Genomic DNA, 60,948 nt, shown 5'->3' with positions numbered 1-60,948 from the left:
TGAATACGACTAGAAACCCATCCATGGGCCAGGATTCAGGCCCGCAGTAGGCCCAGAAGGCCCATCAAGCAAAGTATTAGGAAGTAGGCCCGTAAGCTTGTAGGGGAACGTCGCATGGGAAACAAAAATTTTCCTACGCGCACGAAGACCTATCATGGTGATGTCCATCTACGAGAGGGGATGAGTGATCTACGTACCCTTGTAGACCGTACAGCAGAAGCGTTAGAGAACGCGATTGATGTAGTGGAACGTCCTCACGTCCCTCGATCCGCCCCGCGAACAATCCCACGATCAGTCCCACGATCTAGTACCGAACGGACGGCACATCCGTGTTCAGCACACGTACAGCTCGACGATGATCTCGGCCTTCTTGATCCAGCAAGAGAGACGGAGAGGTAGAAGAGTTCTCCGGCAGTGTGACGGCGCTCCGGAGGTTGGTGATGACCTTGTCTCAGCAGGGCTCCGCCCGAGCTCCGCAGAAACGCGATCTAGAGGAAAAACCGTGGAGGTATGTGGTCGGGCTGCCGTGGAAAAGTCGTCTCAAATCAGCCCTAAAACCTCCGTATATATAGGTGGGAGGGAGGGGGCCTTGCCTTGGGGCTCAAGGAGCCCCAAGGGGGTCGGCCGAGTCCAAGGGGGAGGACTCCCCCCCCCCAAACCGAGTTGGACTAGGTTTGGTGGGAGGGAGTCCCCCTTCCTTCCCACCTCCTCCTTTTTTTTCTTTCTCTCTTGATTTTCTTCTCCTTGGCGCATAGGGCACTTGTGGGCTGTCCCACCAGCCCACTAAGGGCTGGTGTGTCTCCCCCAAGGCCTATGGGCTTCCCCGGGGTGGGTTGCCCCCCCGGCGAACTCCCGGAACCCATTCGTCATTCCGGTACATTCTCGGTAACTCCGAAAACCTTCCGGTAATCAAATGAGGTCATCCTATATATCAATCTTCGTTTCCGGACCATTCTGGAAACCCCTGTGACGTCCGTGATCTCATCCGGGACTCCGAACAACATTCGGTAACCAACCATATAACTCAAATACGCATAAAACAACGTCGAACTTTAAGTGTGCAGACCCTGCGGGTTCGAGAACTATGTAGACATGACCCGAGAGACTCCTCGGTCAATATCCAATAGCGGGACCTGGATGCCCATATTGGATCCTACATATTCTACGAAGATCTTATCGTTTGAACCTCAGTGCCAAGGATTCGTATAATCCCGTATGTCATTCCCTTTGTCCTTCGGTATGTTACTTGCCCGAGATTCGATCGTCAGTATCCGCATACCTATTTCAATCTCGTTTACCGGCAAGTCTCTTTACTCGTTCCGTAATACAAGATCCCGAAACTTACACTAAGTTACATTGCTTGCAAGGCTTGTGTGTGATGTTGTATTACCGAGTGGGCCCCGAGATACCTCTCCGTCACACGGAGTGACAAATCCCAGTCTTGATCCATACTAACTCAACTAACACCTTAGGAGATACCTGTAGAGCATCTTTATAGTCACCCAGTTACGTTGCGATGTTTGATACACACAAAGCATTCCTCCGGTGTCAGTGAGTTATATGATCTCATGGTCATAGGAATAAATACTTGACACGCAGAAAACAGTAGCAACAAAATGACACGATCAACATGCTACGTCTATTAGTTTGGGTCTAGTCCATCACGTGATTCTCCCAATGACGTGATCCAGTTATCAAGCAACAACACCTTGTTCATAATCAGAAGACACTGACTATCATCGATCAACTGGCTAGCCAACTAGAGGCATGCTAGGGACGGTGTTTTGTCTATGTATCCACACATGTAAATGAGTCTTCATTCAATACAATTATAGCATGGATAATAAACTATTATCTTGATACAGGAATTATAATAATAACTATATTTATTATTGCCTCTAGGGAATAATTCCAACAGTCTCCCACTTGCACTAGAGTCAATAATCTAGCCCTCACATCACCATGTGAATTACATTGTAATGAATCTAACACCCATACAGTTCTGGTGTCGATCATGTTTTGGCCGTGGAAGAGGTTTAGTCAGCGGGTCTGCTACATTCAGATCCGTGTGCACTTTGCATATATTTATGTCCTCTTCCTCGACGTAGTCGCGAATGAGGTTGAAGCATCGTTTGATGTGTCTGGTCTTCTTGTGAAACCGTGGTTCCTTTGCTAAGGCAATGGCACTAGTGTTGTCACAGTACAAGGTTATTGGATTCAGTGCGCTTGGCACCAGTCCAAGATCCGTCATGAACTGCTTCATCCAGACACCCTCCTTAGCCACCTCCGAGGAAGCCATGTACTCCGCTTCACATGTAGAATCTGCTACGACGCTTTGCTTGGAACTGCACCAGCTTACTGCACCCCCATTAAGAATAAATACGTATCCGGTTTGCGACTTAGAGTCGTCCGGATCTGTGTCAAAGCTTGCATCGACGTAACCTTTTACGACGAGCTCTTCGTCACCTCCATACACGAGAAACATCTCCTTAGTCCTTTTCAGGTACTTCAGGATATTCTTGACCGCTGTCCAGTGATCCACTCCTGGATTACTCTGGAACCTACCTGCCACACTTATGGCCAGGCTAACATCCGGTCTAGTGCACAGCATCGCATACATGATAGAACCTATGGCTGAAGTATAGGGGACGGAGCGCATATGCTCTCTATCTTCATCAGTTGCTGGGCACTGAGTCTTACTCAATCTTGTACCTTGTAAAACTGGCAAGAACCCTTTCTTGGACTGTTCCATTTTGAACCTTTTCAAAACTTTATCAAGGTATGTGCTTTGTGAAAGTCCTATCAGGCGTTTTGATCTATCCCTATAGATCTTAATGCCTAGAATGTAAGCAGCTTCTCCTAGGTCCTTCATAGAGAAACTTTTATTCAAGTAACCTTTTATGCTCTCCAAAAGCTCTACGTTGTTTCCAATCAGTAATATGTCATCCACATATAATATTAGAAATGCCACAGAGCTCCCACTCACTTTCTTGTAAATACAAGATTCTCCAACCACTTGTATAAACCCAAATGCTTTGATCACCTCATCAAAGCGTTTGTTCCAACTCTGAGATGCTTGCACCAGTCCATAAATGGATCGCTGGAGTTTGCACACATTGTTAGCATTCTGAGGATCGACAAAACCTTCGGGTTGCATCATATACAACTCTTCCTTAAGGAAACCGTTAAGGAACGCCGTTTTGACATCCATCTGCCAGATTTCATAATCGAAAAATGCAGCTATTGCTAACATGATTCTGACGGACTTAAGCATCGCTACGGGTGAGAAACTCTCATTGTAGTCAACTCCTGGAACTTTTGAAAAACCCTTTGCCACAAGTCGAGCTTTATAAACGGTCATATTACCGTGAGCGTCCGTCTTCTTCTTAAAGATCCATTTGTTCTGAATAGCCTTGCGGCCCTCAGGTAGTATCTCCAAAGTCCACACTTTGTTCTCATACATGGATCCTATCTCGGACTTCATGGCTTCTAGCCATTTGTTGGAATCTGGGCCCACCATTGTTTCTTCATAATTTGCAGGTTCATTGTTGTCCAACAACTTGATTGATAAGACGGGATTACCGTACCACTCTGGAGCAGCGCGTGATCTTGTCGACCTGCGTGGTTCAACAGAAACTTGAACTGGAGTTTCATGATCATCATCATTAACTTCCTCCTCAACCGGCGTCGCAACGACAGAGGTTTCCCCTTGCCCTGCGCCACCATCCAGAGGGATGAGAGGTTCAACAACCTCGTCAAGTTCTATCTTCCTCCCACTCAATTCTCTCGAGAGAAACTCCTTCTCGAGAAAAGCTCCGTTCTTAGCAACAAACACTTTGCCCTCGGATTTGAGATAGAAGGTGTACCCAACTGTCTCTTTTGGGTAACCTATGAAGACGTACCTTTCCGCTTTGGGTTCTAGCTTTTCAGGCTGAAGCTTTTTGACATAAGCATCATATCCCCAAACTTTAAGAAACGACAACTTTGGCCTTTTGCCATACCACAGTTCGTATGGTGTCGTCTCAACGGATTTTGCTGGTGCCCTATTTAAAGTGAATGCAGCTGTTTCTAATGCATGATCCCAAAATGATAACGACAAATCAGTAAGAGACATCATAGATCGCACCATCTCTAACAAAGTACGATTACGACGTTCGGACACACCATTACGCTGTGGTGTTCCAGGCGGTGTCAACTGTGAAAGAATTCCACATTTTCTTAAGTGATCAACAAACTCGAAACTCAGATATTCACCCCCACGATCAGACCGTAGGAACTTGATCTTCTTGTTACGATGATTTTCCACTTCACTCTGATATTGCTTGAACTTTTCAAATGTTTCAGACTTGTGCTTCATCAAGTAGACATAACCATACCTACTCAAATCGTCAGTGAAGGTGAGAAAATAACGATATCCGCCGCGTGCCTCCACGCTCATTGGACCACACACATCGGTATGTATGATTTCCAATAAGTCACTTGCACGCTCCATTGTTCCGGAGAACGGAGTCTTAGTCATCTTGCCCATGAGGCATGGTTCGCACGTGTCAAGTGACTCCAAAAGTCCATCAGCATGGAGTTTCTTCATGCGCTTTACACTAATATGACCCAAGCGGCAGTGCCACAAAAATATGGCGCTATCATTGTTTACTCTAACTCTTTTGGTCTAAATGCTATGTATATGCGTATCGCTATCAAGATTCAATATGAACAATCCTCTCACATTCGGTAAATGACCATAAAAGATGTTACTCATAGAAATAGAACAACCATTATTCTCTGACTTAAAAGAGTAACCGTCTCGCAATAAACAAGATCCAGATATAATGTTCATGCTCAACGCAGGCACTAAATAACAATGATTTAAGTTCATCACTAATCCCGACGGTAGCTGAAGTGACACTGTGCCGACGGCGATTGCATCAACCTTGGAACCATTTCCTACGCGCATCGTCACTTCATCTTTCGCCAGCCTTCGTCTCTTCCGCAGTTCCTGTTTCGAGTTGCAAATATGAGCAACAGAACCGGTATCGAATACCCAAGCACTACTACGAGAGCCGGTTAAGTACACATCAATAACATGTATATCAAATATACCTGATTTTTCTTTGGCCGCCTTCTTATCTGCCAGATACTTGGGGCAATTGCGCTTCCAGTGACCCATACCCTTGCAATAGTAGCACTCCGTTTCAGGCTTAGGTCCAGCCTTGGGTTTCTTCGGCGGATTGGCAACAGGCTTGCCGCTCTTCTTCGAATTGCCCTTCTTGCCTTTGCCGTTTCTCTTGAAACTAGTGGTCTTATTCACCATCAACACTTGATGCTCTTTACGGAGTTCAGACTCTGCGACTTTCAACATCGCAAACAACTCGCCGGGAGACTTGTTCATCCCTTGCATGTTGTAGTTCAACACAAAGCCTTTATAGCTTGGCGGCAGTGATTGAAGGATTCTGTCAGTGATAGCTTCTTGCGGGAGTTTAATCCCCAGCTCAGCTAGACGGTTTGAGTACCCAGACATTTTGAGCACATGTTCACTGACAGATGAGTTTTCCTCCATCTTGCAAGCATAGAATTTATCGGAGGTCTCATACCTCTCAATCCGGGCGTTCTTCTAAAAGATAAACTCCAACTCCTGGAACATCTCAAATGCTCCATGACTCTCAAAGCGACGTTGAAGTCCCGGTTCTAAGCCATACAAGACTGCACATTGAACTATTGAGTAGTCCTCCTTACGTGCTAACCAAGCGTTCTTAACATCCTGATCAGCCGTAGCGGGTGGTTCATCTCCTAGCGCAGCATCAAGGACATAATCCTTCTTCCCAGCTTGTAAGATTAGCTTAAGATTACGAGCCCAGTCTATAAAGTTGCTTCCATCATCTTTCAACTTAGCTTTCTCTAGGAACGTATTAAAATTCAGGATGACTGTCGCGTGAGCCATGATCTACAACACAAATATATTCAAAGTGGACTTAGACTATGTTCAAGATAATTAGAGTTCAACTTAATCAAATTATATGCTGAACTCCCACTCAAAAAGTACATCTCTCTAGTCATTTGAGTGGTTCATGATCCACTTACACTATCCCAAGTCCGATCATCACGTGAGTTGAGTATAGTTTCAGTGGTAAGCATCCCTATGCTAATCATATCAACTATATGATTCATGATCGACCTTTCGGTCTCATGTGTTCCGAGGCCATGTCTGCACATGCTAGGCTCGTCAAGCTTAACCCGAGTGTTCCGTGTGCGCAACTGTTTTGCACCCGTTGTATGTGAATGTTGAGTCTATCACACCCGATCATCACGTGGTGTCTCGAAACGACGGACTGTAGCAACGGTGCACAGTCGGGGAGAACACAATTCCATCTTGAAATTTTAGTGAGAGATCACCTCATAATGCTATCGTAGTTCTAAGCAAAATAAGGTGCATAAAAGGATTAACATCACATGCAATTCATAAGTGACATGATATGGCCATCATCACGTGCTTCTTGATCTCCATCACCAAAGCACCGGCACGATCTTCTTGTCACCGGCGCCACACCATGATCATCCATCAACGTGTTGCCATCGGGGTTGTCGTGCTACTCATGCTATTACTACCAAAGCTACATCCTAGCAAAATAGTAAACGCATCTGCAACCACAAACGTTAGTATAAAGACAACCCTATGGCTCCTGCCGGTTGCCGTACCATCGACGTGCAAGTCGATATTTCTATTACAACATGATCATCTCATACATCCAATATATCACATCACATCATTGGCCATATCACATCACAAGCATACCCTGCAAAAACAAGTTAGACGTCCTCTAATTTTGTTGTTGCATGTTTTACGTGGTGACCAAGGGCATCTAGTAGGATCGCATCTTACTTACGCAAACACCACAACGGAGATATATGAGTTGCTATTTAACCTCATCCAAGGACCTCCTTGGTCAAATCCGATTCAACTAAAGTTGGAGAAACCGTCACTTGCCAGTCATCTTTGAGCAAAGGGGGTTACTCGTAACGATGAAACCAGTCTCTCGTAAGCGTACGAGTAATGTCGGTCCAAGCCGCTTCGATCCAACAATACCGCGGAATCAAGAAAAGACAAAGGAGGGCAGCAAAACGCACATCACCGCCCACAAAAACTTTTGTGTTCTACTCGAGAAGACATCTACGCATCAACCTAGCTCTGATACCACTGTAGGGGAACGTCGCATGGGAAACAAAAATTTTCCTACGCGCACGAAGACCTATCATGGTGATGTCCATCTACGAGAGGGGATGAGTGATCTACGTACCCTTGTAGACCGTACAGCAGAAGCGTTAGAGAACGCGGTTGATGTAGTGGAACGTCCTCACGTCCCTCGATCCGCCCCGCGAACAATCCCGCGATCAGTCCCACGATCTAGTACCGAACGGACGGCACCTCTGCGTTCAGCACACGTAAAGCTCGACGATGATCTCGGCCTTCTTGATCCAGCAAGAGAGACGGAGAGGTAGAAGAGTTCTCCGGCAGCGTGACGGCGCTCCGGAGGTTGGTGATGACCTTGTCTCAGCAGGGCTCCGCCCGAGCTCCGCAGAAACGCGATCCAGAGGAAAACCGTGGAGGTATGTGGTCGGGCTGCCGTGGAAAAGTCGTCTCAAATCGGCCCTAAAACCTCCGTATATATAGGTGGGAGGGAGGGGACCTTGCCTTGGGGCTCAAGGTGCCCCAAGGGGGTCGGCCGAGTCCAAGGGGGGAGGACTCCCCCCCCCAAACCGAGTCCTACTTGGTTTGGAAGGTGGAGTCCTTCTTCCCTTTCCCACCTCCTCCTTTTTTTTTCTTTTTCTCTTTGATTTTCTTCCCAATGTGCATAGGACCCTTTTGGGCTGTCCCACCAGCCCACTAAGGGCTGGTGCGGCACCCCAACACCTATGGGCTTCCCCGGGGTGGGTGGCCCCCCCGGTGAACTCCCGGAACCCATTCGTCATTCCCGGTACATTCCCGGTAACTCCGAAAACCTTCCGGTAATCAAATGAGGTCATCCTATATATCAATCTTCGTTTCCGGACCATTCCGGAAACCCTCGTGACGTCCGTGATCTCATCCGGGACTCCGAACAACATTCGGTAACCAACCATATAACTCTAATACGCATAAAACAACGTCGAACCTTAAGTGTGCAGACCCTGCGGGTTCGAGAACTATGTAGACATGACCCGAGAGACTCCTCGGTCAATATCCAATAGCGGGACCTGGATGCCCATATTGGATCCTACATATTCTACGAAGATCTTATCGTTTGAACCTCAGAGCCAAGGATTCATATAATCCCGTATGTCATTCCCTTTGTCCTTCGGTATGTTACTTGCCCGAGATTCGATCGTCAGTATCCGCATACCTATTTCAATCTCGTTTACTCGAAAGTCTCTTTACTCGTTCCATAATACAAGATCCCGCAACTTACACTAAGTTACATTGCTTGCAAGGCTTGTGTGTGATGTTGTATTACCGAGTGGGCCCTGAGATACCTCTCCGTTACACGGAGTGACAAATCCCAGTCTTGATCCATACTAACTCAACTAACACCTTCGGAGATACCTGTAGAGCATCTTTATAGTCACCCAGTTACGTTGCGACATTTGATACACACAAAGCATTCCTCCGGTGTCAGTGAGTTATATGATCTCATGGTCATAGGAACAAATACTTGACACGCAGAAAACAGTAGCAACAAAATGACACGATCAACATGCTACGTCTATTAGTTTGGGTCTAGTCCATCACATGATTCTCCTAATGATGTGATCCCGTTATCAAGTAACAACACTTGCCTATGGCCAGGAAACCTTGGCCATCTTTGATCAACGAGCTAGTCAACTAGAGGCTTACTAGGGACAGTGTTTTGTCTATGTATCCACACAAGTATTGTGTTTCCAATCAATACAATTATAGCATGGATAATAAACGATTATCATGAATAAAGAAATATAATAATAACTAATTTATTATTGCCTCTAGGGCATATTTCCAACACTTTATGCGTATCTACATGCGCGGTCTTCTTCTATATATGGGGTGTCCTCTCTAGCGAGCTTCCCTGTCCGTCATGCCTTGTCACTCCTGTGGCTCCTACCCCACCGATGCCGCTTGTTTTGGCTGCTGGTGCTTCCCAGGTTGATAGGGATACGACCAAGGCTCTCGATGATGCTGGAGCGCGCGCAACCGCTCCGCGCACGTTTTTTACAGCCGGCGTTGGAGATGCTCTTAGACGGAGTTCATATAAGTACGTTATATAAAAGCTCATTATTTATTATAGTCCAGGATGGAATACATGGCTTATTACGGCATTCCTTTTATTTACTCGCTCTGTCCCTCTAGATAGTAGTTAGGAATACGAAGGTGCATGAGATTAGGGACGAGAGACGCTGACGTGCACTAGTGGAAAACGGGCCTTTGGCTGGGACCCTTTAGTCCAGGCCGGCCTCTAGGCCGGGGCTAAAGGCCCGGCCACGTCGCCCCAATTCTCAATGCCTCCCTCGAGGCTTTAGTCCCGGCCCGTAAGGAGCCTTTAGTCCCGGTTCGTGTCCCAAACCGGGACTAATGGGCTACGCGGTGGGCAGTGGTGGTGGCAACCGTTCGTATCCCCCTTTAGTCTCGGTTGGTGGCTCAACCCGGGACTAAAGGCCTAACACGTGGCATGCCGTAGTGGTGGCAACCGTTGGTATACCTCTTTAGTCCCGGTTGGTGGCTCAACCCGGGACTAAAGGCCCTAAACGGTTTGCATCCCGCGTCGTTTCGGGCGATGAAAAGCACGAACTGAAGCAGAGTCGCCATTTCTCTGTTTCTTCTTCTCTCTCTCTCTCGCTCTCTGTTCTTATCCTCTCTTCTTCCCTTCTCTTCTTCCATCATGCCAAGTCGCTTTGGAGAGGTGCTCGCACATGGCACGACCATGCTCGATGTCGTGTACACGAACGAGAGCAGGGAGATGTCGTATTTTCTTGAACAGTTGAAGGAACGATGGCTTGACGCCGCAATGGATCATGAGAAGTTCTTGGGGCTTGATCTGGAGTACGAGGCCGATCAACGCGGTCTTGCCGTCATCCAACTATGCTTCGCACACCATGTCTTGATCTTCCAATGGGCGAGGTAAGTTTTGAGGCTTTCTTTGATCCAAGGTAATGACATTGTAAGTTTATTTGTTTCAATCATAGTTGGTTCCCTTCAAATAGTTGTAGTGAAACAATTTTGATTAGTTGAAGGGGAACACAATCTGATTGGAATAGTGTTCCATAATCTGAAAAATCGTATTAGAATCAACTAGTGTTTAATATGTTCCATTGGAATCATAGTAGGTTCGCTTCAAATAGTTGTAGTGAAACAATTTTGATTAGTTGAAGGGAACACAATCTGATTGGAATAGTGTTCCATAGTCTGAAAAATCTGATTGGTTCAATATGTTCCATTGAAATCATAGTTGTAGTGATACAATTTTATGCGGTGTTCTTTGACCCAAGGTTATGAAAATTGCATATAGCTAGTGATCTCTCTAGGTTCCATTGGATAGCAATATGATATGTCATAGTCATGACAATTGCATATAGCTAGTGATCTCTCTAGGTTCCATTGGATAGCTATAGTGATCTCTCTAGGTTCCATTGCATATGTTCTATTTGAATCCTAAAGATAATTTTCTCTTTAGTTGTAGTGAAACATGTTTCCTTATTGCAGCAGTATGTAACATTTGTCCCATTTTAATTTGTTTCTGTTGCAGTAGTGACAAGCATTGTCCAAAACTCATGGACTTCCTTCGCAGCGGCATCACTTTTGCTGCTGTTGACATAACGAACGACAAGCTGAAGATGAGGTACAACTTCGGTATTGAGATACCAACTAGTTGCCTCATTGATCTCCAAACGGTATTCAGGCTTCGACATGTCAGGACTTCGATGGCTCATATGGCAGTTCCCTTGATTGACGAGGCATATGGTGATATGAAGACCAATTTCCCAAAGTCTCAGCACAAACTTTGGGAGAAGACCCCACTTGATCGTATCAACATTGAGAATGCAGCAAAAGATGCATACGTTTCATACGAGTTGTACCGCAAGATTCGAGTCGTCAACTATGGCCAGCGTCACCTCGAATAAGGTGGACATTCTGATTCGAGTCGTCAACTATGGCCAGCGTCACCTCGAATATATATATCTATGATAGCTATTATTATGTACTGTTTGGACTAGTATCATGTACTGCTTGGACCAATTTATATATGTCTAGTTTCTGTTTGTGCCATTATAGTTTCCAAATTTGAATGGTTTAGCCCTTTCTAACTTCATTTGCTACTTTTGAATGGTTTAGCCCTTTCTAACTTCATGGTATCATGCATTTCGACCACATATATATACAAAAAGTCTTCAGTTCAAATAAGTTCAAAAAATGAAATCCCTTTTGTAACAGATCTATTTTTGATTAAAACAGTCATTTAAAAATGAAAGACCATTAGTCCCACGTGGCGTGCAGCGGAACCACGTGGCGTGCCGCGGAACCACTTTTGTTGTGGGGGTCGCTTTTCCTTATTCTCCTTGTGCTAGATATTTGTTATGCATTAGGGAAAGAAGGAATAGCGACCATCATCGACGGTCAAAAAATCAGGTGAGGAAGTGTCCACCATACATGAGAGAAGAAGAATGCCGACCGTTGTTGTGAGGGTTGCTTCTTCTTCTTCTCTTTGTGCTAGATATTTGTTATGCACTAGGGGAAGAAGGAGTAGCGACCATCATCGACGGTCGAAAAATCAGGTGAGGGAGTGTCCACCATACATGAGACAAGAAGAATGTCGAATGTTGCTGTGGGGGGTCGTTTCTCCTTCTTCTCCTTGTGCTAGATATTGGTTATGCACTAGGGGAAGTAGGAGTAGCGACCATCATCGACGGTTGAAAAATCAGGTGAGCTAGTGTCCACCATATATGAGAGAAGAAGAATGTCCACCATATACCATAGGTGAGCTAGTGTCCACCATATATGAAATTGTTGAAATTTTGTGATGTGCCTTTAAATGGTGCATTTTGAACACACAAAAAGTATGGAGTTCAAATAAGTTCAAAAAAATGAAATCCCTTTGTAAGAGATGAGTTCTCGTTCGAAACGCTGATACTTCGAGAGAGATTGTCCGTTTTGTACATGAAGTGTATCTAGTTTTTGTCGTAGACCTCTCAACTTTTTGACACATGTTATGTGGGTGAAATGATGATAGCATGCCAAATTTCAACATTTTCAGAGTTCATTTGTAGTGCTTTTCAATTTCAAGGTCAACTAGCTCAAAAAAAAAGTAAATGCACGAAGAATACCAAATGAAGTCAAAAATTGTTGAAATTTTGTGCTGTGCCTTTGAATGGTGCATTTTGAACACACAAAAAGTATGGAGTTCTAATAAGTTCAAAAAAATGAAATCCCTTTGTAAGAGATGAGTTCTCGTTCGAAACGCTGATACTTCGAGAGAGATTGTCGGTTTTGTACACGAACTGCATCCAGTTTTTGTCGTAGCCCTATCAACTTTTTAACACATGCTATGTGGGTGAAATGACGATAGCATGCCAAATTTCAACATTTTCAGAGTTCATTTATAGTGCTTTTCTATTTCAGGGTCAACTAGCTCAAAAAAAAATAAGTAAATGCATGAAGAATACCAAATGAAGTCAGAAATTATTGAAATTTTGTGATGTGCCTTTGAATGGTGCATTTTGAACACACAAAAAGTATGGAGTTCAAATATGTTCAAAAAAATGAAATCCCTTTGTAAGAGATGAGTTCTCGGTCGAAACGCTGATACTTCGAGAGAGATTGTCCGTTTTGTACATGAAGTGCATCCAGTTTTTGTCGTAGCCCTCTCAACTTTTTAACACATGCTATGTGGGTGAAATGATGATAGCATGCCAAATTTCAACATTTTCAGAGTTCATTTGTAGTGCTTTTCAATTTCAGGGTCAACTAGCTCAAAAAAAAAGTAAATGCACGAAGAATACCAAATGAAGTCACAAATTGTTGAAATTTTGTGATGTGCCTTTGAATGGTGCATTTTGAACACACAAAACGTATGGAGTTCAAATAAGTTCAAAAAAATGAAATCCCTTTGTAAGAGATGAGTTCTCGTTCGAAACGCTGATACTTCGAGAGAGATTGTCCGTTTTGTCAACGAAGTGCATCCAGTTTTTGTCGTAGCCCTCTCAACGTTTTAACACATGTTATGTACGTGAAATGATGATAGCATGCCAAATTTCAACATTTTCAGAGTTCATTTGTAGTGCTTTTCTATTTCAGGGTCAACTAGCTCAAAAAAAATAAGTTAATAGTTTGGATAGTCACAATAATTACTTTTGAAAATAGAAAATAGTTTTGCATTATTTATTCAATTTCAAACACATTTCATTATCATAGTTTTGTCAAATTCTCAAATATGCAAAAAGAATTTTAATAAACATAGTTTTTAATTGAAAATAACAAAATAGATAATAGTTTGGATAGTCAAAATAATTATTTTTGAAAATAGAAAATAGTTTTGCATTATTTATTCAATTTCAAACACTTTTCATTATCATAGTTTTGTCAAATTCTCAAATATGCAAAAAGAATTTTAATAAACATAGTTTTTAATTGAAAATAACAAAATAGATAATAGTTTGGATAGTCAAAATAATTACTTTTGAAAATAGAAAATAGTTTTGCATTATTTATTCAATTTCAAACACTTTTCATTATCATAGTTTTGTCAAATTCTCAAATATGCAAAAAGAATTTTTAATAAACATAGTTTTTAATTGAAAATAACAAAATAGATAATAGTTCGGATAGTCAAAATAATTACTTTCGAAAATAGAAAATAGTTTTGCATTATTTATTCAATTTGAAACACTTTTCATTATCATAGTTTTGTCAAATTCTCAAATATGCAAAAAGAATTTTTAATAAACATAGTTTTTAATTGAAAATAACAAAACAGATAATAGTTTGGATAGTCAAAATTATTAATTATGAAAATAGAAAATAGTTTTGCATTATTTATTCAATTTCAAACACTTTTCATTATCATAGTTTTGTCAAATTCTCAAATATGCAAAAAGAATTTTTAATAAACATAGTTTTTAATTGCAAGTAACAAAATAGATAATAGTTTGGATAGTCAAAATTATTAATTATGAAAATAGAAAAAAATTGAAACTATATGAGAATTTATAGAGAAAATTCAATCTAAATTCAAAGTGAACTCACTTTGAATTCAGGTTGAATTTTCTCCATAATTTCGAATATAGTTTCAATTTTCAGTGAGTTTAGGCCCGTAAGCCTGATTTAGAGAGGAGCTCGATGAAGAAGCTGCGACGGGGCTTATAAACAAGTGTTAGTCCCCCTCGTTGGGCGAGGTGGGACTAAACTTATCGTGTAGCCGAGGAGGGGCTTTAGTCCCGGGTGGAGCCACACCCCGGGACTAAAGATCCCCTTTAGTCCCGGTTGGAGCGCCGCACCGGGACTAAAGGCCCTCCTTCCCGCCTTCTCGTCTGCCGAAAAAGGGCCTTTAGTCCCGGGTCGTGGCTCCACCCGGGACTAAAGGGTGTCTTTAGTCCTGGATCGAGCCCCGAACCGGGACTAAAGATCCACCTATATAAGCGGGAGTTAGAAAATTTCCAACCCAAATCGCATTTCCTTCTCTCCTTCTTCCTCGTTCCCCTGCCCGGCGCGGCACAGCGACGAACTCGACGACGCCGTCAGGCTGCCCGCCGTCATGCTCGCCGCTGCCTGCCGTCCTCCTCGCCGTCGCCGTCGTCCTCCTCGCCGCCGCTGTCCTCCTCGCCGTGCGCCGTCGACACCTCCGGCCGATAAGCCCCCCGCCCCCTCCTCCCCAACACTCCGGCCAGTAGAAGAAAAGAAGAAAAAGGAGAAGAAAAGAAGAAAAAGGAGAAGAAAGGAAGAAAAAGGAGAAGAAAGGAAGAAAAAAGAGAAGAAAGGAAGAAAAGGGAGAAGAAAGGAAGAAAAAGGAAAGAAAAGAAGAAAAAGATTTTTTTGTCATTTAATTCCTATTGATATTAGGTTTGTGCTAGATTATTAGGATTAGTATTATTTAGAATTAGGAAAAAGGAAAATAAGAAGAGGAGGAGAAGAAAATAAGAAAAAGGAGAATAAGAAGAGGAGGAGAGGAGAAGAAGAGGAAAAATAGAAGAAGAGGAGAAGTAGAAGAAGAGAAAAAATTACAAGAGGAGGAGAGGAGAAGTAGAAGAAGAGAAGAGGAGAAGTAGTAGAAGAAGAGGAGAAGTAGAAGTAGAAGAAGAAGTAGAAGAAGAGGAGAAATAGAAGAAGAGGAAAAATTAGTTTAGGGTTACAAGAAGAAGAAATATTGTATAGTGTATATGCTTAAGTGTTAATAGTGTTTCTTAGATTATTGCTTAATTTTGCTATTGTATATGCTTAAGTGTTAATAGTTTAATTGTGCTATTGTATATGCTTAAGTGTTAATAGTTTATTCTTAGCAAGAAAATTAATAGAACTAGTTTATTTGTTTAGTTCATTTTACGATGCCTATCCCGCATCCTCGTCGTCGACTCGGCGGAGGACACCTGCTTGATCAGAGGGGCCCTGTCCGTGACTGGGCTCCGCCCGGCTGGTATTGGGAGGTGCTACCTTCCGGGGGGCGTAGGTTGGTGAGGAGCCAGCCCGTCGTTGACCCGATCCTTGTTTGGTGCGGTCGCGTGGGCCAGTGACGGTGCCGAGGCTTCCGGACACCGCGGAGGTGGTACATCACCGTGTCAGCGAGGAGGATGAGCACGTCCGTCGCTACATGGTTGCGTTGGAGGGCAGGTTCGAGCATACCTGGCAGGTTCTTCGGGGATCTCACTTGAGCTATGATCCTGTGATGGTTCCTTCTCTTTGGGTGTCCACCGCCCGCGCCGATACCCGTCAGGCGCTACGGTTCTAGATGTATCAGTGATGCTATATGTATGATAGTATTCGAGGAGTATTAGTGATAATATTCGACGATGTACGGACAAAAGAGATGATGTATTTGCTTATAATTGAATGCATGCTAATTTGAATACTACTTTATTTTATGATTTGGTTTTGCTTATTGAATGCTCAAATTGGAAAAGTACTCCTACTTTGAATAATATGCAGAAATCTAGGAGTCCCGGGTGGAGCCACGACCCGGGACTAAAGTTGTTTTGGAACGGAGTTCCTGATAGAATAATTCTTTTTTGGTACAAAGGTTAAGAGAATCCATTTTTTTGCAGAACTATGGATCCACATATCAGGAACCTCGAAGAGGAAGAACTTCTCGAAGATATAATCAAAGACGGCCCCGACGTTGAACCAGCTGAATCTCCGTCGTCATATCTAAACCCCTCCGGATATGGAATGGAGGTCGAGCGACACGAAGATGAAGCCGATGGGGCAGGAGATAGGTCCAATGACGGAGAAGGTGATAGCTCCACTGATGGAGAAGCCGGTGGAGAAGCCGGTGAAGAAATAATAAAGTCCGGCGAGGTATACATATGAAGTTCGACAATCACTTGTAATATGTGAAAAATATTGGAGATAGCTCTATATTGTATACATATACATTCATTTGACGAATGTTTCTCCCTCTTAGGCCTCCACATCGAGCAAAGCTACGAAATGAGGCCCGACTAGAAAGTTGGATGCACGGACGCATTACACCTTTGAGGTGATATTGCCTACGGGCGAACCCAAGCTTCCTAAGAATGCTGCTGACACATTCAAGAAGCAATGCGGAGTTCTCGTTAGGGATCACGTCCCGATCAGCGTTCGGGAGTGGAACAAGCGCAAAGGGGCAGCCGATAGTGACTATGTTGCCGAAAGGTACAAAGATAATCTTTGGAATGATCTCATGTCACATTTCAACCTGCCAGAATGTGAGAATAAAGACGCCGCACACAAACTGAGGGCCAAAGTCAAGCAGTGGACTCTAAAGAAGATGGCCGAACTGTTCCGTAACTGGAAGAAGAAGCTATGGAAAAACTATCTGAAGACAAATAAAGTGCCAGTATTCGAGGGGTATCTAGCCAAGCAGGCGAATCACTGGAAGGCATTTCAAGAGTACAAGGAGTCAGAAGATGCCCAGGCATTATCAGAAAAGAACAAGATAAATGCCGACAAGAAGAAATATCACCACAAGCTGGGGCCAGGGGGCTATGAGACTGTCATCCCAAAGTGGGATAAGAAAGAGCAAGATCTGCTAGATAAAGGCATCGTACCTGAACCACTCCGTGATGAGTGGGAATTGAGAGCAAGAAATTGGTTCCTTGCGCATGGTGGGTCGTACGACGAAAAAACAGGGGACCTCATCTGCAGTGACGGTCTTACGATACCCAGGGAGAATTGGAAAAGGATAGTGAAAGAAATTAAGGAGGGAAAAAGAAAGTTCACTGCAGATAGAGAGAAAGATTTGCTCACACTGGTCCTCGGCAATGACGAACATGGAGGACGAACGCGAGGCTTCGGTCCTTCTTACCCGTGGTGGCTTGGGTTTGCCAGAGACCAAGACACTTACAGAAGCCGAGAGAGAGCAAAGAAGCGGCAGCAAGATGAGGAGAATGACAAGTTCAACTAGTTGTTTGCCAGGATTAACGAGCAACAGAAGCAGATTGATGAGCTTAGAGGAGTAGTGCGCCAGGAAGATCCTGCACTTGATATTAACGGCGCCCCATCTAAGCAGAAAAGCAGCGTGGCTGAATTTGAGGCGCCGCCCGACGATGCACGAAGAATGATAGACTATTCGCACGTTTACCTCTGAGCACAAGGATCACAGATTCGACGTAAGCAATGAACATTCACACCTCTATTTTTACCCGTCATTCTTTGTTATCATGATTGATATTCATATTCCTCTCCTCTTCTTATATAGTACACGGCCATGAGGACGAAGGTCCTACCAGAGCAACGCGCGATTGCTGTTGCAGAGGAGCTTGCGACCTTTCTGAGGACGGAAGCTATAGATGACAAAGGACGATTTAGTGTAGCTAGGGGCCATTACTGATGTTCATCCATGTAATCGAATAGACGGGCTCTAGTCCCGATAATTCAGATCTCCATATAATTGTATATATATGCTCGCTTGTAAGATAAGTTAATCTTATATATATATATGCATAATTATTTCTATTTAAATTATATGAAAAATAATTCCCGAACACCAAACGAGGCATCACGTTAATCTCCCGAACACCTAAACCCTAAAACCCTAAAACCCAAAAATAATTTCATTCAAAAAAAACCCAAAAATAAGCAAAATCTGAAACTCTTTAGTCTCAGTCCGTGTAACGAACCGGGACTAAAGGGCCTGCCCGTGGGGCGCTACGAAGCGCCCACGTGGAGCACCTTTAGTCCCGGCTTGTAACAGGGCCGGGACTAAAGGTTAGGCCTTTAGTCCCGCCCCTTTAGTCCCGGTTGGTGAACCGGGACTAAAGCCCCTTACGGGCCGGGGCTAAAGGCCCCGTCCCCAGTAGTGGTGCATCACGGTTAGTATGGTTTCTGTCCAATAATATTCCCGCGGGGCTCGTAGTTGCAGGTGATGAAGACGCCGCAGGAGAAGAAAAAATCAGAGAGAGGAAGCTCATCATGTCCTCTTCGAGCTATGTTGTTGTTTTTCGGTGCTCGGTGATTTTCGATGGCACCAACTATGTTGAGTTTCTAGGGTTTATGCGTATCCACATGCACGGTCTTATGTTATGGGGTGTCCTCTCTGACGAGCTTTCCTGTCCGCCATGCCCTCTTGCTCCTGTGGCTCCTACCCCACCGGTGCTGCCTGTTTGGGCCGCTGGTGCTTTCGAGGTTGATCGGGATACATCCAAAGCTCTCGATGATGCTGGAGCGTGCATAATCGCTCCACGCGCGCTAAAATGCAATTTTTCCACGCGCATACGTTTTTTGCACCCGTTGTTGGATATGCTCTTAGACCAAGTTCATATAAGTGCGCTATATAAAATCTCATTATTTATTATAGTCCGATGGAATACATGGCTTATTTCGGCATTCCTTTTATTTACTCACTCGGTCCCGCTAGCTAGTTAGGAATACGAAGGTGCATGAGATTACGGACAAGAGACGATGGCGTGCATCACTGTTTTTCGCAACGCGGTCGATCTTTCTGCAACGCAGCCGTTGTTTCAGGAGTTGCATAAATTATTTTTGCAACGCGATTTTTGTTTCAGGATTTAATTTTGCAACATGGCCGTTGTTTTTGCAACATGACCGTTGTTTCTACAACTCGATCTTTGTTTCAGAAATTATTAGGTACGGGAAGACAACCGAGCCACGTAGATCGGACGGATGTACGTGTACATCGGATGATCCTCGAGGTGATAGATGTTTACTAAACATCCGTCGATGGACACGTAGTATCCTAATCTCTCCCTAATAATAAAGCAAATAGGGTCCGTCTTAAAAATTACCCCTAAAGTTTGCATAAATTATCCACCATGCCACCGGTAAGTAATAGAAAACGTTTCATAAAGCAAAAAATCTTGGACTGGGCCGGCCCATGTAAAAACCGTCCTATATAACGCTCTGCACGCTGGGAGAATATCCAACACACCGTATGGGCCGGCCCAAGCACAGACGCCTGCTTTTAGTTCCATTTATTTATTTATTTTCAATTCCGTTTTATTTTTTTATTTTAAATAATTTAGAATGCTGATGAATTTTTATTTTGAATTAAAAATAGGATTCAAAAAAAGCGCCGGATTTTTTTTTTGCAAATTCCAAAATAATGTCCATGAATTTAATAAATATATTACTGATTTATAAAAATGTTTGTTTATTTAGAAAACTTCATGCGTTTCAAAAAATGTTTGTGAATTTAAAATAAAATTCTCCAACATTAAAAATTATGTTCGTCTTTTCTTGAATTGGTCGCCAATTCAAAAGAAAATATTTAAACCCGTTCGAAATATAAAAAATATTCACGATTTTTAGCAAATGTTTGTAAATTGTAAAAAAAGTTTTCGATTTTAAAATTATTCCCATATTTGTAAAATTGTTCACGAAAGATCTATTGTATGTAGTTAAACATTAATGCTTCTAAGTCTATGTGATAATATACCTGTGTGAATTTTGAAGAATTAACTGTTGGATGGATCGGATTATTATTGTATGTTTTCTAAAAAAAATCTTGAAATTCAGATTAAATCTTTGAGTTACCAAGATTTTTGAAAATGTAAAGATTGCTTCAACTTGTGAATAAATTTAAAAGAAGAAACATTTTCTTGCATTTGTGTACAAAATTTTTAAATCAAGCGATGATATGTGAACATAATGTGTTCATCATCATTGAAGATTATGTTTTTTTCTTCTTCCGTGGCAACGCATGGGCCATTTTGCTAATAATTATATAAATGCTCATTATTTATTATAGTCCAGGATGGAATACATGGCTTAGTACGGCATTCCTTTTATTTACTCGCTCGGTCCCTCTAGCTAGTTAGGAATTCGAAGGTGCATGAGATTAGGGACGAGAGACGATGACGTGCATCACGGTTAGTATGGTTTCTGTCCAATGATATTCCCGCGGGGCTCGTAGTTGCAGGTGATGAAGACGCCGCGGTTGTTGTTGCAGACGACGCGAGCGCAGCCGATGCTGGTCGACGCGCGCCACACCACCTGAGTGTAGTGCCCGCACACCTTCCCCGCCGCGCAGGTGTTGGAGCCGTAGTCGTAGTCCTTCTTCTCGCTCACCCACGAGTTCACCGCGTCCGATGCCTTCCAGTCCGCGCCAGCCGACCCCCAGAAGATGTTCTCCCCGTACGGCCCGCCCGAGTGCTGGAGCTTGCAGTCGTTGATCCTCTGGTTGGCGTAGTTCTGGGCGAACGCCTGCAGCTTCGTGCTCCAGCTCACGGCGCCCACGCCGACGGCGGAGCGGGCAGCGTTGTGGGGTGAGACGTAGTCCTGCGGCGAGTTCTGCGCCTGGGAAAGGTTAACCATGGCGGCTGCCATGGCTAGGGCGAGCAAGATGGCTAGCTTGGGCGTCTGCATTCTCGGTTCGGTGTATAAATGATTTCTATGGGCCTGCTCTATACCAGCTTTGCTTCTGTACGTATAGCTTTGAGTATAGAGGTGTTTTTATAGTGGATTTGGGCGAGAAATGTCTGCATCTTGCCTGGAAAGTCTAGCGCCATGGCAAGGAATTTTCTTGGAGTGTCAAAGAATTCCACGAACAAGACGTACATGCATGAGGAAACTCGATCGAGTCTCTCTCATTTGGAACTTGATAACTAGTCTAGTCAACACATGCATGGTTAATCTACGCCCCTATCCAGAAGGAGAACCCATTAGGCCGTTAGTGGCTCACGTATCGCACGAATGCACGGTTCGATAGGAGCATGCATACTTGGACCATTCCATTGTTTGCCCTCTAAGTCAAGTTGTTAGACGACCACGCGCGCTGGAGATCGTGTGCTGCTAGCTGCTACTACGTATATATTGCTGGATTCTGCTATGCCCACGTGACTTTCTGATAGGAAGTTAATACACGGGAATTTTCTGTGGAAAATGCGACCTGCATGCAGTTGAACCGTTAATCTGATGGGATCGAATAATTACGGTTTAAATTGACTCATGGAAGAAAAAAACAGACGTATCTCTCTCCATAACCCTACTCTCAAAATCTCTCACGTCACGTCACGTATCTATCTCCAATGACCGTACTCTCTCAACCTCCCACGTCTCACACATATCTCTTCAATTAGAAATAAAAAACGCGTATCTCTCTTCCATTACCAACTCCATAAATCTCTTTCATTGGCCGTGTACTCCAGATCAAGCCCCAAGAGCTTCTCATGATCCACCGTGGCGTCAAGCCACCGTCCCTTTAATTGTCTAAGAAAATGCGGCACCTCCCTGCTCTCGTTCATGTACACGACATCGAGTTTAGTCTTGCCATGTGCGAGCATCTTACCCAAGCGAGTTGGCATGGTGGAAGAACATAAGGGAAGAAGAGAGGGGAGCGAGAGAGGAGAAGAAGAGAGAAATGGCGACATAATCTGCTTCGGTTGTGCTTTTGCGAAGCGGGAGGCAAAGCATTTGGGCCTTTAGTACCGAGTTGAGCCACCAACCGGGACTAAAGGGTGATACGAACGGTTGCCACCACCACTTCGTCCCGGTTTGTTCTACTAACCGGGACTAAAGGGGGATACAAACGGTCCACCTAGTTCCAAATCGATTCACCAACCGGGACTAAAGGAGGATACGAACGGTCCCAGCCTATTGGTCCCGGTTCGTGTCTGGAACCGGGACCAAAGGGTTGACATGAACCGGGACCAATGGCCCAAGATGCCCGCCTGACGCCCTGGCCTCACGAACCGGGACCAATTACACCATAGGTCCCGGTTTGTGGGTGAACCGGGACTAATGAGATTTCTTCAAGGGGACCAAAGCCCTTTTTTCTACTAGTGTAAGTGAGTTGGGGCCCTTCTTTCTCCGGAGGAATACATTGTTCCTACAAAAATCCCCTCTAAATTTCAGCCCCATCGGAGTTACGGATCTTCGAATATTTAAGAAATGGTGAATAGACAGAAAACAACAGCGAAAACAGGAGGGGGCCATGGTGGCCAAGGACTAGAGGGGAGAACCTCTCTCCATCTAGGGAGAGGCCATGGAGGAGGAAGCCTAAGGGGGAGACTCTCTCCCCCTCTCTTCTGGCGGCGCCGGAGTGCCCCCTCAGGAACCATCGTCGTGGTGATTGTATTCATCAACATCACCATCTCCGTCACGTTCACGAATCTATCTATGGATGTGTTGGAATTATGCCCTAGAGGCAATAATAAATATATTTATTATTATAATTCCTGTATCAAGATAATCGTTTATTATCCATGCTATAATTGTATTGAATGAAGACTCATTTACATGTGTGGATACATAGACAAAACAACGTCCCTAGCAAGCCTCTAGTTGGCTAGACAGTTGATCAAAGATAGTCAGTGTCTTCTGATTATGAACAAGGTGTTGTTGCATGATAACTGGATCACGTCATTAGGAGAATCACGTGATGGACTAGACCCAAACTAATAGACGTAGCATGTTGATCGTGTCATTTTGTTGCTACTGTTTTGTGCGTGTCAAGTATTTATTCCTATGACCATGAGATCATATAACTCACTGACACCGGAGGAATGCTTTGTGTGTATCAAACGTCGCAACGTAACTGGGTGACTATAAAGATGCTCTACAGGTATCTCCGAAGGTGTTAGTTGAGTTAGTATGGATCGAGACTGGGATTTGTCACTCCGTGTGACGGAGAGGTATCTCGGGGCCCACTCGGTAATACAACATCACACACAAGCCTTGCAAGCAATGTAACTTAGTGTAAGTTGCGGGATCTTGTATTACGGAACGAGTAAAGAGACTTGCCGGTGAACGAGATTGAAATAGGTATACGGATACTAACGATCGAATCTCGGGCAAGTAACATACCGAAGGACAAAGGGAATGACATACGGGATTATATGAATCCTTGGCACTGAGGTTCAAACGATAAGATCTTCGTAGAATATGTAGGATCCAATATGGGCATCCAGGTCCCGCTATTGGATATTGACCGAGGAGTCTCTCGGGTCATGTCTACATAGTTCTCGAACCCGCAGGGTCTGCACACTTAAGGTTCGACGTTGTTCTATGCGTATTTCAGTTATATGGTTGGTTACCGAATGTTGTTCGGAGTCCCGGATGAGATCACGGACGTCACGAGGGTTTACGGAATAGTCCGGAAACGAAGATTGATATATAGGATGACCTCATTTGATTACCGGAAGGTTTTCGGAGTTACCGGGAATGTACCGGGAATGACGAATGGGTTCCGGGAGTTCACCGGGGGGGGGGGGGCAACCCACCCCGGGGAAGCCCATAAGCCTTGAGGGTGGCACACCAGCCCTTAGTGGGCTGGTGGGACAGCCCAAAAGGGCCCTATGCGCCAAGAAGAAAAAATCAAGAGAAAAAAAAGGAGGAGGTGGGAAGGAAGGGGGACTCCCTCCCACCAAACCAAGTCCAACTCGGTTTGGGGGGGGGGAGTCCTCCCCCCTTGGACTCGGCCGACCCCCTTGGGGCTCCTTGAGCCCCAAGGCAAGGTCCCCTCCCTCCCACCTATATATACGGAGGTTTTAGGGCTGATTTGAGACGACTTTTCCACGGCAGCCCGACCACATACCTCCACGGTTTTTCCTCTAGATCGCGTTTCTGCGGAGCTCGGGCGGAGCTCGGGCGGAGCTCTGCTGAGACAAGGTCATCACCAACCTCCGGAGCGCCGTCACGCTGCCGGAGAACTCTTCTACCTCTCCGTCTCTCTTGCTGGATCAAGAAGGCCGAGATCATCGTCGAGCTGTACGTGTGCTGAACGCGGAGGTGCCGTCCGTTCGGTACTAGATCGTGGGACTGATCGGGGGGCGGATCGAGGGACGTGAGGACGTTCCACTACATCAACCGCGTTCACTAACGCTTCTGCTGTACGATCTACAAGGGTACGTAGATCACTCATCCCCTCTCGTAGATGGACATCACCATGATAGGTCTTCGTGCGCGTAGGAAATTTTTTGTTTCCCATGCGACCTTCCCCAACAGGATGTCCAATCTCCTAGACCCCACTATAATCCCCTAGTTGGACATGGTGTTTCATGCCACATATTATCAATCATTGATGTGTTGACATCCTATGATGTTTGAGTAGATTTATGTTGTCCTTTGGGTTGATTGATGATCTTGATTGATTTTAGTGTATGTTTTATTTTCGTGTTGTCCTATGGTGCCCTTCATGCAGGGACCACATGAGGAAGTTCTCGTTGTAGAGTTTGAAGTATGTTCATGATACGCTTATAGTGGGTGGCTAGAGTGACAGAAGCTTACATCTGAGTAAGGGAGTTGTTTCCGTATGGGAGTAAAGGGGACTTGATGTTTATTGCTATGGTTGGGTTTAACTTAATGATTTCTAGTAGTTGCGGATGCTTGCTAGAGATCCAATCATAAGTTCATATGATCCAAGTATCGAAAGTATGTTAGCTCATGCCCCTCCCTTTAATAAAGTTGCAATAATGATTACCGATCTTGTTATCAATTGCCTAAGATGATCCCGCACACCATACCATCATTATTCCAAACTAGCTGTTTGTAATATATTATGATATATTCTAACTCTATTTAGTGTAGCAACTATTTTTTATATTTTAGATTTCCAATATCATGCAAAGCTATCCTCTCTATACCCACAACGCGGTTTTATTTCTCGTTACTAGATAGAAGCAAATGTTCGATGTATGTAGAGTCGTATCGGTGGCAGATAGGACTTGAGAGAATATTGATCTTACCTTTAGCTCCTTGTGTGTTCGACACTTCCATCTTTGAAAATTGCTACAATGATTCCTTGCACTTGGGGATTATCAATGGAGTATTGTACAACTCAAGAATGATATATGTGCCTTCTATTTAGGAAGCGCAAATCACTAGCAGGGAAAGCATATTTATGCAAGGATGGCAACACTAATAGAGGAGATCAAGGTGTGATATGTGCAAGACACTAATTTGATACATGATGTAGCAGATAATGTCAAGGCGCGATTACTCAATACCCATAGTAAGAAGTTGTTGTCGAGTATCAGTTCCTTCGCACAACTATTGGTACAACAATTCACAAAAGAAAGAATCTTCATTCACAAAGCTGCTGGTAGAATCATTCACATAACTAAGAAACCTTCATTTGCAGAGCTCCTGGTATAACAATTCAGATAAGGAAGAACCTTTGAGTGTGTAACTGTTGGAAATATGCCCTAAAGGTAATAATAAGGATTCGGATACGAAGGGCTTCTTCATAACCATGACCTCTCCGATGATGCATGAGTAGTTCACCATAGACCTACGGGTCCATAGCTAGTAGCTAGGTGGCTTCTTCTCTCTCTTGGATCTTCAATACAAAGTTCGCCATGATCTTCATGGAGATCTATCCGATGTAATCTTCTTTTGCGGTGTGTTTGTCGAGATCCGATGAATTGTGGATTTATGATCAGATTATCTATGAATCTTATTTGAGTTTCTTCTGCTCTCTTATATGCATGATTTCATATCCTTGTAATTCTCTTCGAGTTGTGGGTTTTGTTTGGCCAACTAGATCTATGATTCTTGCAATGGGAGAAGTGCTTGGTTTTGGGTTCATACCGTGCGGTGACCTCACCCAGTGACAGAAGGGGTAGCGAGGGACGCATCGTGTTGTTGCCATCAAGGGTAAAAAGATGGGGCTTTCATCATTGGTTTGAGATTATCCCTCTACATCATGTCTTCTTGCTTAAGGCGTTACTCTGTTCGTCATGAAATCAATACACTAGATGCATGCTGGATAGCGGTCGATGTGTGGAGTAATAGTAGTAGATGCAGAAAGTATCGGTCTACTTGTCTCGAACGTGATGCCTATATGTATGATCATTGCCTTAGATATCATCATGACTTTGCGCGGTTCTATCAATTGCTCGACACTAATTTGTTCACCCACCGTAATATTTGCTATTTTGAGAGAAGCCTCTAGTGAACACTATGGCCCCCGGGTCTACTCCACACCATATTTTCGGCCTTACTCTTTCACTTGGTTGCACTTTCCGCCTTCAGATCTCACTTTGCAATCAATCTTGAAGGGATTGACAACCCCTTTATAGCGTTGGGTGCAAGCTCATTTGTGTTTGCGCAGGTACTCTGGACTTAACGAGATTCTCCTACTAGATTGATACCTTGGTTCTCAAACTGAGGGAAATGCTTACTGCTCCTGTGCTGCACCACCCTTTCCTCTTCAAGGGAAAAACCAACGCAAGCCCAGCCTCCGTCAACGTGTCAATCTCTTGCACTGTTGTCTGTTGCCGCAGCAGAAGAATTTCTGGCGCCGTTGCCGGGGAGGATCAAGTCAAGAACTCATCCAAGTAAGTGTCGCAAACTCATCTCTTGCATTTACTTTTTTGCCTCTCGTTTTCCTCTCCCCCACTTCTGAAAAAACAAAAAATTACAAAAAAAATATTTGCCTTTTTTGTTTGCCTTTTCGTTCGCCCTTTTCTCTCGCTTGCTCTTTGTTGGCTTGTGTGCTTGCTTGCTTGCTGAGGTCACCATGACTGAAAACACAAAACTTTGCGACTTCTCGAATACTAATAATAATGATTTTATTAGTACTCTCATTTCTTCCGCCACTAGTGCGGAGTCATACGAAATCAATGCCGCTTTGCTGAATCTTGTTATGAAAGAGCAATTCTCCCGCCTTCCTAGTGAGGATGCCACATCCCATCTTAATACCTTCATTGAGCTTTGTGATATGCAAAAGAAGAAAGATGTGGATAATGATGTGATTAAATTTAAGCTTTTTTCCTTTCTCGTTGCGAGATCGAGCAAAAACTTGGTTTTCGTCTTTGTCCAAAAATAGTATCGATTCTTGGGATAAGTGCAAAGATGCTTCTATATCCAAGTATTTTCCGCCGGCTAAGATTATCTCTCTCCGTAATGATATCATGAATTTTAAGCAACTTGATCACGAACATGTTGCACAATCTTGGGAGAGAATGAAATTGATGATTAGAAATTGTCCCGCTCATGGCTTGAGTCTTTGGATGATTATACAAATCTTCTACGCCGGCTTGAATTTCGCTTCTAGAAATATCTTGGACTCCGCCTCAGGTGGAGCGTTCATGAAAATCACGTTAGGAGAAGCCACAAAACTAATAGACAACACCATGACGAACTACTCTAAGTGGCACACTGAAAGGTCACCTACTAGTAAGAAGGTACACGCTATAGAAGAAATTAACTCGTTGAGTGCTAAGCTGGATGAGTTAATGAATTTGGTTGCTAGTAGAAGTGTTCCTTTAGATCCTAATGATATGCCCTTGTCTTCTTTGATTGAGAGTAGCAACGCTAGATGGACGTTAATTTTGTTGGTAGGAATATTTTTGGCAACAACAATGCTTTTAGAGGAAACTACGTTCCTAGGCCTTTTCCTAGTAACTCCTCTAATAACTTTGGCAACTCCTACAACAATACTCATGGAAATTACAATAGATTATCCTCTGATCTAGAGAGTAATATCAAAGAGTTTATCAACTCGCAAAAGATTTTCAATGCGTCCATAGAGGAAAAACTACTCAAAATTGACGATTTGGCTAAGAGCGTTGATAGAATGTCTAGTGATATTGATGCTTTGAAAGTTAGATGTGCTCCTCGTAAGATCAATATGGATGAAACTTTGAAATCTATGCGTGTTTCCATGAGTGAGAGCAAAGAAAGAACAGCCCAAATTGGTGCTAGACATGAATGGCTTAAAAAGGCGTGTTCTCGTGATAAGAATCGCGAAGATCTTAAAGTGCTTGGTGTGACTCCCATTGAATCTTTGTTTTCTTGTGTCAAACCTAATGATGATGGGGCTGGATATGAATCCACTTTGGTTGAAAAACTCCCCAATGATTTGGAGTCCATCTATCTTGATGCTAAAAGCATTGAAAGTGGAGTAGAAGATATTAAAGCTTTGAGTAGTAATGAAATTACTACTATGGATTTCAAGGAATTCAATTATGATAGTTGCTCCTTGATTGAATGCATTTCCTTGATGCAATCCATGTTAAACTCTCCACACGCTTATAGCCAAAACAAGGCCTTTACTGATCATATCGTCGAAGCTATGATAAAATCTCTTGAAGAGAAACTTGAATTGGAAGTCTGTATCCCTAGAAAGCTTCATGATGAGTGGGAACCTACTATCAAGATCAAAATAAAAAACTATGAATGCAATGCTTTGTGTGATTTGGGTGCTAGTGTTTTCGCGATTCCAAAGTATTTATGTGATGTTCTGGGTTTTAATGAGATTGAAGAGTGTTCTCTTAATTTGCATCTTGCGGATTCTACTGTCAAGAAACCCATGGGAAGGATCTATGATGTTCTTATTATTGCAAATAGGAACTATGTACCCGTGGATTTCATTGTGCTTGACATTGATTCGAATCCTACATGCCCTATTATTCTTGGTAGACCTTTCCTAAGGACTATCGGTGCTATCATCGATATGAAGGAAGGGAATATTAGATTTAAATTTCCTCTAAAGAAGGGAATGGAGCACTTTCATAGAAAGAAAATAAGATTGCCTCATGAATCCATGATGAGGGCTACTTATGGTTTGAGCACCAAAGACGACGATACGTGATTCTATCGCTTTTATGCCTAGCTAAGGGCGTTAAACAATAGCGCTTGTTGCGAGGCAACCCAATGAATTTGTATTTTTCTTTCTGTTTTGTTGCGTCCACACCATAATAATTCTGTTGTGATTGTGTTTTTTGTGTTTCTTTTTGTGTTTGAGCCAAGCAAAACCTTTATGACTAGTCTCGGTGATGGTTGTTTGATCCTGCTGGAAAAAGACATAAACTTTTACCTCACGAGATGATTTTTCATTTTTATTCAGAAAGACCTTTTGAGTTTATTATTTTTTCTTTTGGTTGATATGCCTTTTTCCCACACAGTCGTAATTGTTCTGAATTTTTGAGGTACCAGAAGTATACGAAGTATACAGATTGCTACAGACTGGTCTGTTTTTGATAGATTCTGTTTTTGTTGAGTTGGTTGCTTGTTTTGATGAAACTATGGATAGTATCGGGGGTACTAGCCATGGAAAAGTGATAATACAGTAGCCCAACACCAATATAAATAGAATTCAAGATTGCTACAGTACCTAAAGGGGTGGTAGTTTGTTTTCTTGTGCTAATGATATCACGAGTTTGTGTTTAAGTTTTGTGTTGTGAAGTTTTCAAGTTTTGGGTGATGTTCTCATGGACAAAGAGATAAGGAGTGGAAAGAGCTCAAGCTTGGGGATGCCCAAGGCATCCCAAGCCAAATTCAAGGACACCAAAAATCCTAAGCTTGGGGATGCCCCGGGAAGGCGTCCCCTCTTTCGTCTTCAATCCATCGGTAACATTACTTGGAGCTATATTTTTATTCACCACATGATATGTGTTTTGCTTGGAGCGTCTTGTATCGTAGGAGTATTTTCTTTTTGGTGTGTCACAATCATCCTTGATGCACACCTTTTGAGAGAGACATGCACTCATCGTGATTTTGCTAGAATGCTCATCGTGCTTCACTTATATCTTTTGATCTAGATAATTTTGCTCTATGTGCTTCACTTAGATCTTTTAGAGCACGGCGGTGCGTGACATAGTATTTGACTTATGCTACGAAAGTAGTTCCAAAGGTGATAGGCACCCAAAGCGGATACAAAAACCTCCATCTTCATGTGCATTGAGTAGAAAGAGAAGTATTGATTCCTCTCAATTAGTTGTAGACGTGGATTTGGTAATATTAAGAGTTCTGTTAGTAGGGTGTTGTGAATCTAGAAATACTTGTGTTGAAGTTAGTGATTCCCGTAGCATGCACGTATGGTTAACCGCTATGTTAGGAAGTCGGAGCATAATTTATCTATTGATTGTCATCCTTTGTGTTGAGGTCGGGATCGCGCAATGGTTAAGACCTACCAACCCTTCCCCTAGGAGTATGCGTTTAGCACTTTGTTTCGATTACTAATAAAAACTTTCGCAACAAGTATGTGAGTTCTTCATGACTAATGTGAGTCCATGGTATAGATGCACTTTCACCTTCCACTATTGCTAGCCTCTCTAGTGCCGCGCAACTTTCGCCGGTGCACAAACCCACCATATGCCTTCCTCAAAACAGCCACCATACCTACCTACTATGGCATTTTCATAGCCATTCCAAGATATATTGCCATGCAACTCCCACCGTTCCGTCTCATGACTTGTGTCGTCACTCTCATATTGCCATTTCATGATCGTAAGATAGCTAGCGAGATGTTTCAACGTCATACGCCAAGCTAGATCGTTGCACATCCCGGTACACTGCTGGAGGCATTTCCTATAGAGTCATCATCGTTCTAAGCTTTGAGCTATGAGTAAATAAAAGTGTGATGATCATCATTATTGGAGCATTGTCCCATGTGAGGAAAAAAGAGAGCCCAAAGAGCCCAAATAAAAAAAAGAGAAAAAAAGAGGCCCAAGAGCCCAAATAAAAAAAAAGAGAAAAAGAGAGAAGGGACAATGCTACTATCTTTTTCCACACTTGTGCTTCATAATAGCACCATGTTCTTCATGATTGAGAGCTTCTTGCTTTGTCACTACCATATGCTAGTGGGAATCTTCATTATATAACTTGGCTTGTATATTCCAATGATGGGCTTCCTCAAAATTACCCTAGGTCTTCGTGAGCAAGCAAGTTAGATGCACACCACTAGTTCTCTTTTTGAGCTTTCACATACTTATTGCTCTAGTGCATCCCTTGTATGGCAATCCCTACTCATTCACAATGATATCTATTAATGGGCATCTCCATAGCCCTTTGATACGCCGAGTCAATGTGACCATCTCCTCCTTTTTGGCTCACAACCACCACCACACTCTATTCCACCTATAGTGCTATATCCATGGCTCACGCTCATGTATTGCATGATAGTTATAAAAAGTTTGAGAAAGTAAGAGTGCGAAAACAATTACTTGGCCAATACCGGGGTTGTGCATGAGTTACTTTAGTTGTGTGAGGATGATGGAGCATAGCCAGAATATATGATTTTGTAGGGATAACTTTCTTTGTGTTGGAAATATGCCCTAGAGGCAATAATAAATTAGTTATTATTATATTTCTTAGTTCATGATAATCGTTTATTATCCATGCTATAATTGTATTGATTGGAAACACAATACTTGTGTGGATACATAGACAAAACACTGTCCCTAGTAAGCCTCTAGTTGACTAGCTCCTTGATTAAAGATGGTCAAGGTTTCCTGGCCATAGGCAAGTGTTGTCACTTGATAACGGGATCACATCATTAGGAGAATCATGTGATGGACTAGACCCAAACTAATAGACGTAGCATGTTGATCGTGTCATTTTATTGCTACTGTTTTCTGCGTGTCAAGTATTTGTTCCTGTGACCATGAGATCATATAACTCACTAACACCGGAGGAATACTTTGTGTGTATCAAACGTCGCTACGTAACTCGGTGACTATAAAGATGCTCTACAGGTATCTCCGAAGGTGTTCGTTGAGTTAGTATGGATCAAGACTGGGATTTGTCACTCCGTGTGACGGAGAGGTATCTCGGGGCCCACTCAGTAATACAACATCACACACAAGCCTTGCAAGCAATGTGACTTAGTGTAAGTTGCGGGATCTTGTATTACGGAACGAGTAAAGAGACTTGCCGGTAAACGAGATTGAAATAGGTATGCGGATACTGACGATCAAATCTCGGGCAAGTAACATACCGAAGGACAAAGGGAATGACATACGGGATTATATGAATCCTTGGCACTGAGGTTCAAACGATAAGATCTTCGTAGAATATGTAGGATCCAATATGGGCATCCAGGTCCCGCTATTGGATATTGACCGAGGAGTCTCTCGGGTCATGTCTACATAGTTCTCGAACCCGCAGGGTCTGCACACTTAAGGTTCGACATTGTTTTATGCGTATTTGAGTTCTATGGTTGGTTACCGAATGTTGTTCGAAGTCGCGAATGAGATCACGGACGTCACGAGGGTTTCCGGAATGGTCCAGAAACGAAGATTGATATATAGGATGACCTCATTTGATTACCGGAAGGTTTTCGGAGTTACCGGGAATGTACCGGGAATGACGAATGGGTTCCGGGAGTTCACCGGGGGGGCCACCCACCCCGGGGAAGCCCATAGGTGTTGGGGGTGCCGCACCAGCCCTTAGTGGGCTGGTGGGACAGCCCAAAAGGGGCCTATGTGCATTGGGAAGAAAATCAAAGAGAAAAAGAAAAAAAAGGAGGAGGTGGGAAAGGGAAGAAGGACTCCACCTTCCAAACCAAGTAGGACTCGGTTTGGGGGGGGGAGACCTTCCCCCCTTGGCTCGGCCGACCCCTTGGGGGTTCTTGGACCCCAAGGCAAGGCTCCCCCCTCTCCCTCCTATATATAGTGGGGTTTTAGGGCTGATTTGAGACAAGTTTTGCCACGGCAGCCCGACCACATATCTCCATGGTTTTACCTCTAGATCGCGTTTCTGCGGAGCTCGGGCGGAGCCCTGCTGAGACAAGATCATCACCAACCTCCGGAGCGCCGTCACGCTGCCGGAGAACTCTTCTACCTTTCCGTCTCTCTTGCTGGATCAAGAAGGCTGAGATCATCATCGAGCTGTACGTGTGCTGAACGCGGAGGTGCCGTCCGTTCGGCACTAGATCGTGGGACTGATCGCGGGATAGTTCGCGGGGTGGATCGAGGGACGTGAGGACGTTCCACTACATCAACCGCGTTCACTAACGCTTCTGATGTACGGTCTACAAGGGTACGTAGATCACACATCACCTTTCGTAGATGGACATCACCATGACAGGTCTTCGTGCGCGTAGGAATTTTTTTGTCTCCCATGCGACGTTCCCCAACAGTGGCATCATGAGCTAGGTTCATGCGTAGATGTCTTCTCGAGTAGAACACAAAAGTTTTTGTGGGCGGTGATGTGCATTTTGCTGCCCTCCTTAGTCTTTTCTTGATTGCGCGGTATTGTTGGATCGAAGCGGCTCGGACCGACATTACTCGTACGCTTACGAGAGACTGGTTTCATCGCTACGAGTAACTCCGTTGCTCAAAGATGACTGGCGGGTGGCAGTTTCTCCAACTTTAGTTGAATCGGAATTGACCGAGGAGGTCCTTGGATGAGGTTAAATAGAAACTCATATATCTCCGTTGTGGTGTTTACGTAAGTAAGATGCGATCCTACTAGATACCCATGGTCACCACGTAAAACATGCAACAACAAAATTAGAGGACGTCTAACTTGTTTTTGCAGGGTATGCTTGTGATGTGATATGGCCAACGATGTGATGTGATATATTGGATGTATGAGATGATCATGTTGTAATAGTTAATATCGACTTGCACGTCGATGGTACGGCAACCGGCAGGAGCCATAGGGTTGTCTTTAAACTAACGTTTGTGCTTGCAGATGCGTTTACTATATTGCTAGGACGTAGCTTTAGTAGTAATAGCATGAGTAGCACGACAACCCCGATGGGACACGTTGTTGGAGATCATGATGATGGAGATCATGGTGTGACGCCGGTGACAAGAAGATCGTGCCGGTGCTTTGGTGATGGAGATCAAGAAGCGCATGATGATGGCCATATCATGTCACTTATGAATTGCATGTGATGTTAATCCTTTTTGCACCTTATCTTGCTTAGAACGACGGTAGCATTATGAGGTGATCTCTCACTAAAATTTCAAGACGAAATTGTGTTCTCCCCGACTGTGCACCGTTGCGACAGTTCTTCGTTTCGAGACACCACGTGATGATCGGGTGTGATAGACTCAACGTTCACATACAACGGGTGCAAAACAGTTGCACACGCAGAACACTCGGGTTAAGCTTGACGAGCCTAGCATGTGCAGACATGGCCTCGGAACACATGAGACCGAAAGGTCGAGCATGAATCGTATAGTTGATATGATTAGCATAGAGATGCTTACCACTGAAACTATTCTCGACTCACGTGATGATCGGACTTGAGATAGTGGATTTGGATCATGTACCACTCAAATGACTAGAGAGATGTACTTTTTGAGTGGGAGTTCTTAAGTAATATGATTAATTGAACTAATTTTCATGAACATAGTCTAATGGTCTTTGCGAATTATGATGTAGCTTGCGCTATAGCTCTACTATTTTTTATATGTTCCTAGAGAAAATTTAGTTGAAAATTGATAGTAGCAAACTTTGCAGACTGAGTCTGTAAATCCGAGGATTGTCCTCGTTGCTGCGCAGAAGGCTTATGTCCTTAATGCACCACTCGGTGTGCTGCACCTCGAGCGTCGTCTGTGGATGCTGTGAACATCCGACATACACGTTTCTGATGACTACACGATAGTTCAGTGCAAGAATACTTAATGGCTTAGAAGCAAGGCGCCGAAAACGTTTTGAAACGTCACGGAACATAAGTGATGTTCTAAAGAGATGAAATTGTGATTTCATGCTTGTGCCCTTGTTGAGAGGTACGAGACCTCCGACAAGATTCTTTGTCCAGAAAGTAAAGGAGAAAAGCTCAATCGTTGAGCGTGTGCTCAGATTGTCTGAGTACGACAATCGCTTGAATCAAGTGGGAGTTAATCTTCCAGATGAGATAGTGATAGTTCTCCAAAGTCACTGCCACCAAGCTATGAGAGCTTCGTGATGAACTATAACATATCAAGGATAGATACAATGATCTTTGAGTGATTCGCGATGTTTGACACTACGAAAGTAGAAATCAAGAAGGAGCATCAATAGTTGATGCTTAGTAAAACCACTAAGTTTCAAGAAAGGCAAGGGCTAGAAGGGATACTTCGTGAAACGGCAAAACAGTTGCTGCACTAATGAAGAGACCCAAGATTAAACCCAAACCTGAGACTAAGTGCTTCTGTAATGAGGGGAACAGTCACTGAGACGGAGCAACTCTAGATACTTGGTAGATAGGAAGGCTGGCAAAAGTTGAAAGAATATATTTGATATACATGATGTTGATGTGTACTTTACTAGTACTCCTAGCAGCATGAGGGTATTGGATACCGGTTCGGTTGCTAAGTGATTAGTAACACGAAATGATAGCTACGGCATAAACGGAGACTAGCTAAAGGCGAGGTGACGATACGTGTTGGAAGTGTTTCCAAGATTGATATGATCAAAACGTCGCATGCTCCCTCTACCATCGGGATTGGTGTTAAACCGAAATAATTGTTATTTGGTGCTTGCGTTGAGCATGAACATGATTGGATCGTGTTTATTGCAAAACGATTATTCATTTAAAGAGAATAATGGTTACTCTATTTGCTTGAATAATCACCTTCAATGGTTTATTGAATCTTGATCGTAGTGTTACACATGTTCATGATACTGGTGCCAAAAGATACAAGGTAATGATGATAGTACCACTTACTTGTGGCACTGCCGCTTGAGTCATGTTGGTATAAATTGCATGAAGAGGCTCCATGCTGATGGATCTTTATACTCACTTGATTTTTGAATCACTGGTGACATGCAAATCATACTACATGAGCAAGGCCTTGTTTTCATTGAGATGAAAAAGGATAGTAACTTGTTGGAAGTGATACATTTTGATGTATGCAGTCCAATGGGTGCTGAGGCACGCAGTGGATATCATTATGTTCTTACTTCAATGACGATTTGAGTAGATACAAGAGTATTTACTTAATGAATCAAAAGTCTGAAATATTGAAAAGTTCAATTCTGTTTCAGAGTGAAGTTCGTCGTAACAAGAGGATAAACTATCTACGATATGATCATAGAAATGAATATCTGAGTTACATGTTTTGGTACACAGTTAAGACAATGTGGAAATTATTTCACAGTTCATGCCACCTAGAACATCATAGTGTGATGATGTGTCTGAACGTCATAGCCACGCACTATTTGGTATGGTACATGCCATGATGTCTCTTATCGAATTACCACTATCATTTATGGGTTATGCATTAAAAACAACCGCATTCACTTTAAATAGGGCACCGCGTATTTCCGTTGAGATGACACAGTATAGACTGAGGTTTAGAGAAATCTAAACTGTCGTTTCTTGAAAGTTTGGGGCTTCGACACATATGTGAAAAAGTTTCAGTCTGATAAGCTCGAACCCAAAGCGGATAAATGCATCTTCATAGGATATCCAAAAACAGTTGGGTACATCTCCTATCTCAGATCCGAAAGCAAAGTGTTTGTTTCTACAAACGGATCCTTTCTCGAGGAAAGGTTTCTCTCGAAATAATTGAGTGGGAGGGTAGTAGAACTTGATAAGGTTATTGAACCATCACTTCAACCAATGTGTAGCAGGGCGCAGGAAGTTGTTCCTGTGGCGCCTACACAATTGAAGTGGAAGCTGATGATGGTGATCATTAAGCGTCGGATAAAGTTACTACAAGCCTCGTAGGTTGACAAGGTCGCGTACTACTGCAGAGTGGTACGGTAACCCTGTCTTGGAGGTCATGTTGTTGAGAAACAATGAACCTACGAGTTATGATGAAAGCAATGGTGGGCCCAGATTCCGACAAATGGCTGAAAGCCATGAAATCCGAGAGAGGATCCATGTATGAAAACAAAGTGTAGACTTTGGAAGAATTACTTGATGGTCATAGGACTATAGAGTAAAATGGATCTTTAAAAGGAAAATAGACGATGATGGTGATAAGTCACTATTAAGAAAAGCTCGACTTGTCGCAAAGATGTTTCCGACAAGATCAAACAGTTGACTATCATGAGGCTTTCTCACTCATAGCGATGCTAAAAGTCTGTTAGAATTATGTTAGTAGTTGCTGCATTATTTATGAAATATTGCGCGTAGGATGTCAAAACATTGTTTCCTCGACGGTTTCCTTGAGCAAACAATGTATGAGATACAACCATGAGGTTTTGTCGATCCTAAAGATACTAGCAAGTATGCAAGCTCCAGTGATCCTTCAATGGACTGGTGCAAGCATCTCGGAGTTGGAATATACAGTTTGATGAAATGATCAAAGATTTTGGGTTTGTACAAGGTTTATGAGAAACTTGTATTTCCAAAGAAGTGAGTGGGAGCACTATAGAATTTCTGATAAGTATATGTGGTTGACATATTGTGGATCAGAAGTAATGTAGAATTTCTGTAAAACATACAAGGTTGTTTCAAAGGAGTTTTTCAAAGGAATACCTGGATTAAGCTACTTGAACGTTGAGCATCAAAGATCTATGGAGATAGATCAAAAACGCTTAATGGAAGTTTCAACAAGATGCATGCCTTGACAAGTTTTTGAAAGAGTTCAAAATAGATCAGCAAAGAAGGAGTTCTTGGTTGCGTTGTAAGGTGTGAATTTGAGTAAGACTCAAAACTCGACCACGGCAGAATAAAGAGAATAGACAAAGGTCGTCTTCTATGCCTTAGCCGTAGAATCTAAAGTCTGCCATGATGTGTACCGCACCTGATGTGTGCCTTGACTCAAAGTCTGTTGAGAGGTACAGAGAGTGATCCATGATTGAATCACTAGCAGCGGTCAAAATTTATCCTTAGTAACTAATGGACTAAGGAATTTTTTCTTGATTATGGAGGTGGTTAAAGAGTTCGTCGTAAAAGGTTACGTCGATGCAAGCTTTGACACTAATCCGAATAACTATGAGTAGTGAAACGGATTCGTATAGTAGAGTAGATATTTGGAGCATTTCCGAATAGCACGTAGTAGCAGCATCTATAAGATGACATAAAGATTTGTAAATAACGCACGGATCAGAAAGTTTCAGAACCGTAGACTAAAACCTCTCTCACGAGCAAGACGTGATCACACCCCATAACTATATGGGTGTTGGATTCGTTGGAATCACATGGTGATGTGAACTAGATTATTGACTCTAGTGCAAGTGGGAGACTGTTGGAAATATGCCCTAGAGGCAATAATAAATTAGTTATTATTATATTTCTTAGTTCATGATAATCGTTTATTATCCATGCTATAATTGTATTGATTGGAAACACAATACTTGTGTGGCAACATAGACAAAACACTCTCCCTAGTAAACCTCTAGTTGACTAGCTCGTTAATTAAAGATGGTCAAGGTTTCCTGGCCATAGGCAAGTGTTGTCACTTGATAACGGGATCACATCATTAGGAGAATCATGTGATGGACTAGACCCAAACTAATAGACGTAGCATGTAGATCGTGTCATTTTATTGCTACTGTTTTCTACGTGTCAAGTATTTGTTCCTGTGACCATGAGATCATATAACTCACTAACACCGGAGGAATACTTTGTGTGTATCAAACGTCGCAACGTAACTGGGTGACTATAAAGATGCTCTACAGGTATCTCCGAAGGTGTTCGTTGAGTTAGTATGGATCAAGACTGGGATTTGTCACTCCGTGTGACGGAGAGGTATCTCGGGGCCCACTCGGTAATACAACATCACACACAAGCCTTGCAAGCAATGTGACTTAGTGTAAGTTGCGGGATCTTGTATTACGGAACGAGTAAAGAGACTTGCCGGTAAACGAGATTGAAATAGGTATGCGGATACTGACGATCAAATCTCGGGCAAGTAACATACCGAAGGACAAAGGGAATGACATACGGGATTATATGAATCCTTGGCACTGAGGTTCAAACGATAAGATCTTCGTAGAATATGTAGGATCCAATATGGGCATCCAGGTCCCGCTATTGGATATTGACTGAGGAGTCTCTCGGGTCATGTCTACATAGTTCTCGAACCCGCAGGGTCTGCACACTTAAGGTTCGGCGTTGTTTTATGCGTATTTGAGTTATATGGTTGGTTACCGAATGTTGTTCGGAGTCTCGGATGAGATCACGGACGTCACGAGGGTTTCCGGAATGGTCCGGAAACGAAGATTGATATATAGGATGACCTCATTTGATTACCGGAAGGTTTTCGGAGTTACCGGGAATGTACCGGGAATGACGAATGGGTTCCGGGAGTTCACCGGGGGGGGCCACCCACCCCGGGGAAGCCCATAGGTGTTGGGGGTGCCGCACCAGCCCTTAGTGGGCTGGTGGGACAGCCCAAAAGGGTCCTATGCACATTGGGAAGAAAATCAAAGAGAAAAAGAAAAAAAAAGGAGGAGGTGGGAAAGGGAAGAAGGACTCCACCTTCCAAACCAAGTAGGACTCGGTTTGGGGGGGGGGGAGTCCTCCCCCCTTGGACTCGGCCGACCCCCTTGGGACTCCTTGAGCCCCAAGGCAAGGTCCCCTCCCTCCCACCTATATATACGGAGGTTTTAGGGCTGATTTGAGACGACTTTTCCACGGCAGCCCGACCACATACCTCCACAGTTTTTCCTCTAGATCGCGTTTCTGCGGAGCTCGGGCGGAGCCCTGCTGAGACAAGGTCATCACCAACCTCCGGAGCGCCGTCACGCTGCCGGAGAACTCTTCTACCTCTCCGTCTCTCTTGCTGGATCAAGAAGGCCGAGATCATCGTCGAGTTGTACGTGTGCTGAACGCGGAGGTGCCGTCCGTTCGGTACTAGATCGTGGGACTGATCGCGGGATTGTTCGCGGGGCGGATCGAGGGATGTGACGACGTTCCACTACATCAACCGCGTTCACTAACGCTTCTGCTGTACGGTCTACAAGGGTACGTAGATCACACATCCCCTTTCGTAGATGGACATCACCATGATAGGTCTTCGTGCGCGTAGGAATTTTTTTGTCTCCCATGCGACGTTCCCCAACACTTTGGCCTTGTTATTTTGAAAGTTCATGATTACCTTGCAAGTTTGCTTGAAGTATTACTGTTTTCATGTCAATAGCAAACTATTGTTTTGAATCTTACGGATCTGAACATTCATGTCACATGAAAGAAGTTACAAAGGACAATTATACTAGGTAGCATTCCACATCAAAAATTCAGTCTTTATCACTTCCCTACTCGAGGGCGAGCAGGAGTTAAGCTTGGGGATGCTTGATACGTCTCCAACGTATCTATAATTTTTGATGGTTTCATGTTATTATCTTGTCAAACTTTGGATGTTTTGTATGCCTTTTATATATCTTTTGGGACTAACTTATTAACTCAGTGCCAAGTGCCAATTCCTGTTTTTTCCGTGTTTTTTACCCTTTTCAGAGGAGGATTTTAAACGGAGTCCAAACGGAACGAAACTTCCAAAAAGATTTTTTCCGAAACAGAAGAAGATTGGGAAGCTTGAGAACCAAGGCAGTGGGGTCTCCAGGGAACCCACAAGCCCCCTAGCCACGGCCAGGGGGGGCCGCGCCTCCCAGGCTTGTGGGCTCCCTGGGCCTCCCCTGACCTAGGTCTTTCGCCTATATATTCCCATAAATTCTAGAAAAAATCAGGAGCTCATCGAAAGTACTTTTCCGCCGCCGCAAGATTCTGTCTCCGCAAGATCCCATCTGGGGGACGTTCTGGTGCCTTGCCGGAGGGGGGATTTGGATACGGAGGGCTTCTTAATCAACACCATGACCTCTCCAATGATGCGTGAGTAGTTCACCATAGACCTACGGGTCCATAACTAGTAGCTAGATGGCTTCTTCTCTCTCTTGGATCTTCAATACAAAGTTTTCCATGATCTTCATGGAGATCTATCCGATGTAATATTCTTTTGCGTTGTGTTTGTTGAGATCCGATGAATTGTGGATTTATGATCAGAATATCTATGAATCTTATTTGAGTTTCTTCTGATCTCTTATATGCATGATTTCATATCCTTTTAATTCTCTTCGAGTTGTGGGTTTTGTTTGGCCAACTAGATCTATGATTCTTGCAATGGGAGAAGTGCTTGGTTTGGGGTTCATACCGTGCGGTGACCTCACCCAGTGATAGAAGGGGTAGTGAGGCACGCATCATGTTGTTGCCATCAAGGGTAAAAAGATGGGGTTTTCATCATTGGTTTGAGATTATCCCTCTACATCATGTCATCTTGCTTAAGGCGTTACTCTGTTCGTCATGAACTCAATACACTAGATGCATGCTGGATAGCGGTCGATGTGTGGAGTAATAGTAGTAGATGCAGAAAGTATCGGTCTACTTGTCTCAGACGTGATGGCTATATGTATGATCATTGCCTTAGATATCGTCATGACTTTGCGCGGTTCTATCAATTGCTCGGCAGTAATTTGTTCACCCACCGTAATATTTGCTATTTTGAGAGAAGCCTCTAGTGAACACTATGGCCCCCAGGTCTACTCCACACCATATTTTCAGCCTTACTCTTTTACTTCGTTGCATTTTCCGCCTTCAGATCTCACTTTGCAATCAATATTGAAGGGATTGACAACCCCTTTATAGCGTTGGGTGCATGCTCGTTTGTGTTTGCGTAGGTACACTGGACTTGACTAGATTCTCCTACTGGATTGATACCTTGGTTCTCAAACTCAGGGAAATACTTACTGCTCCTGTGCTGCACCACCCTTTCCTCTTCAAGGGAAAAACCAACGCAAGCCCAGCCTCCGTCAACGTGTCAATCTCTGGCACTGTTGTCTGTTGCCGCAGCACCCACCCACCCGGGAGTGAGCCCAAGGCCATAAGGTGGCACCACAAGTCCCTAGTGGGCTGTTGGAGTCAGCCCAAGGGGCCCATGGCGCCACATAAGAAAATACCAAAGAAAAGAAAAATGGAAAAGGAAAAAGGGGAGGTGGGAAGGAAGGAGTAGACTCCTTCCCCCAAACCGAATAGGGGTGGGAGTCCACCACTCCCTTGGCCAGCGCACCCCTTGAGGGCTTGGCTGTCAAGGCAAGCCTCCTCCCCCTCCCTCCTATATATAGTGGTCTTTTAGGGCTGATTTGTGACAACGTTTGCCAGCTGCAACTCAACCCTAGACCACATAGTTCTACCTCTAGAACGGATTTCTGCGGAGCTCGGGCGCAGCCTTGCAAGAGTAGATCATCACCACCACTGGAGCGTCGTCACGCTGCCGGAGAACTCATCTACTTCTCCGTCTTGCTTGCTGGATCAAGAAGGTCGAGATCATCGTCGAGCTATAGTGTGCTGAATGCGGAGGTGTCGTCCGTTTGGCACTAGATCGTAACGGATCGTGGGACGGAGCGCAGGACGGTTCGTGGGGCGGATCGAGGGACGTGAAGATGTTCCACTACATCAACCGCGTTTCTTAACGCTTCCAGCTGTGCGATCTACAAGGGTACGTAGATCCAAATCTCCTCTCGTATATGGACATCACCATGATAGGTCTTCGTGTGCGTAGGAAATTTTTTGTTTCCCATGCAACGTTCTCCAACAGTGGCATCATGATCTAGGTTCATGCGTAGATGTTATCTCGCGTAGAACACAAAAGGTTTTGTGGACGGTGATGTTCGATTTTCTGCCCTCCTTAGTCTTTTCTCGATTCGGCGGCATTATTGGATTGAAGCGGCCCGGACCGACATTACTCGTACACTTACGAGAGACTGGTTTCATCGATTGACATGCAACCTCGTTGCATAAAGATGACTGGTGGGTGCCTGTTTCTTCAACTTTAGTTGAATTGGTTTTGACCGAGGCGGTCCTTGGAGAGGTTAAATAGCAATTTGCACATCTCCGTTGTGGTTTTTGCGTAGGTAAGATGCGATCATACTAGATACCCATAGCAGCCACGTAAAACATGCAACAACAAATAAGAGGATGTCTCACTTGTTTTTGCAGGGTATGCTTGTGATATGATATGGCCAATGACGTGATGTGATATATTGGATGTATGAGATGATCATGTTGTAATAGTTAATATCGACTTGCACGTCGATCCTACGGCGACCGGCAGGAGCCATAGGGTTGTCTTTAAACTAACGTTTGTGTTTGCAGATGCGTTTACTATATTGCTAGGTCGTAGCTTTAGTAGTAATAGCATAAGTAGCACGACAACCTCGATGGCGACACGTTGATGGAGATCATGATGATGGAGATCATGGTGTCGCACCGGTGACAAGAAGATCATGCCGGTGCTTAAGTGATGGAGATCAAGAAGCACAAGATGATGGCCATATCATGTCACTTATGAATTGCATGTGATGGTAATCCTTTTATGTACCTTATTTTGCTTAGAACGACGGTAGAATTATAAGGTGATCTCTCACTAAAATTTCAAGATGAAATTGTGTTCTCCCCGACTGTGCACCATTGCGACAGTTCGTCGTTTCGAGACACCACGTGATGATCGGGTGTGATAGACTCAACGTTCACATACAACGGGTGAAAAATACTTGCACACGCGGAACACTCGGGTTAAACTTGACGAGCCTTGCATGTGCAGACATGGCCTCGGAACAGATGAGGTCGATAGGTCGAGCATGAACCGTATAGTTGATATGATTAGCATAGAGATGCTTACCACTGAAACTATTCTCAACTCATGTGATGATCGGACTTGAGTTAGTGGATTTGGATCATGTACCACTCAAATGACTAGACAGATGTACTTTTTGAGTGGGAGTTTATTAAGTAATTTGATTAGTTAAACTCTAATTATCATGAACATAGTCAAAGGGTCTTTGCGAATTATGATGTAGCTTGCACTATAGCTCTACTGTTTTTTATATGTTCCTAGAGAAAATTTAGTTGAAAGATAATAGTAGCAACTTTGCGGACTGAGTTTGTAAAAGTGAGGATTGTCCTCATTGCTATGCAGAAGGCTTATGTCCATAATGCACCACTCGGTGTTTTGCATCTCGAGCGTCGTCTGTGGATGTTGCAAACATCTCACATACATGTTTTTGATGACTACGTGATAGTTCAGTGCGTAATACTTAATGGCTTAGAAGCAAGATGTCGTAGATGTTTGGAAACGTCAGGGAACATAAGAGATGTTATAAGAGATGAAATTGAGATTTCATGCTCGTGCCCTTGTTGAGAGGTATGAGACCTCCGACAAGATTCTTTGTCTACAAAATAAAGGAGAAAAGCTCAATCGTTGATCATGTCTCAGATTGTGTGAGTGCAACAATCGCTTGAATCAAGTGGGAGTTAATCTTCCAGATGAGATAGTGATGGTTCTCCACAGTAACTGCCACTAAGCTGCTAGAGCTTCGCGATGAACTATAACATATCAAGGATAGATATGATGATCCTTGAGCAATTCGCAATGTTTGACACTACGAAAGTAGAAATCAAGAAGGAGCATCAATTGTTGATGGTTAGTAAAACCACTAGTTTCAAGAAGGGCAAGGGCTAGAAGGGATCACTAGTGGAAAACGGGCCTTTGGCCGGGACCCTTTAATCCCGGCCTGCCTCTGGGCCGGGACTAAAGGCCCGGCCACGTTGCCCCAATTCTCAATGCCTCCCTCGGGCTTTAGTCCCGGCCCGTAAGGAGCCTTTAGTCCCGGTTCGTGTCCCAAACCGGGACTAAAGGGCTACGCGGTGGGCAGTGGTGGTGGCAACCGTTCGTATCCCCCTTTAGTCCCGGTTGGTGGCTTAAACCGGGACTAAAGGTCTGACACGTGGCCCGCCGTAGTGGTAGAAACTGTTGGTATCCCCCTTTAGTCCCGGTTGGTGGCTCAACCCGGGACTAAAGGCCCAAACGGGTTGCATCCCGCTGCCCAAAACCACAACCGAGGCAGAGTCTGTGTCGCGTCGCCATTTCTCTGTTCTTCTTCCTCTCTCGCTTCCCCTCTCTCTGTTCTTCCCCTCTCTTCTTCCCTTCTCTTCTTCCACCATGCCAACTCGCTTTGGAGAGGTGCTCGCACATGGCAAGACCAAGCTCGATGTCATATACACGAACGAGTGCAGGGAGGTGCCGCATTTTCTTAGACAGTTGAAGGAACGATGGCTTGACGCCACAGTGGATCATGAGAAGTTCTTGGGGCTTGATCTGGAGTACACGGACGATCAACACGGTGTTGCCGTCATCCAACTATGTTTCAACCACCATGTCTTGATCTTCCACAATCTCATTAGTTGAAGGGAACACAATCTGATTGGAATAGTGTTCCACAATCTCAAAAATCTGATTGGTTCAATATGTTCCATTGAAATCATAGTTGTAGTGATACAATTTTATGCGGTGTTCTTTGATCCAAGGTTATGAAAATTGCATATAGCTAGTGATCTCTCTAGGTTCCATTGGATAGCAATATGATATGTCATAGTCATGAAAATTGCATATAGCTAGTGATCTCTCTAGGTTCCATTGGATAGCTATAGTGATCGCTCTAGGTTCCATTGGATAGGAATATGCAATATGTCTAGCTTATTGAATATTTGCAAAACCGTGGGAGAATATATATATATATATGTCATAGTTAATTTACGGATTCTTGATCAATTCGTAGGATATGAAAATTGCATAGGATAGCAATATGTTCTATTTGAATCCTAAATATAATTTTCTCTTTAGTTGTAGTGAAACATGTTTCCTTATTGCAGCAGTATGTAACATTTGTTCCATTTTAATTTGTTTCTGTTGCAGTAGTGACAAGCATTTTCCAGAACTCATGGACTTCCTTCGTAGCGGCATCACTTTTGCTACCGTTGACATAACGAACGACAAGCTGAAGATAAGGGACAGCTTCGGTATTGAGATACCAACTGGTTGCCTCATTGATCTCCAAACGATATTCAGGCTTAGACATGTCAGGAATTCGATGGCTCATATGGCAGTTGCCTTGATCGACGAGGAATATGGTAATATGAAGACCAATTTCCCAAAGTCTCAGCACAAACTTTGGGAGAAGGCCCCACTTGATCGTATCAACATTGAGTATGCAGCAAAAGATGCATACGTTTCATACGAGTTGTACCGCAAGATTCGAGTCGTCAACTATGGCTAGCATCACCTCGAATAAGGTGGACATTCTGATTCGAGTCGTCAACTATGGCAAGCGTCACCTCGAATATATATATATCTATGATAGCTATTATTATGTACTGTTTGGACTAGTATCATGTACTGCTTGGACCAATTTATATATGTCTAGTTTCTGTTTGTGGCATTATAGTTTCCAAATTTGAATGGTTTAGCCCTTTCTAACTTCATTTGCTACTTTTAAATGGTTTAGCCCTTTCTAACTTCATGGTATCATGCATTTCGACCACATATATATACAAAAAGTCTTCAGTTCAAATAAGTTGAAAAAATCAGGTGGGGTTGCTTCTCCTTCTTCTCTTTGTGCATGAGAGAAGAAGAATGCCGACTGTTGTTGTGGGGGTTGCTTCTCCTTCTTCTCTTTGTGCTAGATATTTGTTATGCACTAGGGGAAGAAGGAGTAGCGACCATCATCGACGGTCAAAAATCAGGTGAGGGAGTGTCCACCATACATGAGAGAAGAAGAATGTCGACTGTTGCTGTGGGGTGTCGTTTCTCCTTCTTCTGCTTGTGCTAGATATTGGTTATGCACTAGGGGAAGTAGGAGTAGCGACCATCATCGACGGTTGAAAAATCAGGTGAGCTAGTGTCCACCATATATGAGAGAAGAAGAATGTTGTAGCCCTCTCAACTTTTTAACACATGCTATGTGGGTGAAATGATGATAGCATGCCAACTTTCAACATTTTCAGAGTTCATTTGTAGTGCTTTTCAATTTCAGGGTCAGCTAGCTCAAAAAAATAAGTAAATGCACGAAGAATACCAAATGAAGTCAGAAATTGTTGAAATTTTGTGATGTGCCTTTGAATGGTGCATTTTGAACACACAAAAAGTATGGAGTTCAAAGAAGTTCAAAAAAATGAAATCCCTTTGTAAGAGATGAGTTCTCGTTCGAAACGCTGATACTTCGAGAGAGATTGTCCGTTTTGTACACGAAGTGCATCCATTTTTTGTCGTAGCCCTCTCAACTTTTTAACACATGCTATGTGGGTGAAATGATGATAGCATGCCAACTTTCAACATTTTCAGAGTTCATTTGTAGTGCTTTTCAATTTCAGGGTCAACTAGCTCAAAAAAAATAAGTAAATGCACGAAGAATACCAAATGAAGTCAGAAATTGTTGAAATTTTGTGATGTGCCTTTGAATGGTGCATTTTGAACACACAAAAAGTATGGAGTTCAAATAAGTTAAAAAAAATGAAATCCCTTTGTAAGAGATGAGTTCTCGTTCGAAACGCTGATACTTCGAGAGAGATTGTCCGTTTTGTACACGAAGTGCATCCAGTTTTTGTCGTAGCCCTCTCAACTTTTTAACACATGCTATGTGGGCGAAATGATGATAGCATGCCAACTTTCAACATTTTCAGAGTTCATTTGTAGTGCTTTTCAATTTCAGGGTCAACTAGCTCAAAAAAATAAGTAAATGCACGAAGAATACCAAATGAAGTCAGAAATTGTTGAAATTTTGTGATGTGCCTTTGAATGGTGCATTTTGAACACACAAAAAGTATGGAGTTCAAATAAGTTCAAAAAATGAAATCTCTTTGTAAGAGATGAGTTCTCGTTCGAAACGCTGATACTTCGAGAGAGATTGTCCGTTTTGTACACAAAGTGCATCCAGTTTTTGTCGTAGCCCTCTCAACTTTTTAACACATGCTATGTGGGTGAAATGATGATAGCATGCCAACTTTCAACATTTTCAGAGTTCATTTGTAGTGCTTTTCAATTTCAGGGTCAACTAGCTCAAAAAAATAAGTAAATGCACGAAGAATACCAAAGGAAGTCAGAAATTGTTGAAATTTTGTGATTTGCCTTTGAATGGTGCATTTTTAACACAAGTATGGAGTTCAAATAAGTTCAAAAAAATGAAATCCCTTTGTAAGAGATGAGTTCTCGCTCGAAACGCTGATACTTCGAGAGAGATTGTCCGTTTTGTACACGAAGTGCATCCAGTTTTTGTCGTAGCCCTCTCAACTTTTTAACACATGCTATGTGGGTGAAATGATGATAGCATGCCAACTTTCAACATTTTCAGAGTTCATTTGTAGTGCTTTTCAATTTCAGGGTCAACTAGCTCAAAAAAATAAGTTAATAGTTTGGATAGTCAAAATAATTACTTTGGAAAATGGAAAATAGTTTAGCATTATTTATTCAATTTCAAACACTTTTCATTATCATAGTTTTGTCAAATTCTCAAATATGCAAAAGGAATTTAAATAAACATAGTTTTTAATTGAAAATAACAAAATAGTTAATAGTTTGGATAGTCAAAATAATTACTTTTGGAAATAGAAAATAGTTTTGAATTATTTATTCAATTTCAAACTCTTTTCATTATCATAGTTTTGTCAAATTCTCAAATATGCAAAAAGAATTTTAATAAACATAGTTTTTAATTGAAAATAACAAAATAGTTAATAGTTTGGATAGTCAAAATAATTACTTTTGAAAATAGAAAATAGTTTTGAATTATTTATTCAATTTCAAACACTTTTCATTATCATAGTTTTGTCAAATTCTCAAATATGCAAAAAGAATTTTAATAAACATAGTTTTTAATTGAAAATAACAAAATAGTTAATAGTTTGGATATTCAAAATAATTACTTTTGAAAATAGAAAATAGTTTTTGAATTATTTATTCAATTTCAAGCACTTTTCATTATCGTAGTTTTCTCAAATTCTCAAATATGCAAAAAGAATTTTAATAAACATAGTTTTTAATTGAAAATAACAAAATAGATAATAGTTTGGATAGTCAAAATAATTAATTTTGAAAATAGAAAAAAATTGAAAATATATGAGAATTTATAGAGAAAATTCAACCTAAATTCAAAGTGAACTCACTTTGAACTCAGGTTGAATTTTCTCCATAATTTCGAATATAGTTTCAATTTTCAGTGAGTTTAGGCCCGTAAGCCTGCTTTAGAGAGGAGCTCGATGGAGAAGCTGCGACGGGGCTTATAAACAAGTGTTAGTCCCCCTCGCTGGGCGAGGTGGAACTAAACTTATCGTGCAGCCGAGGAGGGGCTTTAGTCCCGGTGCGTGGCTCCAACCGGGACTAAAGACCCCCTGCTTCCCGCCTTCTAGTCTGCCCAAAAAGAGGACCTTAGTCCCGGGTCATGGCTCCACCCGGGACTAAAGGGGGTCTTTAGTCCCGGTTCGAGCCACGAACCGAGACTAAATATCCACCTATATAAGCAGGAGTTAGAAAAATTCCAACCCAAATCGTTCGTTTCTCTTCTCCTTCCTCTCGTTCTCCTGCCCGATGCGGCACACCGAGGACCTGGACGACGCCGTCAGGCTGCCCGCCGTCCTCCTCGCAGTCGCCTGCCGTCCTCCTCGCCGCCGCCGTCCTCCTCTCCGCACGCCGCCCTCCTCGCCGCGCGTCGTCGACACCTCCGGCCGGTAAGCCCCCCGCCCCCTCCTCCCCAACACTCCGGCCAGTAGAAGAAAATAAGAAAAAGGAGAAGAAAAGAAGAAAAAGGAGAAGAAAGGAAGAAAAAGGAGAAGAAAGGAAGAAAAAGGAGAAGAAAGGAAGAAAAAGGGAAGGAGAAGAAAAGAAGAAAAAGAAGAAGAAAAGAAGAAAAAGGAGAAGAAAAGAAGAAAAAGGGAAGAAAGGAAGAAAAAGGAGAAGAAAGGAAGAAAAAGGAGAAGAAAGGAAGAAAAAGGGAAGAAAGAAAGAAAAAGATTTTTTTTGTCATTTAATTCCTATTGTTATTAGGTTTGTGCTTGATTATTAGGGTTAGTAATATTTAGAATTAGGAAAAAGGAAAATAATAAGAGGAGGAGAAGAAAATAAGAAAAAGGAGAATAAGAAGAGGAGGAGAGGAGAAGAAGAGGAAAAATAGAAGAAGAGGAGAAGTAGAAGAAGAGAAAAAATTAGAAGAGGAGGAGAGGAGAAGTAGAAGAAGAGAAGAGGAGAAGTAGTAGAAGAAGAGGAGAAGTAGAAGTAGAAGAAGAAGTAGAAGAATAGGAAAAATTAGTTTAGGGTTACAAGAAGAAGAAATATAATTTTTTTCATTTAATTTTGCTATTGTATAGTGTATATGCTTAAGTGTTAATAGTGTTTCTTAGATTATTGCTTAATTTTGCTATTGTATATGCTTAAGTGTTAATAGTTTAATTTTGCTATTGTATATGCTTAAGTGTTAATAGTTTATTTTTAGCAAGAAAATTAATAGAACTAGTTTATTTTTTTTAGTTTATTTTACGATGCCTATCCCGCATCCTCGTCGTCGACTCGGCGGAGGACACCTGCTTGATCAGAGGGGCCCTGTCCGGGACTGGGCTCCGCCCGGCTGGTATTGGGAGGTGCTACCTTCCGGGGGGCGTAGGTTGGTGAGGAGCCAGCCCGTCGTTGACCCGATCCTTGTTTGGTGGCGGTCGCGTGGGCCAGTGAGGGTGCTGAGGCTTCCGGACACCGCGGAGGTGGTACATCACCGTTTCAGCAAGGAGGATGAGCACGTCCGTCGCTACATGGTTGCGTTGGAGGGCAGGTTCGAGCATACTTGGCAGGTTCTTCGGGGATCTCACTGGAGCTATGATCTTGTGATGGTTCCTTCTCTTTGGGTGTCCACCTCCCGCGCCGATACCCGTCGGGCGCTACGGTTCTAGATGTATCAGTGATGCTATATGTATGATAGTATTCGAGGAGTATTAGTGATAATATTTGACGATGTACGGACAAAAGAGATGATGTATTTGCTTATAATTGAATGCATGCTAATTTGAATAATACTTTATTTTACGATTTGGTTTTGCTTATTGAATGCTCAAATTGGAAAAGTACTCCTACTTTGAATACTATGCAGAAATCTAGGAGTCGCGGGTGGAGCCACGACCCGAGACTAAAGTTGTTTTGGAACGGAGTTCCTGATCAAATGTCCGTTTTTTGCAGAACTATGGATCCACATATCAGGAACCTCAAAGAGGAAGAACTTCTCGAAGATATAATCAAAGACGGCCCCGACGTTGAACCAGCTGAATCTCCGTCGTCATATCTAAACCCCTCCGGATATGGAATGGAGGTCGAGCAACACGAAGATGAAGCCGATGGGGCAGGAGATAGGTCCAATGACGGAGAAGGTGATAGCTCCACTGATGGAGAAGCCGGTGAAGAAATAATAAAGTCCGGCGAGGTATACATATGAAGTTCGACAATCACTTGTAATATGTGAAAAATATTGGAGATAGCTCTATATTGTATACATATACATTCATTTGACGAATGTTTCTCCCTCTTAGGCCTCCACATCGAGCAAAGCTACGAAACGAGGCCCGACTAGAAAGTTGGATGCACGGACGCATTACACCTTTGAGGTGATATTGCCTACGGGCGAACCCAAGCTTCCTAAGAATGATGCTGACACATTCAAGAAGCAATGCGGAGTTCTCGTTAGGGATCACGTCCCGATCAGCGTTCGGGAGTGGAACAACCGCAAAGGGGCAGCCGATAGTGACTATGTCGCCGAAAGGTACAAAGATAATCTTTGGAATGATCTCATGTCACATTTCAACCTGCCAGAATGTGAGAATGAAGACGTCGCAGACAAACTGAGGGCCAAAGTCAAGCAGTGGACTCTAAAGAAGATGGCCGAACTGTTCCGTAGCTGGAAGAAGAAGCTATGGAAAAACTATCTCAAGACAAAGAAAGTGCCAGTATTCGAGGGGTATTTAGCCAAGAAGGTGAATCACTGGAAGGCATTTCAAGAGTACAAGGAGTCAGAAGATGCCCAGGCATTATCAGAAAAGAACAAGATAAATGCCGACAAGAAGAAATATCACCACAAGCTGGGGCCAGGGGTCTATGAGACTGCCATCCCAAAGTGGGATAAGAAAGAGCAAGATCTGCTAGATAAAGGCATCGTACCTGAACCACTCCGTGATGAGTGAGAATTGAGAGCAAGAAATTGGTTCCTTGTGCATGGTGGTTCGTACGACGAAGAAACAGGGGACCTCATCTGCAGTGACGGTCTTAGGATACCCAGGGAGAATTGGAAAAGGATAGTGAAAGAAATTAAGGATGGAAAAAGAAAGTTCACTGCAGATAGAGATAAAGATTTGCTCACACTGGTCCTCGGCAATGACAAACATGGAGGACGAATGCGAGGCTCCGGTCCTTCTTACCCGTGGTGGCTTGGGTTTGCCAGAGACCAAGACACTTACAGAAGCCGAGAGAGAGCAAAGAAGCAGTAGCAGGATGAGGAGAATGACAAGTTCAACCAGTTGCTTGCCAGGATTATCGAGCAACAGAAGCACATTGATGAGCTTAGAGGAGTAGCGCGCCAGGAAGATCCTGCACTTGATATTACCGGCGCCACATCTAAGCGGAAAAGCAGCGTGGCTGAATCTGAGGCCCCGCCCGACGATGCACGAAGAATGATAGAGGGCGGTCCCGGCTACCCCGTGGATGGAATCAAGGAGTCAACATCATGTGAACTCCATCAGAAATTCAAGAACATATCCATGAAGGTGGCCGTCGGACAAGCTTTACCTTCTGGCGCTGATGCACGCTGGCATGGCCGTGAGATTCCAGCTGGCTTTGCTAAAGTCGGGGTGGATGAAATCATGACGGGGTTTCATGATATGGAGCTCGACATAGCTGGACCCGAAGATGAGAGGACACTCGGAGAAGTACTGGGTGGAGTCATCCTATGGGACAAGAACTACATCAAGCTTCCAGGCTCGGCCCCAAGGACAACACCGCCTCCGAGTCGTCGCAGGTCACCTACACCTCCATTACCTCCAAGCCCTCCACATGACGTAGGCCAGCACAACACGAGTCCATCTCGATCACCGCCGCCGGACTTGGGTCGTCCGTCTCCGCCTCCGCCCGCTCCGGATACTAAGCGGAAGCGTGCCACCAAGAACGCTCCGCCAACGATTTCTAAGCGACGGAGCCCCCCAAAGCGCAAACGGTCGCCCCTCCCAAAGGTACCTCATGTTAATCTTCCTATCAGACCTTATGATCGTACCCCCGAGGAAAACGCCAGGATAGCAAAGGAATATCATGATGCGCAGATGAAAAAGAAGGAACCCGAGCCCCGCCCGGAATACACCGAGAAGCAAATAGCATTTGCAAAATACTTCACGAACCTTCCATCACAGTATGACTTACACCATAAGCCTGATGACTATACACGCACATTACAGAAGGAAGTGAAAAAGAGCAGATCACGTGCAAGTGCAAGTGGGAGCAAATCAAGTTCAACTACAAGCAAGAAAAAATCAGACGTTCCTCAGCTTGGACAACAGGCCAAACAGTCGATCCCACCCCTCACGGTGTTAACCGAGAATGTCTCCCCTCCGGTGCAGGGGCAAGATTTCGAATTAGCAAAGAAGTGGGCGACTGAATGGGGTATCTCGGTTGAAGACATTCTGGCTTCCCAAGACGACGGGTTACTCAAGGTTGTGGTAGCCCCTAAGCCACAGTTTGTCATGGGAGCGCCTTTGGTCAGCAAAGATGATCTCCCAACAAATATGCGTTACTTGCATACATGGTACTTAAGTGAATCAAAGAATGGGAGAACGATGATCGTGGTGAGTGTCCCACAGGAGTACTACGGCCGCCCCGAAGAAATCCATATCGACTTTGATGAACTCTTCCAGATGTACAATGGCGACGCCCTCGACAAATCGCTTATGAGTTGCTATTGTGTGTAAGTTTTTCAATTCGTTGTCTACATATAACTTGTTTAGTTATTTCAATTCATTGTCTATATATAACTTGTACTCTATTATGCAGAATGAAGATTCTGGATTGTAAAAAAAAAGAACATCATAAATATTGGGTTTATTGACCCAGATAAAATACATATAGCGGCGCTAACTGATAAACCCAAGGATACGGAGGAAAACCTTCTAAGGTTTCTAACAGATCAAAATTTCTGTGACCACATACTGTTTCCATACAACTTCGGGTGAGGGTCTTTACTTTGTTGTGTCCATTCACTTATAAGTGTAATTGATAAGTTACTGACACACACACACACACACACACACACACATATATATATATATATATATATATATATATACATGTCCAGCTTCCATTGGATTCTGTTGGACATTCAAATTGATAAGGGAAGAGTTGATGCCTTCGACCCATTATCGAGACCCTTGGAACAGTTCCAAAGCCTGCAGGACATGCTCCAAGGGTAATTTCAATCATTCTTGTGCTCTATCGGTCTCTTTCGGTGATTTTCTGATATATCAATTAATGAAAAACTTAGCAAATCATTATCCTTGTCGGGCAGGGTTTGAAAGCGGTTCAAGTGCGTGACTCCCGGTATCGAGCCTGAGAAGCTGACCTTTAGAGCGGCTCAGGTAAGTAGTAGTATGATATACTTCTATTTTCAATACATCTATGATGCTAGATTATTATTTTGATTATATATATTCTATTCTCGTAAAGTGCGACCAGCAGCCACGGGGAACGCATCTATGCGATACTATGTTTGCGAGACCATTCGCACGTTTACCTCTGAGCACAAGGATCACAGATTCGACGTAAGCAATGAACATTCACACCTCTATTTTTACCCGTCATTCTTTGTTATCATGATTGATATTCATATTCATCTCCTCTTCTTATATAGTACACGGCCATGAGGACGAAGGTCCTACCAGAGCAAAGCGCGATTGCTGTTGCAGAGGAGCTTGCGACCTTTGTGAGGACGGAAGCTATAGATGACAAAGGAGAATTTTGGTGTAGCTAGGGGCCATTACTGATGTTCGTCCATGTAATCGAATAGACGGGCTCTAGTCCCGATAATTCATATCTGCATATAATTGTATATATATGCTCGCTTGTAAGATAAGTTAATCTTATACATATATGCATAATTATTTCTATTTAAATTATATGAAAACTAATTCCCGAACACCAAACGAGGCATCACGTTAATCTCCCGAACACCTAAACCCTAAAACCCTAAAACCCAAAAATAATTTCATTCAAAAAATAACCCCAAAAATAAGCAAAATCTGAAACTCTTTAGTCCCGGTCCGTGTAACGAACCGGGACTAAAGGGCCTGCCCCTGGGGCGCTACGACGCGCCCACGTGGAGCACCTTTAGTCCCGGCTTGGAACAGGGTCGGGACTAAAGGTTAGGCCTTTAGTCCCGCCCCTTTAGTCCCGGTTGGTGAACCGGGACTAAAGCCCCTTACGGGCCGGGGCTAAAGGCCCCGTCCCCACTAGTGGATGCTCCATGAAACGGCAAACCAGTTGCTTCTCTAATGAAGAAACCCAAGATTGAACCCAAACCCGAGACTAAAGTGCTTCTGTTATGAGGGGAACGGTCACTGAGGCGAAGCTACCCTAGATGCTTGGTAGATAAGAAGGCTGGCAAAGTAGACATAAGTATATTTGATATACATGATATTGATGTGTACTTTAATAGTCTATACCTATACTAATTAGAGACTCCCAAGAATTTACCACGTTAATCAGAAATTACTAACCGTAGATCTGGTGGGACCGAGTTATTACGATGTAGATGTAATCTATACCTAATAATAAAGCGGCTATTGCTTCCGTCGGAAAACCCACAGCGACATTTTTATAAAAAAACTCCTCTAATTTTTGTTATTTAACCCGCGCTCCATCATTTATCTGCAACGTAAAAGGAAAAAACGATTCGCTGCAAAAATTATACCCGTACGCATAGCCTCCTCCCGTCGACCCTGGGCCACCCTGGCCTGTGCCCAGGCCGCCGCGGCCGACCTCAACCGCCACCGCTGCGCCGATCTCAACCCACCCGCCTCCGCGGCTGTACCTCTCCCCGCTCACTGTCCCTGTTGCGGCGCTCGAGCGCATCGCGTCGACCCTGGTCCACCCTGGCCTGTGCCCAGGCCACTGCCACACCACTCGCCGCCGCGGCCGACCTCAACCACCACTGTTGTCGATCTCAACCCACCCGCCTCCGCGGCCGTACCTCTGCCCGCTTGTTGCCCCCGTTTCAGCGCTCGAGCACAGCTTCTGGATCAAATCACGACTCCTTATGGCCAGATAGAGGCGCCTAACCCTTGCTCCCCTCATGGTATCCCCTCCTCCGGCAGGAACTCATCATCTGGTGAGATCCCCTCCCCATGCCTCCAAACGTGTGCCAAGCACCGGCAAGAAATTTTGTTTTATGGGGATTTGTTTGCTGATGAATGAATGTATTGAATGTAAGATTGTATTGTTATAGAGACAGAGAATGGAACACCACCTTCAGTTTGTCATCTGATCCCACATTCTCTACCCCATGAGTGAAATAAGATAACAGTTCATTGATCAATTCACGTAGCCTCTTTGTTTTGCTTTGCTTGTCCCGCTCAATTTCTCATCATGGTGGAATTAACAATGGACGGGTTGATTTCTCAACAAAATAGGATATGACTGACTACATTAGTTAGTTAGCTTATTATTTTAATAAATCAAAATGATTATAAAAAGATTAAAAGCGTGTGGTATTTTTTTCTCCCGTTGCAACGCACGGACCCTTTTGCTAGTGCTATATAGTAGGACCTAATGATTACCACTATTAGGCCCTAATACGATGGTGGGACCTCCAATCTCGGCAACAATAAAAAAACTCAATTGACCCTCTACTCTACGTTCCTTCATCTCCTCATTAAAATAATATCTCTTCCTATCCTCACGGCATGGAATCTTCATTACCCTTCTCCCCCAGGAAGCAATCCATTAAACAGAAGCAAGCAAGTTTGGCCGTGGATATATTGTGTTGATCAACGAGTTATTGCATCAAAGACTGTTTACCACTCCAAGTCAGGTTTGTTTCCCGATTTGTAAAATCAGATCTCTTCCTCTCCCCATGGCATGGAATCTCCATTGTCTCTCCCCGTAAAAACATATTCCATCGACTCTTAGAAACTGAACCAAGCAAGTTGGGGCATGGATCCGTTTGGCTGATCAACGAATTATTGCATCAGAGTCTATTTTCCTACCGGATCAGGTCCGTTTCCACACAGGATTTCTTCTAGATTCGTTTTCTTGCCCGTTTGTAGTTGAATCTACTACAAGTTTTTCCTTTTGATTTGGTTTCGGGTTCAAAGAAATTTGTTCTCTCCAAGGATTTAATCTCAAACCTTCTCACTTGCAACTCTTGGATCCAGAATCTCTCTCACGTATTCCTCACAAAGCATATAGCAGCCACCGTTTTTCCACCATTGTTAATGGTGCCAACGTTGCCGGCACTTACATTGGTGCTTTTGCTCGTGGATAACACATCACAGTATCACACGGACGTCCATGTCGATGGTCGATGCGTACTGATGGATCCTTCAGAAAGGTTGAAACATACAAAACTATCTTATCTCTCAGGTTTGAGCACAACTGTGCCCATCCAGTTAGCTTATAAATTAAAGAATGTCAAAACAAATCAACATCAAGGAGCCTGCATGTTTGTTTGCAACATGATCGCTGGTCTTGGTTCTTCCACTCGGCGCCATGGTTGTTGATGGTCGATGCAGACTGATGGATTCGCCGCTAGGCGCCATTGATTTATCTGCTCGACTGTTGCTATCACACAACGGAGGTAAGGGAAATGTCTTCACGCCCATTTTATTAAGCAATTATTTCTTTCATTGGTTACATCAAAATATGTTGTACCAACTTTCAGTTAGCACATGCCATTACTATTGCTAACCAAGAGCATTTTCACGTTTTGTGTGTGCAATTTAAGGTTCAAAGCAATAGCGTATGTTATGCTCAATGTGATTAGCCATGAGAAGGATTCCTGGAAACTGAGTGTTGCAGTACTTAGATTCTCATATTAGATGAAGAGCGACCATCCACACAAGGTTGCAAAATATATTATTTACAAGATATATTATATACTTTTTCTTTGTTACAACTATAATTAGAACATGTACAAGCATTAATAATTTAGTATTTTACTAAATGTAATGCGGTGCAGACATGGTAACGTTTTCTATTTTATATTGTTATATGGTGCTAAGATTTTAGCTGTGAGAGAATGGCTTTGGAGATTTTGGCATGTTCGTGTGCATGCAAAGCAAAGGTAGATGATGCGTAACGAATGCATCTGCTCCTTCTTCTTAGATGGATATAGGAATCACTGACGTTGTTTTGTATATTTAACAGATATAAATAATTTAAAACAGTCTTGGATCATGACAACATTGCTTGGATCATAGACTAATATAACTTTGAGGACATTTTTTGTTCTTTTTGAAGTGAAATAACCAGTTTTTAAAACCAGTTAAGGCGTGAGGTGCATGCATGAATGCATCCTGATTATTTTTTGTTTCATATTTGTAGTAATTACAGGGGAACCAATGACAACCCAATGGGATACTCTACATATGTGGTTCTTGGTCAGATACAAATAATGTAATCATGGTACAAAAACTATGTCATCTAAAATTCAGATGTACACTATGTTTTTTTATATAAAACTTTGAACACATAAAGAGGATGTGATACCCCCCCTCCCTGCTACAGTAAGCATACGAACAAGATTGTAATGCGCTGTTCATTATAACAACATTATTCGTGTCATAGACTATATAATTTTCAAACAAATATTACAAAAACATGCAGATATTCCAGAAATTATAGTTCTGAACTTTTCAGTTTTTTAAGTGGAAATAATACTCAAATATAAAATAACATTCCATATAATTTAAAATTACACTGAACAGGGGATACAAACATACATATAGCAACTTATTGGCATCAGATAAAATAGGAAGGAACAAGACATGCTGGATTAATCTTTTCGTGTTGACCACATTGTGGAGGCTTCACTAGCTATGACCTAATTATGGCCAATTTATATATGAAACATATAATGGATATCAATATATCAAAAACTCAATCAATATATGGTACATAATGGACAAAAGGAAGAATATATAAGTACTTTATATACTAGCCCGTGCGTTCGCACGGGTTGACGACTAGTACTCCTAGTAGCACGAGGGTATTGGATACCGGTTCGGTTGCTCAGCGATTAGTAACTCGAAATGAAAGCTATGGAATAAAACGGAGACTAGCTAAAGGCGAGGTGATGATACGTGTTGGAAGGGTTTCCAAGGTTGATGTGATCAAACATCGCACGCTCCCTCTACCATCGGGATTGGTGTTAAACCTAAAATAATTGTTATTTGGTGTTTACGTTGATCATGAACATGATTGGATCGTGTTTATTGCAAAACGATTATTCATTTAAAGAGAATAATGGTTATTCTATTTGCTTGAATAATTACCTTCAATGGTTTATTGAATCTCGATCGTAGTGTTACACATGTTCATAATATTGGTGCCAAAAGATACAAAGTAATAATGATAGTACCACTTACTTGTGGAACTGTCGCTTGAGTCATGTTGGTGTAAAATGCATGAAGAAGCTACATGCTGATGGATCTTTGTACTCATTCATTTTTGAAACGTTTGAGACATGCAAGCCATACCTGTTGGTATAAACGCATGAAGAAACTCCATGCAGATGGATCGTTTGGACTCACTTGATTTTTAATCACTTGAGACATGCAAAATCATACCACATGGAACAATAAAGTAACTTGTGGGATGCATTACATGTTTATGTGTGCAGTCCAATGAGTGTTGAGGCACGCAGTGGATATCGTTATGTTCTTACTTCGCTGATGACTTGAGTAGATACAGAAGTATTTACTTGATGAATCACAAGTCTGAAATATTGAAAAGTTTAAAGCTATTTCAGAGTGAAGATCGTTGTGACAAGAGGATAAACTGTCTACGATATGATCATAGAGATGAATATCTGAGTTGTGAGTTTTGGTACACAGTTAAGACAATGTGAAAATTGTTTCACAATTCATGCCACATGGAACACCATAGTGTGATGGTGTGTCCGAACGTCATAACCACACCCTATTGGATATAGCGCATACTATGATGTCTCTTATCGAATTACCACTATCATTTATGGGTTATGCATTAGAGACAACCGCGTTCACTTTAAATAGGGCACCACGTATTTCCGTTGAGATGACACAGTATAGACTATGGTTTGGAGAAACCTAAGTTGTCGTTTCTTAAAAGTTTGGGGTTGTGATGGTTATGTGAAAAAGTTTCATTCTGATAAGCTCGAACCCAAAGCAGATAAATGCATCTTCATAGGATATCCAAAACAGTTGGGTATATCTCCTATCTCAGATCCGGAAGCGAAGTGTTTGTTTCTAGAAACGGGTCCTTTCTCGAGGAAAAGTTTCTCTCGAAAGAATTGAGTGGGAGAGTGGTAGAACTTGATGAGGTTAGTGAACCGTCACTTTAACCAGTGTGTAGCAGGGCGCAGGAAGATGTTCCTGTGGCGCCTACACCAATTGAAGCGGAAACTGATGATGGTGATCATTAAGCTTCGGATCAAGTTACTACAAACCTCATAGGTCGACAAGGTCGCGTACTACTACAGAGTGGTACGGTAACCCTGTCTTGGAGGTTATGTTGTTGAACAACAATGAACCTACGAGCTATGGAGAAGGGATGGTGGGCCCGGATTCTGATAAATGGCTAGAGGACATGAAATCCGAGAGAGAATCCATGTATGAAAACAAAGTGTAGACTTTGAAGAACTACTTGATGGTCGTAGGACTATTAAGT

General features: G+C 43.1%; 1 protein-coding gene across 1 annotated transcript; it reads right to left on the bottom strand.

The window, feature by feature from the left end:
* Positions 1–20,350: 20,350 nt before the first annotated feature.
* On the bottom strand, positions 20,351–21,062 carry LOC123409537 (pathogenesis-related protein 1). The gene has a single exon (XM_045102405.1). The coding sequence runs from the start codon at positions 21,005–21,007 to the stop codon at positions 20,513–20,515; it is 495 nt and encodes a 164-aa protein (XP_044958340.1). The 5' UTR covers positions 21,008–21,062; the 3' UTR covers positions 20,351–20,512.
* Between the last annotated feature and the right edge of the window lie 39,886 nt (positions 21,063–60,948).

Source organism: Hordeum vulgare, chromosome 7H (assembly GCF_904849725.1).
Source record: "Hordeum vulgare subsp. vulgare chromosome 7H, MorexV3_pseudomolecules_assembly, whole genome shotgun sequence".
NCBI classification, from domain to species: domain Eukaryota; kingdom Viridiplantae; phylum Streptophyta; class Magnoliopsida; order Poales; family Poaceae; genus Hordeum; species Hordeum vulgare.
This window is presented reverse-complemented; position numbering and strand designations above follow the sequence as displayed.

Excerpts from the sequence above, each read along its gene's own strand:
- LOC123409537 (XM_045102405.1), bottom strand. The coding sequence starts at position 21,007 with ATGCAGACGCCCAAGCTAGCCATCTTGCTCGCCCTAGCCATGGCAGCC.